At 51.4% G+C, this 69,987-nt stretch overlaps 1 protein-coding gene across 4 annotated transcripts; it reads left to right on the forward strand.

Moving 5' to 3' along the window:
- The first annotated feature begins 8,892 nt into the window (after positions 1-8,892).
- MAPK4 (mitogen-activated protein kinase 4) lies at positions 8,893-57,323 on the forward strand. 4 transcript variants are annotated; one of them, XR_015707912.1, is made up of 8 exons: positions 8,893-9,235; positions 31,356-32,772; positions 43,206-43,350; positions 49,162-49,323; positions 51,883-52,084; positions 53,867-54,550; positions 54,911-56,594; positions 56,824-57,323. XR_015707912.1 is itself a non-coding variant. In XM_087772834.1 (7 exons), the coding sequence occupies exons 2-7, from the start codon at positions 32,227-32,229 to the stop codon at positions 54,921-54,923; spliced, it is 1,752 nt and encodes a 583-aa protein (XP_087628960.1). In that variant the 5' UTR covers positions 8,893-9,235; positions 31,356-32,226; the 3' UTR covers positions 54,924-57,323. The 4 variants fall into 4 exon arrangements, 3 of the variants coding, with proteins under 3 accessions (XP_087628960.1, XP_087628962.1, XP_087628961.1); XM_087772834.1 differs by having other exon boundaries at positions 54,911-57,323; XM_087772836.1 differs by lacking the exon at positions 54,911-56,594.
- The last annotated feature ends 12,664 nt before the right edge of the window (positions 57,324-69,987 follow it).

Genomic DNA, 69,987 nt, shown 5'->3' on the forward strand with positions numbered 1-69,987 from the left:
CTTTTCTTGGGGGACACCGAGAGGAAAAACGGAGAGGAAAAACGTGGACGTGGGAGCCACAGGCTGAGGGGCAGAGCCCTAAGCTCCGCTTTCCATGCTGGCTTTCCCTGCAGCCACCTAAGAAAGGAGAGGATGGGAGTGACAGTCCCCGCCAGCAACAGCCAATGTCCCACGCAGCAGTGGCATTCCCAGGATGACCCCCTGATCAATGAGGACACGCAAGGCTTGCTGGCTAATACCAGGCACAAAAGCAGCGGCTGGAGCCCACCAGGAGAAGGCAGCGGGGAGACGCGTGCAGGGGGAGTGAGCAGTTGCTTCCCTGTCCCTTTCGGACAACAACTCCAGCAAAATCCAACCCAGAGGAACTGGGAGGTGATGGGGACAGTTGGGGACTCTCAGCTATCCTGCCCCGCCCCATGCACCATGCCTGATTTTGGGGCTCAAGCCCTGTCTGCACACCTCCAGTGACGGCCAGGGCTTGCCAGACTTGTCCAGCACCATATGGCCGGAGGGGAAGATCAAGCTCACAGCTCTGTCATCATTAGCACCTCGTTGGTAGCCAAATTTTCCCACGCTGCTGGTGACTCGGAGCCCGCGATGCCGGGTCCCGGTGCCGTCGGCTGCCACGGGCCAGCAAGCCACAGCATCGCTTCCCGCATCCCGTCCTCGGGCTGCCTACGGGCTGTTGCTGGAGGCACACTGAAACCTGGAGCATCACAGCCGGTGCGCAATAACACAGGTACCGTCAGAGGGAGGGTTTAAGCAATCTTGGGCTAAACGAGTGTCTTTTGAGCTATTCTTCCCCAAACAGCTGTGCTGCCGTCATGAGCGCATCAGATGCAGGGTACTTTGCATCTTCTCAGCCTGGGTTGGAAGAGAGCAGCTCAGTGTCACTGCCAACCTTGCCCTGCTGAACTCCCAGCTAAGAGCCTCTAGAAAAGGCACAGAAGTATTAATTAAAAGCTCGTTTCCCAAACTACCATGGGTGTTAGCTCAAATGCGCTCCCCGTGCGACATCCCAGCCATGCGTTGGGCCAGGAGACTTTTCTGCAGGGAGGTGGTTGTTGGCGTCTGCTCCTTGACGCATTCGCAGCTTTGGAGGGTTTTGGTTTGAGTCGTAAATTCAAGCGGACCTCCTATTAAAAGGCTAACTCAGCTAAATACTGCTCGGCTTCAGTACGCCATGGGATCTGAGAGGGTGCTAAGCGTGGAGATGGGAATTACAGGTTTCAGCCAGGTCGACGGCTGTGACTGCAGGGGCCTGTCTCCGGCAACGGCCAGCATCAGGCCGAGAGCCAGAAACCGCGGTTATAAAGCAAGATCCATTCCCCGTCACTTAGCAGTCCTGCGGGCTGGGAGGTTGGAGAGTTTGCATCACTTCCAAAACACCTTTTTAAGCTTAAAAACATTATTTACAATTAGAACAGCAATGCAGGGAAATCGCCAGTCTTGGGGAAAAAAAAAATTATCTTGCTGTGCACTTGGCATTGGTTATTTCTCATGAAATACTCCCGAGATGTTTAATCTAAAATACAAAGGGCTGGATGATGCCTCAGCTGGGTTGTTCTCGGAGGAGATAGCATCTCCTGGCGCAGACAGCGCAGTTTTCCCAAACGAGGCTGCTTAAGGTCATTTGAGAACTTCACTTGCGCGTGTTCAAACAGCTCCTTCATTATCATTCATCAATCCCTCCGTCCTCGCCCAGTCCCTCGGATACCCACTGCGGCTGGCGCAAAGCCATCCCACTTAATTGGGACCTCAGGGAAGCCGTTCCCATTCTGAAGCCTGCTCTGCTTTAATTAATGGATGAAATAATCTATGAATAGGAAGACCTTGACTAATTCCCATTTTTATTTCCCTTCTGCTTTCCGTGCTTCTCCCAGGTAATTTGGAGCAATGCTTTGTGAAGGTCCATGCAAAAGAGAACCTGGCTGTTTGTTTTCTGCAGGCTCAGTTCTGCAAACGAGCAGGAACACAAATGCTGGGAGCTGGTAAAACACTTAAATACCCACGTGAGCAGGTGAGTTGTTCCTGGGGTAGCTCCTCTGCTTAAAGCCAAGCCTGGATCCGAGCGCTGCAAGGGATTTGCCCTGAAGGATGGGGAAACGGCAGTTTTGAGGTGACGCTGTTTAATCTAGGCATTGGCTGGATTTGGCATGCGGTGGCAAAAGAAAGGCACCTGCTTTTAGAAAGAAAAACACAAGTTTTAAAGTAATTCTGTTGGTTTTCTTTCTTGTGGCTGGATTTCTGCTGTGGGTGCAAAATGCTTTGAGCAATCAGGAATGCAGCTGATCCAGGTACCAGTCTCCAAAATTGTCTTGCAGCACCGTAGACCCTGTGTGGTCCCTTGCTGCTGTGCCTGGGCTCCCCTCGCCCATCATGGCTTCAGTAGCCACAGCTAAGCCAGCAACGTCAGGCATTATGGGCAGGTAGAGACTGTGCTTTTAATTAGCATCTTTATTAACGACCGAGATGCCAGGATAAATGGCTTGTGGGTAAGCAGGTAAGCAGGGAAGGATGCTGGGCAGGGAAAGGGAGGCGAAGCTGAGACATGCGGCAGCTCCTTCTGCTCGGGCACATTGGTGCCAGCGTGAATTGCTCGTGACAAACTGACTCTGGGGTGCGAGAGGAACTGGGAAGCACCGTGGCAAAATTTGGGGTCTCCGAGGCCATCCCTGGAGCCCCCCAGCCCACGCAGCTGGGAGTCGTGGCATCTCCTCGGGGGTCTTCTCCCGCCTTCGCTCCGGCAGGCGCCTCCGCTCCCAGGTGCGAGGTGCATGGTCTGTAAATGCCGGTTGTAGTGTACGTGAAAAATAATAGCAGGAGGTGGAAAACAGTGGAAAATGTGGGTGTGCAGAGAATGATGGCTCTAACGGCATCCCCCTGTACCGGGGAGTTGTGACAAGCTCATTCTGAAGGATTTACAAAGGTGGCTGCCTACGACAGGAGAGAGGCTTCATCTTTTTTCTTTGCTTTGGCAGTTTTAGGTCAGTTTAATAAGACGGAAGAAAAAAGGAAACCTTCAAGGAAGTTGATGCCAAATTGGTGACAGTTTGGGAAATCAAAAGCTTTGCTCTCCACTAAATTTGTTGCAGGCTGGGATCCCTCGCAGCCAGCGAGTGGCAGCGATCGCTGCTCTCGTCCCGGTTTGGTGGGTGGGTGCTCTGACACCAGCATTAAATCAAACGTGATGTTATTTGCAATAAATAGAAAGTAAAAGGGTTGTGCTGGTGACACGACTTTCATTACACGGGCTCGTCCCCAGGAGCTTGACGTCTGGGCGACACATCTGCTCAGTCGCTCAGTTATTCTTCAAACTGGTCGCTCTGAGCTGTCCTCTGCCACGTTATCCAGCCCTGGGTTCAGTGCGGCTCTGAAGTATCTCAGACCCTTCCTCCTCCCTCGAATCCTCCGTTCCTCGCAGAGCACCGGAGGAGCTGGCAGGGGCGGGAGGTAACACTTCACTTGTGCCTGATGATAGATTTTTGTACTCTGACATTTCCTCCCTTGAAGCATTCCCGTTTCGAAGAGGCAGAGCTGTTTCCTCAGCGGACAACTCACCGGTGTGTCTCAGCTGACGTTCAGGCTTCCAGCAATGGAAGTCTTTGCCCAAAGCCAGGATCTCGCTGCTGCTGTGGGCAGGGTGAGGTGGGCAAAACAGGCAGCTCCGTGCACAGCCAGCTTTGCTAGGTGAGAATAAAGCTGAGCCAGGGCTGCAGCAGTGACTCCTTCCTTCTAAGAGATGTAAACTCAAACCCTTGATCTGGCTCTGGTGTTTTAAAGATAAGGAAAAAAAAGAGGAAGGTGTGGTGCCTGTGCCGAAGAGCTTGTGTTCGTGTTTTTCATGTCCTCAGTCGTAGTGGGAAGGGCACTGCGCAGCGACGGCGGTGTGGGAGCATCACGACGTGATGGGTGCAGGCAGCCGCTGCAGGACGAGCTGGTTTCACTCCACTGACGCGTCCCCACCAGCCAGGACTCACCCGCTTTGTAGACACTGACATTTAAGTATCTACTTGATTTATGACACTTTGGGGAGAAATCAGAGCGTGCATGGAGCAGCGACCGGCGCACACGGTGACTGAGAGTGGTTTAATTTCCCCAGCTTGACACTCGCAGCGCTTTCCTGTCCTGCTGTTTTTAATTTCCACTTTATTTTTGTACATTAATACTACTCCGGGGCAACTGATCACACATTACTGTCACACACCCCGCCTGGGGAATTCATCTTTTCCTGATGGCATCGGTGCAAATGCAGAGTAATTTCAGTGGAATCAGAGGAGCTGCCAGGGCTAACGCGGCCACACCGGTGGTTATACCACCACCAAAGCTGCACTGGAGCTCTACTAAGCCGTGCACCTCTTTGTAGCAGGAGGGAAAAAAAAATCCTATGCATTATTAAATGGCTTTTTTTAAATTTTTTTCCCTGCCCCAGCCCAATTAGAGTGCGCTGCACTGAATCTGGAAATATAAACTGACCTTTACAAAGGCAAACTTAGTTTGAATAGGAAACATGGACATGGGAGAATAGCTCTGGCCCAGCCATTAATCAGCCTCTCTTTTTTTTTTGGTATTTTTATATGTCCTTTTCTGCACGAAAGGTTAGGAAGTCACGGAGATTTTTAAACATTTCATATTGTCCTTTTCTTTTTCCGGCCTCTGTTTAGAGAGCTGTTCATTCAGCATGGGTTTGGGTTTGGGTGATGGCTCTCTGGGTATTTCTGTGTGGCTGCTCAGCTGGGCTGAAACCCCGGCGGTTTGGCTTCACCAGACCAAGCGGCACCGTGGGTGAGAAGCAGGAGGGAGACGGTCTCGCTGGTGTGTTTGCTACCCTGGGATCTGTACAGAGCCTGTCAGGATGAGCACTCCGCTAATTATCTCCATCCGCTGACAAGGGGGTCCAGCCTGGACGAGGGCATTCTCCAACCCGTAGCTCCCCTTGCTCTGCTGCACCAGTTGCATGCTTCTCCCAGAAAGCTGGGATTTGTTTACTACGCACCAATTTATTTTCTTTTCGGTTTCAAATACAAAAAGTACGTGGGTTACAGCAACATAATTTGCAGCCTGCTGATTAATAATACAGCTGACGGAATGAAATCGGGCTGCAAGCTCGAAGTGCTGAGGAAAGCTAAAATTTGGAGCAGCGTGTACGCGTGGGGTAGGCAGCCCGCAGCCTGGAGAGAAGAGGAGGCTGCCGAGGCAAGAAACGTTTTTTCGCTGCCCCACACACGAAACCCGGTTCTGTTAAATCTCCTTCGCCCTACCCCACTGTACAACTTCCCATCCTTGGAGATGTTCAAAAGGTGACCGGAAAACTCTGCGAGGAACCTGATCCGAGAAGACGCGCTCCGAGCAGCGGGGGGCTGGACTAGGTGACTCCGGAGGTCTCTTCCCACATAAATTATCCTGTGGTTTCCCACAAGCACATGAAAGCAATTGTAAGATGGGAAATTCTTGTAACATGGAGCAATTCCTAACGGTATTCCCCATCTATGTAGAGAGAAGGCAACCTACAAAGTGTTGATGAATAAAAGCACGATTATTTTTTTCAGGGGTCCTGAAATGCCCCCAAAGCCCAGCAGCTGGGCTTAGCACCTCTGGAAATGTGGCCACTTTTACAACAGTGTTTCATTTTATGGAATTTGTCATGAAAAAAGGAGTCTTTACTCTCTACCTGTTGTCTACGGACCTGTGAAAGCATTAACAATTCATCCCAGGGTGTGCTGCTGCAGGTCACTAACAGACAGGTCAACTACCGATGTTTTGCGTCTTGTTCCAAGGGCTGAGAAAATATCGGGGATGCGTCTGGAAAAGGCGGCGTTACGCGTGTCAAAAAAGATGTGCTGAATGTGCTGTATCCAGCGGGAAACGACGGCACTGGGCTGACTTGTATCACTTCACTGACGTCGCCGAGTTCAGATCTGGCAGGGGATTTCTGGCACTCGTTTGTGCTGTAGACACTCAGGTCCCGTTTATTTCGGGGGCTAATGATTTAACTTCCTAAATATGTTGGATGAGTCCTGTAACTGGAGACAGAATAATATTATGCAAGAGAAACATTTTGCAGTGGGTGTAAGGGCATCATTATGCAACTGGGGTGAAATCTACACCTGGACAGGGTGTAAGCCCTCCAGTACAGGCTGAAGGTCACCCCTGTGGGTTTCAGCTTCTTTGCCTGCGGAAGGGGTGAATTTCAGGCTCCGAATAAAATGCTGCACACGCTGTGATGAGACAATAAAAATGCCCCCTCTCTCAATGAAAATAAGAAGTGGTGGAAAAGGAGACGGCAGAGAAAAGCACCCTCTGCCTGAAGGCATCCGATAGTCCAAGCCCGCAGCGGGAAGGCTGAATTGCCGGGTTTCAGGCAGGAGTAATGCTATGCCTTTCTGCGTTTGCCTTACCTGTGCTTTCGGCTGCCTCACACAGAGAAGCCTGGATTAAAAACCACATTTCTGGCAGGGTGAAAAAAAGGGATTCTTACAGCTCCCATTATTGGCACATGCTTCAGGTAACGGCGCTGCTTGCTTTGATCAAGTGCACCGGGTCCCTCCTCACCAATCACCGGGAAATTGATGTAAACACTCAGGCAGGTTTTTGAGAGCTTTGCTTCTCCCTGCTTAAAAAAAGACACAATTCTTCGTGCATGAAGATGCAGCGCAGGCCCATGATTATCTATTCAGGCTCCGTAGTGTTTAATTAAAAGTCGCTTATCATGTTATCAGCCCGTCTCTCTTCATCCTGCTTGGAAACACGCGCCCTTGCACCCACCTCACGCCAGAGAGCAGCAGCTCCTGTCTGTGTGCGCGCGTGGGTAACGGCACCATTAAACGCCGACAGGTGCCGAAACCCGCAGTTTTGGCGTACAGTTCGAGTCGCACCAACATCGCGTACCGTAAATATCGTATTTCCATTCATGACGCTTGGCGGCTTCATGATGATGACGAGCTAACTATAGCTGCCCGGAGTTACTGCCGTTTAATCATCCCGTTTGAATGGAGGCCCCTGGATCTTGTTAGCGTTCGGGACCAATCCTGCCAAGCTGCGGTGCTCATTGCTAGGGTGGCGTGAGAGCCGCTCCGCGACGCCATTCACAGCGCTGCCAGAGTTTGTTGTTCACGCGGCGCTGCTCCGGGGACGACCGCCAAGGTCCTGTGAGGTGCTGAGCGCTGCCCTGGTTTTCTGAAGCACCCGTAATATCCAGCCTCTTCGCCAAAACCAAACCAGCGACCACCCTTTAAGAGAAAATATAAATGCGTATGTGCGTGGGCATACACTTGTTGCTTAATTGCAAGAGGGAGTTCGCCGGCCTACTTGTTAAACAAAACGGCTCAGTGTACGGCAGTGCCACAAACCAAAGGGTTCAAGCTGCGGAAAAGAAGTCCTCAAATCCCCGGATCACTCCCAGGCAGCGCGGATGCCGAGCGTGCTCCCACAGCAGGGGGTTTGTGTGCTTCAGCGTCACCCCACGGCCAGGACGGTTCATTTATTTTCCATTCCCATGGGGCACTTGGCGCTCAAGCTGAGCAGAGCTGATCGCCACTCTGGCGGTGGAAACCTCTCCGCTGAACCAGGAGTCGGGGCCGGGGGTATCACCGCACCATTCGCTGTAGTAAAACCTTGAAGCGAGACGCCAGACAACAGTCACGTTGGAGAACATCTTTGCCCAAACACCCCCATTTTCCCCCATCGAGCTCTTCCCTGGAGGGCCCCAGGACGCTCTTCATTCTCCCTGGCTGTGTGTTTGTCAACCGGGGGAACAACCTCCACGCTTGGCTTTGGGAAGCAGCACCTAAGCCCACGGTGATGCGGGGCACACGGAATCGGTTTCCCTGGGAGGTTTTAACAACAACTGTTAATGGTCCTATTCCTCTTTCTTCTCTCTGATTGTTTCCCCTTGCATTCACAGGCCTAAGCACCAATTCAATACCTTCCTGCTCACCGGATGGGAACGTTCATTTTAATCTTAAACAATGAAACACTGAAGCGGCCTTGTTATAGATTACTATACCACCAAAAATTGTTTATACACCTTCATTTCCTCCTGTGGAATTCCCTGGGAGTTTAATTTACCGGACCATTTTCTCTTTTATTTTTTCTCACTGTTTCCCCTGCAGAAGACGAGGGAGGCTCTGTTCCTCCAGCTCTAACAAAGCAGCACGCTTGTCTGGAGGAGATCAATACCTATCAAACTATCGTGCTTTCTCCACTTAGACTGTTGAAGCAGCTTCCTTTAATTGTTCTTTCACACTGTAAATACAGCGTACAGTGACTTTTTTTCCATTAAGGCTGCTCGGCGGGTCATGGCAACCGGGGGGTGGAAAGACCTCGGCTACCTCACCTGTAATAGCCCTCAGCCCCTTGGGACGCTACCCAAAACCTGTTACGCCTTTCTCCTCAGGGAAGACCCTGCTTCAGCAGGGACAGACCTCAGGAGCGGACAGACACAAGGACGCTGCCATGCTCCAGGGCTCCCTGGGGTCAAAGCAGGCCCCGGCATGGTCTCACAGGGACGCTGGCTTGGTGCAGACCTGGAAACCCACGTTAACACCAATAAGCAAACCCATGTTGGCTATGGGGAGGGGGGAAAGGGGAGAAAGCCCAGCCAGGATTGTCTCAATGCTCAGAGTGAGGGGGTTCACCCTCCTTGACGTGGGGACTGGGAGGATCCCCCCTCGGCGGCTCCTCACAGGGCTATGGCGGGGGGGGGGGGGGACACGGACGGACGGACGGACGGACGGACACACGACCAAATCCCCTCAGGCGGCTCCTCACAGGGACGATGGCGGGGAGGACGGACCAGATCCCCTCAGGCGGCTCCTCACAGGGACGGTGGCGGAGGGGGGGAGGACCAGATTCCCTTAGGCGGCTCCTCACAAGGGCTGACCGGGGCGGTAAGACGCCGGATCCGCTCGGGCGGCTCCTGCTGGGGACGGTGAGGGGGAACCGGGTCCCCTCAGGCGGCTCCTCCCGGGCGCGGAGAGGGGGAACCGGGTCCCTCCGGCGCCTCCTCACCGGGGATCGCCCCCTCCCCCGCCCCTCCCCCGGCAGGTGGCCCCCGCGCGGCGGCTGAGGCCGGTGGGTGACGTCAGCGGCGGGGGCGGGAGCGCGGTGCCGGTGCGCCGAGCCGAGCCGAGCCGGGCCGAACCGAGGCGAACCGAACCGAGCCGAGCCGAGCGGAGCTGAGGCGAACTGAGCCGAGCGAAGCCGAGCCGAGCCATGGCGGAGCGGCGCGGCCCTGGTAAGTGCGGTGCCCCGGCGCCCCCCCCACCCGCCCCGTTGTCCGCGCCGCGCCGCGCCCGGGCGCTGCTCCCGCTTCCCCCGAGCCGGTGCTGCGGGCTGAGCCCGCCGGTGACCGGTGGCGTGAGGGGATTTGCCGGTGGCGGGGGGAGAAGCGATGCGGTGCGGGGCTCCGGCGGGGCTCGCTGAGGGGGTTCGCTGCCCCGGCGCCGTGAGGGACCGGACCTCGGGGCCGGCGGCGGGGAGCCGTCCCTGGGACCGCCCGCTGTCGCCTCGCCCTTCCCCGGGGCTCAGCCCCGCCGGGCACGGCCCCGCTGCCACCGCCGGGCCTGCCGGGGACCCCCTCCTCGGAACGGGGGGTTAAAGACGCCTGCAGCGCCGGTTTGCTGCCCGAGAGGACGAGCCAGTGCTTGTGCATTTGCTTCTCTCTGCTTTAATACGTGCTTTATGTGTCTGTACATGTGTACACATACAGACTGGTGGGCTTGCACAGCTAAATCTGCCCACAGCCGAGGCGGTGTCGGCGTGCCCGGCAGGTCCCCGGCCCCCTTCGCCCTGTCCGGAGGGGTAACCCTGCTTCTCTCCCTCTTCCCCCCCTTTCCAAGGCAGGCTGCGGTTGTTCTCAGTCTTATTTATTTACTCCTAGCCTGAAAACAGCCTCGGGTCTGAGAGAGCGTGGGCTGGAGATGGCAGGTGGCGACGGGCCAGGCTTTAATGGCATCAAACGCGCTCGATGCGTGGTGAACGGGCGGGCGGCTGCCGCGCCGGGAGGCACGGCGACTCGGGAAGATTCATCCCGGGCTGGTGTAGCGTGAGGACCAGAAAGAAGGGGGGAAAAACCCAACCCTGGCGTCCCAGCGGCTCTGACGGGCCGTCCCCGCGCACCTATGTGCCCAGCCGTATCCTCCAGCCCCGCGGCGAGGGGTGGGTTAGGGGAGAGGGGTCCCCCCGGGGTTCGGCGTGCATCCACAGCTCAGTTTCTTCGTCGTGTTGGACGCATTTCTGTGCTTCTGCTACCTGTCCCTCGAGTCTCATGTCTGCGTGCTTGGGGGATGTCACGGCCAGAGAAGGTGATGTGGAGTGTCAAGGGTTTCTCTTGACGAAGCAGCTGGCTTGGTTTTGGAGACACAATGCTTGGATACTGCTGAGAGGGGTTTTGGTCCTTGCATTCAGCTCTGTGTTGCTTGCTCCTCGCTGTTAATTAGGCACGTCTGATCCTACCTGGCACTGGGAACTTCCCAGGAAACGCAGAGTGCTTTTTCCCTCTCCTGGTCTGCAGCAGGAGCGCAGCCTCCTGCAGAACGAGGCCTGGGAACGGTGACGTCTTTTTCACCACCTCGGACATGATCAAGGGATGCAACTGAGACTCAGATTTGCAGTGCACTTTTCCTTCTTTTGGATGGACAGACATCCGTCAGGTTGAAGCTGACAAGGAAGCCCCGTGGAGGTGTGTGCATAGGATTGCAGGGAAAGGGAGACCAGGACCGTGGTGAGGATATCACAGGAGCCAGAGCTGGAGTTGCACATAATATTTTGAGGATAAATCTCACACCCAGCAGGTGAGCATCAGCATTCCCCGTCCCTGCAAAGGAAGAAAGGGTAAAGGGACGTGATAAACCATGTACCATCGATTCCCCTGGGCTTGGGAGACCACCACTGTGAGCCTCTGCCTGGGTTCAGAGCCAAAGCAGAGAAAAGTCAGGCTCACTGCAGTCCTTTCCCTCCTTAAGCTGAGCCCAGCCTGTTAGTGAGGACAGATAAGGTCTGAAATCCCAATCAAATAACCCGTCTTCAGAAAGAAGGATGCTGAACTGCGAGCATCTCGGCCAACCTCAAGCTCTTCAGGTTGAGTGCTTCGTGCAGATGGTCTCTTGTTTGTCTCTTTTTTTATACCTAGAAGAGAGACATGAAGACCTGCCTCCAGGTGCTGAAGTAGCTTCTCATCCTGCTTCTGCATCCTGGGTGCCGGGCAACTCAGCAAGGCAATATTGCCAGAATTGGCATTACGAGCCGAAATTACCTCTCGATTTTCCAGGTGGTGTGAGGCAGCTCGCTTGCAGTTGAAGCTGTTTTGGTGGATGCGATTCGTTTGCCCTCGCTTGGGCATCTAAAAGCATCTGGTCTGAGCTGCCCCCCACCAAACGGAGGGGACAGGCACCTCCCGAACGGGATCCGTTTCTCCCTGCGGTAAACCTCCGACGCAGGGCAGGCAGATGCCTTTCAGGCTGCTGGTTCTGACTTGGATATCTGAGTTTGAGAGGTCTAAATGTAAGTGAGATGAATCTCACCCAATGCTTGCAAACCTTGGTTTTTAGTCCTTTTGCCTTGATCTTTCCTTTTTTACCATGACCCTGCTGTTCTCCTACCACTCAGGCCTTTTTTGAGGCATAAATAATGCTTCTGAAACTTTCCACGTCCCCAGGTGGGAGGTGTTGCAGAAATGCAACTGCAGGGAAGTGTTTGCATCTCATCCTCCTGCAGACACAGAAGGCTGGGTTAAAAACCAGCCTGTTAATTTTGTTTTAATGGCTCTAAGCAATGGTGAGCCCCCCCTCCCCCCTTCCTCCAATACCTTGTGCCAACATTTAATTGCTCTCACTCTGAGGAGATGCTATCTCATTTCAAGGTTGAACTTATCTAGCTTTGACTTGCAGAGGGGGGATGTCATCGTGCCCTTGTCACAAAGGTGACTCCTCACTCCCAGCTCCTTGCCGGCCGTGATTGGGTCACCTCTTCACCCGCTCCTCAGGAGGCTGAAGTATTTGAGGTGCTATAACCTCACGCTGAAAGGCTCCTGCTCCGTCACGTATGGTTTTTGTGGCCACCCTTGGGACTTTGCTGCTGTGACCGGCGTCGTCCAGGTGCCACTCTGGATGCAGCCGTGACCTTGGCAATGCCGTGTGTTGGTGTGAGCCTGCTTTCCGACTCCTAATGGATGTGTTGCCCGTTGCACCTTCAAGGACCACCTCCTTTTGCTCTGGCTTTGCTCTGACGGCGTATGTGGAAGAGATGCCCCACGCTCATCACAAATTCTTTTCTGGCTCGGGCAGAGCTCCCTTTTGTGGCCTCGTGTATTACTGTCCCACACAAAAACATGGTCTGTGGACCACCGAGGTGATTTGGGTCTCCGTGCAACTGTGTCATCAACCAACCATCCATTAGTTAATGTTTTGTGTAACATGTTTATATTTAATATAATCCCCCAGAATGAATCACGGATGAGACTGAGCAGCGACAAAAACCCCTGAGGACCGTGCTTGGGTGCTGGCTTCCCTCCCTGGTCTCGCCCCGTTGACAGCCATGCATGGGGCTGTGCTGGCACACACCTAATGTGGGGGGGGTTTGTTTCACCTGGTGTGAGTTTTATCCTCAAAATATTCTGTGCTTTGGAGAAATTTGGGCAAACGCTGTGTTGAGGCAGTTGCCTGCGTCATGCAGCCCTGTTGGCTGTCAAAGAAAAAATAAGTCTTTTAAATAGGCCTAATTCCAGGAAACTCAGCTGGCTGATCGGAATTGTATTTTTAGTCTCCAGTTCGTGTATTTACCTGAAATTTCTGTCCCGCTGTCCTAGCCGGAGCTGACCCCAGGTTGCCTGCTGCTCCTGCCTTTCACCTTTCGTCCTTTCTTAAAATACTGCAACTACACAAAGTTTCCCTGTGTTTCACTGGTTGATTTTAAAATGCTTTATTTTAGCAGGTGTTTGGCAATACTGAAATCTCTGTCGTTAAGGGGTTTTAAGGTGGGTTATACAGGAGGTTGTTAGGAAAGACCCTGCTTTTGCACGATGGGGTGCACATGGTTCATCTGTAGACTGAATTTCTCTCGTCCTCTTTGGTAACTGTTTTATCCCATCGGCAGCACAGTACTCGCTTCCAATTTTACTGATGGTACCTAATAGTGAATCTAGCAGCTATCTAATTTTCTGTTCCTAGCATGCTTAAAAAGTGCCTTACTTTACAATTAAGTCTGTTGGCTGTTCAGATTTAATGGATTCCTTTAGAGGTCCTCATCAGTCACCGACCTTGGACATTTCTTTTTCAGTGCCGTTTCTTTTTCCTCTTCTTTCTCTGTGCCTTTAAGAAAAATCAAGTTTCCATGCATTTTCCACATCTCATTTTTGCCAGAATGGTTTTTGCCTGATTTAACTCTTGCTGCTTTTCTGGATTTGTAACTTTTAGGGTCTTTGGTAGATGCTTTAAGCAAGTCCCGTACTCTCAGTGATGCTAACGATTGCTTTCGGCTTTGTAAAATTTGCCCTTTTAAATTTAGACACTGCTGCCATTATTTTGAGCTCAGAGCTTCTGTGACTAGCGCAGAAATGGAAAGAAGCTATAATGGAAGAGGACTTGCATTAGCCATGGCAGTTCATTTTGGCTTCATCCTTGTCACGTAGCTCTGCTGCTGCTCCGTGGGCAATTTACTCTGAAACGTGAGCTACTCCACGTGCCGCCAGCGGCTTTTCAGCCGAAAGACTTATCGGTTTGGTATTGATTATTCATTAGTTGTTGGCATTGTGGTATTTTTATTTGCCTCTCTGGGTGTACGTATGTGATGAATAGTGGCAAGGTGTTGCCATCCTTGTACCGGCGCAGCTGAACATGTAGAAAAGAGTGAAATTCAGTGCTCATGGCCTGCGAACGCCCAGCAAATGGGCTTTGAGTGTCTTTGACACCAGTGCAGAAGAAAATTGCATACTTCATACTGGTTGAATTATTTTTGCGCGTTGAAGCACCAAATCTTTTCTTTTCTGCCCCGATGTCTTCATACTCCTCTCCTAACCGACGGCTGCACCTTTCACACCTCACCAGCTGCACTTCCCAGGCAGGCGCGATGCCGACCAGTGCCGCCCAAGCTTGGCACTGGGAAGCCGCTGTGTGTTTTCCATGATCTGTACCAGGGCGAGGTTAAACAGTGATCTGCTTCGAAGGCTTTCCAGGCAGAATTACACGCGAGGATTTACAGGAGCCGATTTCAGCCCTGCTGAAAGGTGCCAGGATGACCTCGCAGGCGCTCCCTGTCCGTGGGGCTGGATCAGGAGCGGGACAAGCACCCAAATCTCCCTACCGACAACGTCCCCTGGCTTGGAGGCTGCAAGGGGAATTAGTGCTGCTTGTTCCTGTAGCACTTTGCATCCGAGCTAAGCCTGTCTTTAAAAAGCAGCCGGCGTGGTTGTGCTTGGAACAAGCAGCTCAGTTCCTATATTATACACAACAGTCATCTCCGTAGGAAGCTGGCCAGCCCACGCCGCTGCAGCGGCCCAGTGCTACATGGCTCTTACTGTGCTTATCCTCAGGGCGTTCCTGGGAGGAAGGGAAGGAGCGGGGGAACTCGAGGAAAAAGCTTTCTGCCGCGCTGATGTGAGCATCCCCGGAGGTGTAAGAAGCGGTGCCTGGGTACGTGCGTGTCCGTCGGGTCACTGGCAGGGATCTGCACAGCCGCTCTGCGGCGGGGAGAGAGGTCACCTCCTGGGACCTGGTGTGGATCCGCCGCGTGTAGGTGGGAAACCTGCATTCTGCTCTTGTGCCCTTAGTGCCTTCCTCACCGGCCATGACCTGCCGTGGATGAAAAGTTACCCTCCACTGCCTGAGCTGTTGTCTTACTCCCAGGCTGAACGATGGGAGACTTTCCGAGTCCGTACAGTTTCCCAGGGAAGCAGCTTGGCTGTGTCTCAGCTTCATGTTAGGATCCCTCCGGATTCAGGAAAGAGCAAACAACGCCCCAGGCCGATACCCATCCGTGTCCATCTGTCCCAGCTGCTCGGATTGTTTGCACAAGTCAGTTCTTGGCTACACCTGATTTTACAATGCTCTTAATTACATGGTAACTGATACATCTGCAACAATTAGCTATGTAAACTAAGATAAAAAGCCCAATCAAATTTCTTGGTTCAGACTACAGGCTGTTTTCCCTCTGGAGGCTTCTTAACCCTCTTCCTAAAATCCCTTCCTAAAGGAAACTGCAGATCATCCCCAGACCCTGAGAGAGGCTTGTTCCTATGTGTAAGTGAAGCACAGCAGGGGGAATGCAGCTATGGAGGCATAAGCCTTTCTGGAAGGAGTCATTCCCCCATTCCCATCTCTCACTTTTGTGGCTGTGATGCTGCTGCTCCCTCTGGAAGGAGCTGGGGGTATCCCCAGCCCCAGGTGCGTGCTGCTGGTCTGGGGGTTTATGGAGGAGGCGGAAGAAAATGCAGGCTGGATCACGTTTGCGAGCAAGGCGGAATATCACCCCGCTGCTGCAAAGTAAGCTGCTGATGTGGGGAGGAATTGCCTGGGTTTGACCTGCTCGGTGCTGCTCCGGGATGAGCACACGGGCAAGCGGCCAGGCAGACCCGCTGGAGACAAGGAACCAGCGGCCACGCGTGCCTCCAAGCAGGTCCCAGCCGTCACTTCCAGCAATTAATCTCTGCTTCGGGAGGTGTTGCAGTGTGCCTGATGCAAAACGCAAGGCAGGGTGCAGCCTGCATCGTGGTCAACTGCAGAGTGTAGAGGTGACTCGTTCCTTTTTTTATTCCCAGGGGACCCAAACGTGCTGCTGTCCGGCAGCTGGCTCTGCACGCCAGGCACGCTGCTGCTCAATGCCCGCGTCCTGGGGACCCGGCATTAAATCCTCCCAGGCTGTTCCCAAAGGACCTGGGGGGATGCCCCATCCTCGGCACCCCAGCAAATCAGGCTGGCAACGCCACGTCTGCCGTCACAGCACCGGTTGTACCCGGCCCCTCGCCGGGGCTATGTGCTCCATTAACTCCCCCTGCCCCGTCCTGTGAAATACGGAAAGTTTTGAACTATTAGAAAGTGCCTTTGGGGAAAGGTAAATTAAACCCTGGCCTGCTGGGAGGAGGCAGGGCTGGAAATGTGAATGTGGAAATAGGTCCTGGCTTAAAATGACTTCAAGGACAGAGGGTAGATGCTGGGCTTCTTGGGATCTCATTCAGCTGGGACCAGTTCCAATTAAAATGAGATCAAGGATAATGGGAAGAGAAAAAAAAAGTTGTTTCTTTGCATTTCTGTCAGTATTGGAGCTTGAAATGTTGGGACTGGTTTGCATCTCTTCTACAAGCAAGGAATCTGACCTGGAGAGTATTTCAGATAATTTCTTTTAAGAATTACAGTTCTTTTGCTCACTGGGAATTCTGCTTTCTCCCTGTTTTTTTTTCACTTTGAGGTTGTATGAGGCCTTTCCTCAGAGCCTGAAATGAGCAGGCCAGCCTTAGTTTCCTTCCGCATATCTCCCAGGCTGAGTATGGTCAGAAATGCCATAAATTAGAAATAATTATGTGCTTTTAGTAAGGCAGTAAGCACAGAGCAGACTGCTGCTGTTTCTGTGAAGGTAGGCAAGGGTTGTCGTCTTGCTCAGGAAAGCTGGGAATGGGAAATGGGTGGCCAGGGAGCTAGTGGGGAAGCGGCTTTATGGTTGAGCCAAAAAGGGAAGCCTCATGAAGCAGAAAAAATGCTCACAGGGTGGAAAGGGGCAGCTCTCCTTGCTCCCGGAGCTGCTGCTAGGTTGAAGGGGATGCTGCAGGACTGGGGCCAGATGTGCGTACAGCTGTGCCAGCAACGGCAGCTGGCACGTGTTCCTCACTCCTGCACGCCCGTGCCACCGTTTGCTAAACCACAGCGAGGTAAGTTTTAATGCAACGTTGAAATTTTGTATGCACGTTTCTCTTTTTTTTTTTTTTTTTTTTCCCCTGTGTTTGCTTTACACCTGAGGTCAGTTTTGGGTTCTTTGGTAACAGAGGCGAACAAGGAAATTTGACAAGATGCCTTGAGAAAAATAAAGCTCAAGTCGCGACCGGTGGCTGCGAAGGCATCCCGATGCGCATGGTGGTGTCTCCTCTCTCGCTTGAATAAGGAGCAGGGAAATCTCAGATGGCATCTTGATGGGCTTTATGTGTGCCAAACAATATCAATGGTTGATATTACTGACTTTTCAACTTTTCTCACCTTCCAGCTTCACCTGAGTCCTGTCTGCTCTTGTTATTAGATGGAGGCTCATTCTGCTTATTTAAAAAGAAAACAAAAATTCTGAGAGTAACGAGGTGACCGCACCCGCTCCCAAAATACCTGCTTGATGTTAGGCACGACAGACGTCCGTGCCATCTGCGTGCCTCTTCGGCGCTGAGTTTTGCCCGGGGTTAGCGATTGCGTCGCTGCATCCCCTGATGTTAAGGCAGGTGAGCAGGCAGAACAGCTCAGCACAAGCAACCTCGGATTTCTGGTAAATACCAACTGATTAACAAAGTGTAAATGCTGCAGAAAGCGCTTTGCTGAACTGGGTGAGGGTGGAGGAGACACAAGCAGGGTTGTTAGCAGCGCTAATCGGGCTGGTAGAAAGGAGTTTGATCGCGGCGCTTGAAGGGCCTCATTATCTCGTGTGTTTGGAGAGCGCAGAGGCAATTCTGCATTCGGGAAAGGCTTTTACAGTCTTTGTCTCCTTAAGTCATTAGAAATGCCATGATCTCGCCTGTTAGAAAGATGGGTCTAGGGATGAAAAAAAAAAAAATATCTCTGAGCCGGAAAGCAAATTGCTGTTTGTTCTTCAAATGCAGCAAAATGGGCAGAGTGCGTTTTGGAAAAAGGGATGAAGTTTGAAGGAAATTCCCATTATAATATTTGCAACATCTTTTCAGTACGTGAAAATGTTGTGTGTTTCAGCAGATCCCAGGAGCAGTTGCAGGGTTAATGCAGTAGCTGAACAGCTTGGGAAAAACCGTGATGGCAAAGTTTGGAAAACTTCTCCTTTTTACCTGTGGAGGAGCGTGAGTTAGTGCTTTTGCTCATCTCACCCGTTTCATTTGACCAGTGCCGTGAGACTGAGGAGGGCAGACAGTTCTGCAGGTCCTGGGAAGGGTATGGGGATGCTGCTTTTAACGCAGGACGTCCCCCATTGGGGATGCGGGATGCCCGTTCCCTGTGGAGTCTCTAAATCTCCCCATGATTTAGGTTTACATCCTGAAATATAAGCTCATCTCCCACACTGGCCTCTTTTATCTGAATAAATCTCATGTGCCTGCTACTACTCAGACTGAAAAAAAATAATCTTTATTGCCGTAATATGTTTGTCAGCTTTCCTTTATCCCCGGCAAAGTACTGCAAGATCTGCAAAATGCTTGAGAAACATAAACATTTTTTTGAGGAATAGATATTGAAATGGAAAAAAAAGTAAGTCTCTGAGACTTGAGTCTTGCAAACCAAACCACTCGGCCAGGTTTTCTTGGCACGATTCCTTTTGCAGAATGGGTGTCTTGCCGCCCACTGGAGCCAAAAGTGAAGAAACGGATTAAGGCTGTGAAATTGCTCCATCCTGATCACTCTTTTACGGCCCCGTGCAGAGCAGAAGGGATGTTTCAGAGCAATATTTCCCTAAATGCTGGGCACTGGTTGTCTAGAGCCCATGCTGGTGCAGAGGACCTTAATTGCATTGCCCTCAACGAAGCATAGGGCAGGCTGACGCTTTAGCCCTACATTTAAAGCATCAGAAAATAGAGTGAACCAGGTCAAACCTTCAGCAGCCTTCCAGTTTTGCCGTGGAGCTGCTGTCTCACTCCCTCCTCCCTTCTGGGCACCCAGGTCTTGATGGGGAGCAGGATCGCGCCCGCTTCAGATGATCCTTGTGTAGCAGGCAGCGGGCAGGCAATGCTCCACTTGTGCTCCTGTCAGGTGCTGTTTGGGCTTTGCTACATATGGTCACCTCCTGTTTGCATCTTTTTTTCAACAAAAGCGTGGTGGTGGAACATTTCTCCTCTTGAGTAGTGGTCAGCTTGGACACGAAGTGCTGGGCAATGCCTGAGAAGCACAAGCCTCATGTGGGACGGAGCGGATCTTCCCAGGGCTCTGGAGGACTACGGTGCATGGTTGCACCCTCTCAATTTTCCCATCCCGGTTAAGATTCCTTCTGGCATGAAGAATATCAACTTCATAACTGTCTTAATTGCATCTGGGCAGCAGCCTGGGTGGTATGTCCCAAAACAGACTGGGTGCCTGCAACGGGAGCCTGTGGTGGAGCAAACCCAGCAGCTCTGACCCTGGTCCTTGTTGCAGAGGAGCTGGGTACAGGGGTTGGAGGACTGGCTGGATCTGTTTCCCCCCTCCCCACGACCCCATTAAAAAAAAAAAGTGGGAGGAATGTAAGAGAATTTGCTGTTTAAGGCTTAATTTATTTTTAACCTCGAGCATTAGCTGGAGTTTGTGCAAACCACTGGCAAGGCAATTAAAGTGCCTTTTTAATGGGTTATTTTTGTCGCTTTACCAGGGTGGGAGCTGAAGTTCCCAGGCTGTGAGCTGCCTGGGGTAGGGGCCATCCTTTTGCTGTGCTGCTCTGATGCTTAATCCGTAATTGGGTTTTATTCACGAGCCCTGGCTGAGTCGCACCAAGAGAGAAGGTACAGAGATGCGGCTGGATAGAAGGTGGGGAGCAAAATGTCCGGGCTTCAGTCCCTGAGGCTCCAGCTTGGATCCATCCTGGAAAAGAAGAGTGAAGGACTTTGGACAGTGCAGCATCCAGCTTATTTTGCAATTGCTGAGTATTTTGCAGGAGTAAGCTCCAGGGCCAAAAAGCAATGAAAAAAAATGGGTTCTCTGAGAGTTCCTCTTAAATCCTGAGGGTAGTTAGGAAAAAATGAGAGCGAGTATGTGAGCGCTGGGTTTTCTGAGCAAGAGTGCAATGACTATAAAGCAGATCCGTCCCTCCGAGCGCTGGGCAAGCACCCGTCTGTCCGCACCTCAGTGAACCGCTACCCCTGCTCTCTGTGTGGGACGTAGCTGCTGCATCCCACATGGTGAAGGATGCTGTGATGATGATGAAGTTTAATTTCAGACTCGTTTGGGGGACACCTTCCCAGGTATGTGCCCTGTCTGCAGCCAGGGCAAGGACTTGGGGCTTGTCACCTCCACAGGGCTGCCCAAGGGCACCGGGCACAAACCCCAGCCCTTCATCCTGGCCTCACATTTTCATAGAATCATAGAATTGTTAAGGTTGGAAAAGACCCCTAAAATCATCAAGTCCAACCGGTAACCTGTCATTGCCAAGGCCACCACTAAACCATGTCCTCGAGCACCACGTCTACCCAGCTTTTAAATACCTCCAGGGATGGGGACTCAACCCCTGCCCTGGGCAGCCTGTGCCAGGGCCTGACAGCCCTTTGGGTGAAGAAGTTTTTCCTAATATCCAACCTAACCCTGCCCTGGCGCAGCTTGAGGCCGTTCCCTCTCGTCCCATCGCTTGTTCCTGGGGAGAAGAGACCGACCCCCCCCGGCTCCAGCCTCCTTTCAGGCAGTTGCAGAGAGCGATGAGGGCTCCCCTCAGCCTCCTCTTCTCCAGGCTGAGCCCCCCCAGCTCCCCCAGCCGCTCCTCCCCAGCCTTGTGCTCCAGCCCCTGCCCCAGCCTCGCTGCCCTGCTCTGGCCACGCTCCAGCCCCTCCATGGCCTTCTTGGGGTGAGGGGCCCAGCGCTGAGCACAGCATTCGAGGGGCGGCCTCACCAGTGCCCAGTGCAGGGGCACCATCACCTCCCTGCTCCTGCTGGCCACACTATTGCTGACACAAGCCAGGATGCCATGGGCCCTCTTGGCCACCTGGGCACACTGCTGGCTCATGTTCAGGCAGCTGTCGACCAGCACCCCCAGGCCCTTTCCCGCCGGGCAGCTCCCAGCCACTCCTCCCCATGCCTGCAGCGGTGCCTGGGGTTGTTGTGCCCCCAGTGCAGGACCCGGCCCTGAGCCTTGTTGACCCTCACCCAGTTGGCCTGGGCCCATCGCTCCAGCCTGGCCAGGTCCCTCTGCAGGGCCTTCCTGCCCTCCGGCAGATCGACACTTCCACCCAACTTGGTGTCATCTGCAAACTGACTGAGGGTGCACTCGATCCCCTCATCCAGATCAGCAATGAAGATATTGAACAGGACCGGCCCCAACACTGAGCCCTGGGGAACACCACTGGTGACTGGCTGCCAACTGGATTTGACTCCATTCACCACCACTCTCTGGGCTCGGCCGTCCAGCCAGTTTTTAACCCAGTGCAGAGTGCACTCTTTTCTTCTCTTAGCAGAGTGCATCCTGTCTTGCTCATTGCCTCCAATGTTTGAGTCCGTTTCACAGCACAGCATTGGAGGAATGCAAGCTCGCGTCCGGCTGAATTAATTTCTTGTGCAACTCAGCCAAGAGAAACCAGGGATGAATCTGTTTTTCTCTGCAACATTCATTCATTCAGCTACTGCCTGCGTTAATGCACCTCTGTTGCCTTGCGATCTCTCTCCACCTAGGTTATTTAGAGGAATGCTTTCTAAAAATAGCTGCCTGGTTTGATGTCTTTCCGGTATTATTCTGTGTAGCACTAAAAACCTGCCTAGAAAGGCTGTCCAGTTCATTGACGTTCCCTTAAAATACAGCTAATCCACGTAATCTCATTACAGTAGTAGGCGATTAGACTGAGAGCAAGCTTTAGCAGTGGTCCAGCAAAGCCTTTTATTCCCCATCTATTATCTGGATGGCTAAAAGTCACTGGGAGTGTGGTTTGGTTTTGCTTGGGCAGTTTTAGGACCAGGACTTAAAACATTTTTGTTTTAAATCTCTAGAAAATCTCCTGCATTATTTTGGACGATGCCGGCACATTTCTTCCACTGCCACTGGCTTTTAGCTTTGCCGGCTGCTGGCATCCCGTGACTACGCACCATGGTCTCCCAAAATCATGAGGCTGGGAAGCGTTAAAACAACAGAACCCTTTTTTCCAGAGTAGAAGAGAGGAAGCTTTGATGTGTGAAGTTGTTAGCGTGGGATTCCTGGTCTCCAGCATCTCTTTGCAGGTGTGGACCTCGTCACCCTGCTCTTTAAGGAGTCAGACCAAGGAAAGGGCTGAAGTTTGGGATGCGGAGTTCCCGTCGTTGGGAAGGACCTGCCTTGCTCCCCAGGCAGATGGGATGTATGGGGGCAGGCGGGCTGGATGTGTGGGGCAGGTTTGGGGTCTGCCCTGTCGATTGTGCTGGGAGATAACACGGAGCAGAGATGTGTACCACGGAAACCTGACCGTGAGCAAGGGCTTGTGTCTGTAGGAGCAGTGAAGCAGTTTGGGCTTGAAACGCGGTTCAAGCCTGCCCTTGAAGAGGAGCATCTTCCAGGAGACACTGCTGCCTGAACCCCCGTACACTTGGATCAAGGATTGACTCTTCAATGGTGGCCAAATATCGCAGAGCTTAGGGTGAAGTACCACGTCTGGGCAGTCTCCTGGACGTATGATTAATTCTCCTTGAGGTTTGAACAGCTTGTGCTGTTTGTGATGGGTTACAGGTCGTGTTCTCTGCGTACTCCGTCCGGCCTTGCTCGGTGGCCTTGCCCCTCGGTCCAGCAGCCCCGGCGCCTCGGGGGAGCATCGGTTCGGCGAAGGCTACCATCACCCTCCCAGAGGGTTGTTCGTAGATGGATGTCTCTGATCTGGGGCAAGTCTCCACACTGCGTAGTTTTACCCCCTTTCCTCTCTTGGTCGCTGGGGGAGCATCTCTCTTGCTGTGTTGGGGCTGCAGCAGCGTGGGGCCATCGCTGCAGGACTGCAGTGGGAGGAGTGAGGGTGGAAACCTTTTACAAAGTGGTTTCTGCAGACAAATACTGTTTTTTTTTTTCCTCTTCCTAAAGCCTGTCTTCGTTGTTTTCCCAAGCTGAGCATGCAGATCTGCAAGCGGTCCAGCCCCGTCCCCCAAAATAAACCGGGTGAGGTTTATCAGTGAGCAGAGGGATTAAGAGGGAGGTTACAGACCAGCTCCGAGAGACACAAGTGCAAGCACTTTTGCGAGATCCCAGCGCAGTGTTTTGAGAGGACATCAGGCTCTCTGCTCGCAGAGCTACCTCCTGGGGCCCGTGGAGGGCAGGGGCGAGTCGAAGGAGTCGCTCTGCCATCTCTCTGCCTGCCGGCACATGCTGCACATACCTCCTTTGGGGCAAATTCCTGGTTCTGGGCTCCTCAGTCACAGTAAAAAAAAAAAAACCTCTAGGGCTGTTTCTCTATTTTTTTAACTATTTTTTTTTTTAATAACCGTCCTGCTTTTGCTTATCTTGGTCCAGTCCCTCCAGTGATAACACAGGCAAAGTCCTGACCCGCGGCATCCTGGGGAGCGAAGGCCCAGCTCTCCGATGAAGTGCCGGCAGAGAGCGGATCTTCTCGTCTCTTTTTTAGAAGAAAAGACCGTAGATGCCAAACCAAAAGGGCAAAGTGATTTGCCCTTGCCCTGGTGAGGTATCGTGTTTCTGCTCTGATTCATGGCTAGGAGAGAGGCTTCTGAGTCATCCATTCTAGGAACTGCTTTATTTGGGTAACAGGAATAATTCTGCTGGTTTTAAATCAATGTGTTGTCAGCCATTAAAAGCCCATGCGACACGAAAACCATGGCTGGCAAGACTAGGGCTGAAGAGGGAGCAGGATAGAGGCTACAGGTGCAGCAAAATACGCTGGCTATGATGTCTGTCTGTCTGTAATGGACAGCTTGACGCAGGCAGATGCCTTCATAGAGATGGAGCTGGGCTTATTCCAGCTTAATACCATGTCAAACAAATGTATTTAGGCTGGTGGGAGAGGGTGCATTGCCTGCGGGGCGCATATACCGAACCATGTTTGTTCAAGGCACTGTCTGGTTGCTGTCTGGCTGCAGACCGCCGAGCCCGGGGCGGTTTCATGTGCCGGGTCCCGCTGGGAAACGAGACCTTTCCCCACGTCTCGCCTGCGTTAGGCGCCCGCAGCCCCCTGCCACGGCTGATTTACCAAAACCAGCTGTCTGGCCGGGAGCAGCCGGGTGGCTTTCCCGCACTGCTTAAAATCTCTGCGAGTGTCAGCAAGTTCTTCATTGTTGTCTGTTCTTTCTGTGAACTAATGAGCGTTGTCTGATTTTTCTTTTTTTTTTTTTTTTTTTTCTGAGTGTAATTTGGCCTGGCCACAAGTGCACTAACCGTTAAGGAGGAAAATTCCGATTTTCCTGCGAGAGGTTTAGGCAGCAGAGGTGGCTTTGCAGCGCTGAGTGATGCTGGTCCGCTTACTTACGGTACAGTGGCATGCATGGGAAAATTGCGTGTGTGTTTTACTCCCGTTCACGCCAGGGCTCTGGGATCATTTTTATGCTGCTTCCCTTTGGTTTTGCCTTCTCCCTTTGGCTTTTCCCAGTGTTTCATGGAGATTTCACCTTCCTTCTGGGGCAGTGCTACTTGGTGCCTTCTGGCCTTTTGCTGGCGGCAGCTCTGCTCATTTCCCTCTCAATGGGCTTCCGTTTGGATCCTAGTATTAAAGGCATCTGATAAATACTATTTTGGGGGAAACAGGTATATGATCCACTCCTGAGCAGGTTGCATGGCTGTTGTTTGGTACAGCCGGGTTGTCAGGGCACGATAGATCCCAAAGGAAAAAAAAACCTCTTAATGAAAAACAGATTACTTCAGATCACCCAAGGTACCTGATGTGCCATACATCAGCAGCTCTAATGAAGCTGGGAGGAGAAAACCCGTGTTCAGAAACGGGGAGTGCGCTCATCAATTTGACTGTAGCAATCCCTGACTCTGCTATAAGCAGCTCTGGCGTAAGAGGGTCTGATTCTGCCTGGGGGGAGGACTCTGCCGGGGATAATTAGCAAGAGCTTCACTCAGAGGAGCTCACAACAGCAGTCCTCTGACTTTGCAGCTTGCTTTGAGACAGGTCCAAGTGCTTGCCAGTGTCTGTGCACAGTTGCTTTCTGGGGTACCAGGGTGGAGTGTCTCTGGTGGAGACCCCAGCACCGAGGTAGCTGAGGACAGAGATCATGAGAGCATCGCTTGTTCTTCGGCATCCTTTGAAGGCTGAGCTGTTCTTGTCACTGGCCGTATTCATCATGAGGCTGGGGAACAGCTCCTTCCCCTGAGATCAGACTGGTTTTGTTGGGGTGGGTTCTTGCCCCCCGTTTTCCTCTTTTCCAGGGATCCCATCTGCCAGATCTGGTCTGCTGATGTGCTTGCTTCTCCCGGAGTGCCCGGTGTGGGGCTGGTGCAGAGCACAGCCCATAGGCACCGGGGCGTGCGGAGGGTCTCGGGACAGGCAGGGCATCGGGCCCCCCACCTCTGTGATAGAAACCTCGTACTCCTGGGAGGTGCAGGAGGTGGCAAAGCAGGGAATCAGATCCCGTAGTTTATAGCTTGAGCTGCAGGAGGGGAGGGAAGAGGCCATTTGCCAAGACAAGCGCAGAAGCGTTGCCTTTACCTGCGTTCAGCCCTGAGGAGTGACCCTCCCCGGGGCTCTCTGCGGGATGTTCCTCCAGAACTGAGCACCGCGAGCCCGTGTTTATTGCTGGGAAGGACTAATTAAGTTTCAGCCTTGAAGCAGTCGCTGGCCTGCGAGCTAAGAGCTACAGGAGACTTGCCCATATTTCCCTCTGCTTCAGTAACTCCGTTACTGTGACTAAAGCTTGGAGAGATTTCCTGAAGACATGCAAGTCCATCACGGGAGCGGCAGGCACCAAAGTCCCTGGTCTTGGTCCGCTGCACCCTCCGCCGCGGCATCCCTGCTGCTCGGCTCCTCCGGGTCGGAGATGGCCTCCGCTGTGCGCGGCGGGGATGCGGCCGCTGCGGCGCGGGGAGCGGTGAGGCAGAGATGAAGGACGTATGAAAGGCTTTTGCTGAGGGGGGAGGGATGCTGGGATGAAGAGAAGGAACGCAAAAATTAATCTCATTGTGCTCCTGCCAGATCTACCCCATACAGGAATCAATAAGCTAAGCCCATACGATGAACATAGCTCCGGCTAGACCCCTCCTGCTTTGCAGCGCGGTGTTTAATCTTGGGTCCGGTCAAAAAGGCTGTAATGGTTTGCAGGATCTGGGCCTTTACAAGGTGTTCGAGTGAGAGATTGCTGTTATCCTTCTTTAATTAGCACCTGTGGTGCTCTGTTAATAACAGACATCTTGTTACGACACTTGAGCTTTAATGAATTCATCCAGCCAGAGAGAGATTGCTGCTGCTTGGAGCAGATTTGGAGGGAAAAGGAAAAGCTCATCCCAGCCTCAGGGTCAGGTCTTGCGCTGGGAAATGCTGGGAGCCCACTGGGAGATGGCAGCGGAGAGCCCAGAGGGCACCCGGAGCCCCCTGAGCCTTCGGAGGAGTGAAGGGAGCAGAAAGGTCAGGGCAAATTGCAGCAGCAACGCGAGGGCAAATGCTTTCCTTGCGCGGAGTGGTGTGGGAGAGAGAGAGAAAGAATGGAAGAATAAAAGAAAATTTCTTAATTCCCTCGTCCTTGCGTTGTATGGCACAAGGGGTCCCGATTATAAAATCTCAGGGGTGATACGCTGTGCAAACAGTGAAACAGATATGCTACCCTCAGTGAAAAAGCGAGTGAGAGGTAAATTGAAACTGTAAAATATGTTCATAAGGAGGGAACATGGCTCTAAATTTCCTGCGTTATTCTTATATGCACAATATTTCTTGGGAATTTGATTGTGTAATTCTCTGTATAAGCAACTGCATCCCTTCCTCCGTCGCCTCTCCGTGCCCAGGAGACTGGAGGGCAGGCTGGTGGGAGCGTGGGCTCTGCAGGGCATCGCAGGAGCTCCCAACCCTTCCCTCTGGCTGAGCTGCAGGTTTGAACGATGACTTTGACCTCCCACGTATTTATTAAACCGACAGGATTTATGGTCTGCAGACCAGGAGAATTTTCCAACAGAGAAAATTCTTGGTATATGCTTTCTGAAAGTACCCCAAAGCTTTCCTAGCTTTAAAACTAGGATAGATAGGAGGTGGGAAAGGGGATGGGAATAAAGTCAGCACTCAGATCCCTTAAAACTGTTGTCCCTTTGTGTTTTACCATCTTCCAGCACCCCAGCAAAACCCTGTCGAGCACACGAGCAAAAGATTGGGGTGTTTCTACCGGTATAAACAAGTCAGATGTATTCTCCCTGCACACCGTCTTGGTGTAACCACGAGTTTTATCGCTCTCTGCTCCTGACCCTCCGTTGTGCTTCAGGACCTGTTTGTTGGCTGAATTCTGCTGCAGTTTGCCCTGAAGCTCCCATTGAATTCAGCTTTTTAAGTGGGTGGCAGATCCTGGCCTCATCAGCTGAAAATCCCCTGGGACTCTGGTTTGTAGTTTCATGAAAATAGGCCGTGTTTTCCATCATCTGCAGCCAAATAGCATCGCTGCTGGTTTTATGACCGCTGTTGGTCTCGGCAGCTATTTTCATTAGGCCGCTGAAATAATACTTTTTCATTACAATAGACTTGGAGAACCAAGAGGAGAGGAAAAACCGGGATCGCTGATGATGAGGCTGGCATCCTGAAGCTTCCCCTTGGTTAGCTGCAGAACAGAAATGCACATTTAAATAGTCAGATGGTTGTTCCCCTGCTGCGGTTCCCAGGCATCAGCTGCTCAGATAACTCGGGAGCAGCAACCAGACTGTGTGCACGCTTTATTTCATTTCTCTAGTGCTTCTAATGAAATAACCGGTCAGATGCAATGTCTGATTTGGATAATGGGGAGCACTGGAAGAAGAACTCCTGTAGCCTTGCAGCTGGTCAGCCTGATCCTTTGGGTTTGCTTTGTCTCGGTTGGAGGAGGCAGAGATAAAGAAGGACAAACGGAGATGGTGGTCAGTCCCGCGGGAGCATGTTGCCTCCTGGTCCCTCAGCCATGGTGCATCTCCCTGTGTTCACCAACAGCTTTTCCCTGGCTGGTTCAGTGAGAGGGACCCAGACACGAGAGCGAGGATGGGAGCACGGCTTGCCATCCTCCAGGGCCGTCCTTTTTGGGGTGATTCTGCCTCAGCCCCTCTAATTGCAGAAGATGCTGCCAGGTCATCACTCAGCTGGGGACTGAGACGTAGCCAGGAGCGCCGCAAAGGCCATTGCTTTGCTCGTGAGATGAAACAGGGCTCTTTCTTCCCTTGCAGTCTTATGCACCACATTTTCCCTTTCAGTGCTTCTAGAACTGTACTAATTATTAATAATTAAGCTGACAAGGCAAAACTTGGTTTCGTTCCATTGTAGAGTAAGCCAAGAAGCTCAGCGTGGGAGCTAGCACCGTGTCCCTTCCAGCCCTACCTGGTCTCAGCAAACCCTGTGGAGTTTGGCTTATAGGGCCAAAAGGCTGAGAAACGTGGCGGGGCCGAGAGATGAGGGACAAAGATGGATCTCAAACCCAGCACCTTGTTGAAGCATATTGACCCAAGCGCTATTTCCCAGAGTTCCCTTCGCTGGTAGGAAATTTTTGCCACTTTTCTTGTTTGGTTTTTTTTTTTCCCTCCTCAGACATCCAGGAGACCCATGCAGAGACTGAGGTCTTCAGTGCAGGCTTAGGAAACTCAGGTTAGTCACCACGAATGGAAAAGCTCCAGTTTTGCTGCAGCCAGATGTGTCTCCTGCAGCCCCCTGGTTGCTCATCGGGTCCCAGCCTGCCCGTGGTCCTCAGACCCCCCACCGCCTTCTTGGGGTTTAAGCAACGTTCGCTCCCTTTCCACGGCCGTGCAGCTGGGTTGTAACGCAGGGGTAACCTTCCCGCACAGCGTGCTCTTTCCTGCTGTCCTTGCAGAGCCTCGGGATTTACTTACCTTCCTTTTCCCCTTCACTCCTTGTTTCTCATCTTTTTTTTCCCTCTGGTGACTATGGACCAAGGCACCTCTCTGGCTTGCCCCTAATAGCAAGGGCGGCTTTTTCTGTTCGGTCCTTGCGTGCAAAAGCCAGCATTAGATAATTGCTGAATTGAAGAGAGGCTGTAATTATTTTTGCTTCCAACTACAGGAACAAGCAGTGTTTGCCAATCTGCTTGGTAACTGCTGGCAGATGCTTTTCGGAGGGTATCCCTGCCCTGCCTACATCCCTCTCCGCCGTCATGTGGCCCATACGTCTTTATTTTAACCGTTAACTGGATCCCTCTTCAAATAGCTGCTCCGTGGTGGCCTGAAGCATTACGGTTCTCTTCCACCTTTAATGCTTGATGGTTGCAAACCGAAACAAAGCTCAGCATTTGACGTTTTCCCTGTCGTTACTCTGGGTAACTTCTGGCAGAGAGCCGGAGGGTACCGCTGGCGATGCCCGATGCTTGGGGAGTGAAGGACGAGGCTGTGAACCCACTGCTGGGTTAACAAAGCAGCTCTGGTGATTAAGGGCTATAACAGAGGCATTAATTTGGCGTGGAGAACACAACAGGAGCAGATCCATGGGATTCTTCTTTTTTTCCTTCCCTCTGCAGCACTGGGACCAGTGTCTCATCTGGGACATCTCCGTGCAAGGTCACAGCCCTTGTCATGCAGCTGGCTGGTCCCTGCAGGTCTCCCCGGCTTCAGAAGGACCTGGTGGTCCTCTCAGCGGGTGGCACGGGGCGTTGATGTGCACGTGGGTCTCATGGCAAAGAGGAGGTGCAGCAAAACGAGGCGTCAGGGGTGTTTGGGAGCAGGGCAGGGGCTGGGCAGGTGTCCTTGCTCCTCTGAGATTCATACATGTTGGCAGAGAGACATGGTAGGTTGAAAGCTTCGATGAGCTGATCATCTGGAAAAAAAAAACAGTCGTTTCCTAACACTTTGTGCCTTTTGTTCAATTCTGTTTCTAAACGAATTAATTGCAGGTGAAAAATCACAGTGTTTTATCTCAAAAACTGTGCTTTGAGGCCTTTGACTCATCTTTTCCTAACTGGAGCATCTGCAGGAGGTGGTTCCTTGCCCATGGCCACCCCTGCGTGGTGACCTGCCACTGGAAAATGACATTTTGTCACGAAAATCCCCAAAATATTGGGATCCTCCGTGCCTCTGGCTAAATCTGCATCATCGTCCCCAGCGGACGTTGGTATTTGCCTGTTACACCCTTGCCAGCAGTTGGGTGAGGGACACCAGCAGGTTCTTCTGCTGCTTTTCTTTTCTTTAAAAGCCAGTGCATCTTGATAAGAGATTCCCCCATCGATCAGGGGAGCATCTGTTAGCACAGAGAGGCTTTGAAATACGGGGTTACGCTCCTGAGATGCCCCAACTCGCTGCTGTTGCTCACCTTGCTTGTGTTGGGTCCGCGTTTGTTCCAACTTCTTGATTCCAAGGGTGTCGTAAAGTCTTTTCATGTTAATAGGGGGTGAAAAAAACACAAGGTAAATTTTATCATCATTCATATTTTTTATATATATATATATGTTTGTTTATTCAGCTGTACTTTCAAAGAGGACCATAGGACCCTATGTCTATCTTAGAATCATAGAATCATTAAGGTTGGAAAAGACCTCTGAGATCATCGAGTCCAACTGTCTTGTAGCATGTGCTTTCATGGAGGAGTTCTTGGGTCTGTGAGGCCACGGAGGAGAAGAGCAAAGCTGGGAGGCTGCGAGCTCGCTTCTGCCTCTGAAGGGAGTAGCTGCTAAACTTGGACGGATGAGGGAAGCGTTTTAGCGGCATCTGAGTGCGGAACGCATCCTTACGAAGGACGCGGTGAGAGATGAAGCCAGCTCCTGTTTTCCCACCGGGTCTTCCCACCCCTGCGTTCATCACCAGCAAAGCTGCCGGAGAAGCAGCGGGACGGCTGACTGTGCCGAGTCGCCCTCGGCAGAGCCGGGCGCCTGAGCTGCGGTCGCAGGCGCTGCTGATGGATGGCAAATCTCTGCAGCTAACGATACGGCTCATCCATCTCAATGAGGATGCTCTCTTCCTTCCCTTGGCACTCCGGAGGAGAAACGAGCTGTGTCCTTACCTGCTTGTGCACCCCAGGCTGAGCAATGCCAGAGCATCTCTTTTCATAAATGCACTAAAATGGTGTGGCTTGCTGCATGAGGGAAGGGGTTGACAGCTCCACGCGACCGCAGGGACAGAGCCAGCGGCATCCCCAGGCTGCTGCCAAGGTTTGCTGTGGGACCCCGAATTCAGGGGCAGTCCCACCCTCGCAGCGGTTTTTAAGACTCATTTACCCGAGCAGTTTTGGTCGTTATAAACTGAAAAACTCCGTGGCCCTCTCTGCTCTCCGCTGCTCGGCAGGGAGGGTTCATACCCTCGCGGGCTGCTACCTTGCTTTCCTTGCGACGCGGTTTAAACGGACAGTCGGACGCTAATAATAACTAATGAGCCTCCAAAAGGTCACAGTTTTGCTCGTGGTTAACCTTCAGCAAGCCGTTACCTAGGCAGGGCATAGGCAGTGCTGGTATCAAATGAATCCATCTCCTCTTTTCTTCCAGGAGCGGGACTGAGACCTGCGGAGGGATAACCAGGCAGCGCAGTGCAGGGAGCTCCTCCGGCAAGCTGTAAAGATCAGGTGGCACTTGGCTTCGCCAGCGAGAGGCGTACAAGGGAAAGGTCTTAGAACTGCAAACGTGGAAACTTGCTGCACTGAACACAGAAAGTGAGTTTTGGTCTGCAAAATATTTGCTGCCGTCAAGATTTCTGTCTGCTGATGGGGAAGACGGGGTCTGCTCGTACCGAAAAGGGAGCAATGAGAAGGGTGAAGCTTTGCTGACCATTGGGGAGCCCGGCCAGTGCCTGGATGCGCTTTGCTGGTGGGGAAAACGCTGTCAAAACTTGTGGGCAGGGAGGGTGTGGGGCAGCGGAGGGGCCATGGGGCTGCTCTGGGCTCTGCCCCACAGCAGGGCTGGCTGGCTGCCCCGGTACTGAGACACAGGGCCGGCCGGCCGGCCACACCGACAGCCCCACGCTTCGGCATTGTCTTGGGGACATCGGAGAAGGAAAACAAGAAAGTGGCTGAAAAATGTAGCGGCACTGATCTTTTAATCTCAAGAAAAATAACCTTTCTGTTTTGCTAGAGATCTCTGGGCTGCATTTATCCGCACTGCTTGGGAAGTCTCTTCTACCCCTTGATTTCTCACCCAGTTTAAAACATTTTATTTGTGTGTGTGTGTGTTGCTCGCATCTATTTTCACTGCATCTGTGTGTCATCTTGAAGTGATGGGCTCGGAGCAAGACCCCCCCAGGCAGGTGTAAGTAATAATGAGGTTCTTGATTTCAAACCACGTTTGCGATCTGGAAGCTCTTCGACTCTCCCAGCTTTTCAAGTGACAAAGAGGAAAAAGCTGAAAGAGGACGGAGCCCGCGATGGCAGAGAAGTGCGACTGTATCGCCAGCGTGTACGGGTACGATCTGGGTTGTCGTTTCGTTAATTTTCGCCCCTTGGGCTTCGGGGCCAACGGGCTGGTGCTGTCAGCCCTCGACAGCAAGAGCTGCCGCAAAGTGGCGGTGAAGAAGATCACCATCGGTGATGCGCGGAGCATGAAGCACGCTTTCCGGGAGATCAAAATCATCCGCCGCCTGGAGCACGATAACATCGTGAAGGTGTACGAGGTGTTGGGGCCGAAAGGGACCAACCTGCGCGGGGATTTTTTCAAGTTTAACATGGTGTACATCGTTCAGGAGTACATGGAGACGGACCTGGCGCGGCTGCTGGAGCAGGGGAAGCTCGCCGAGGAGCACGCCAAGCTCTTCATGTACCAGCTGCTGCGGGGGCTGAAGTACATCCACTCGGCTAACGTTCTCCACCGCGACCTCAAGCCGGCCAATATTTTCATCAGTACGGAGGACCTGGTGCTGAAGATCGGCGACTTCGGGCTGGCCAGAATCGTGGATCAGCATTACTCACACAAGGTAGGCAATGCCGAATCGCCGAGGCCGGTGCTTTCTTGGCCAGCTGCCGGCCGGCACGGGGAGGCGTTGAACGCCTGTAGGGTGAAGCGGTTGAACCATGGTAGATCTTCTCGGGAGAAACGGGTCCTTGAGGCTGTTTGGGCAGCTGTAAGCGCTGCTGGGGTGGTCGCTGGTGGCGGTTGCCCTCCCTGCCTCAAGCCAGGACACATTTCCTGGGCAGAGCCCATGGGTTGAGCTCTGCCAAGCGCAATCCAGGGCCTTCCAGCACCGCAAAGCGCCAAGCAGGGCACAGGAAGGGTTCAAGTGCCATTCAGGTGTCTTTCATTGCTTTATATCCTATGTATCAAATATATATTTTATTCCATCCCAGCAATGGACGGTGTGGAGGTGTGCGTTTGCTCGCTTTACTGAAATGACTAAACTTTCTGTTTCTTGCTTTCCTGCTTTTATAAAACACGAGCTGCTGTTCATGCCCACAGCAGAAGCACGTGGAAAGGTTACCTGGCTCGTCCGCAGCCACTGTGCTTGTCTTTGTCCTCGCTTCTGTGCCAGCCGGCTTTTTAAAAACCCAACTCTGTCTGAATTACACTTATTTAATCGTAGGGAAAGAGGGATGGGTCTTTGAGATACAGTCATATTCTTTCATCTGAGGTCAAGATCCAAACAACGTATAAAATTTTTTGCTCTTTGGTACTTACGTACTGTATTATAATGCAATAATAATTGTGAGTGGCCGGGCACAGCCCTGGGCAGCCTGGCGTGCCCCACTGCTGCCCTGCTCAGGGCAGGGGATGCCAAAAACCCACCCAGGACCCCCAGCCTGGGCATCCCCTGCGGTCCTGTCCGTTGGTCCACGCACGCCTTCTCGCAGCAGTCTGTCTGGGGTGGAGGAGGAAGGAAAGGAGGAATGAAGCAAAAGGCAGGAAAACAAATACCTGCCCTTGAGTAGGAGGAATCCGTCCCCTCTTTGGGGGGTCTTAGGGACTGGCTCAGTTTTCCTCTCCTGCTGCTGTCACCAGCTTCTCTCTGTCTGCCCAAGGAGGGCTGAAACTCCTCCAAAGTGACACTTTCTAACAAGGAATTAATGAGCCATGGGGCTGTGGTCTCCTCCGCGAAGGGTCTCATTCCCAGGCAGCTGCCAAACTCTGCAAAATAATTGAAGGTACTGAAACCAGTTCTCTACTCAAGCAAAAATGCAGCGATTCAAAGAGCTGCATTTTTCCTCTAACACACTTAATTCGGTGTTGCAGTCTCTTGCAGCAAAACCCTCCTGGTGGGGTAGCCTTGGATGTGTTGCTCTGTCTTGGGAGGGACCCGGCATCCCGTGGCCACCATGGCCGGGCTGTCCCCGGGCTCTTCTGTGCCCTCGCGAAAGGGAGGTTGGAGCTGGGAGCAGCTCGCGGTGGCTTCGCTGGTGGAGCAGCTCACGGTGGCTTCGCTGGTGGAGCAGCTCACGGTGGGAGCGGTGGCTGTGCTGACAGCAGGGAGGCAAGGAAAATGGGTGAGAAGTCTCCATAACACGCGATCCTGATGCTAATGGATTTTGAAGGGAGTTGCAGATGTTTAATGCGGGTTGCTGTCCAGGCTGGAGGTTTTGAGCAGTGGAGGAGTGCGGTGGAGGCTTCATCAACTCGCGGATCCACTTGGTCCTGGGAGAAAGCAAAGTATCGCGTGGTCTGTGCCATAGACACGAGGCAGTCTGCAGCCGATTTCTGGTTAAAGTTCCTATTTGGTATTGTAAGATAAGATAAAATCTATTTTCTTGAACTGGATGTTTGTGTGGACGAGCTCAGTGCGCCCCGTGGACCCGCCGTCGCGCCTGTGCCGAGGTTTAAATGCGTTTTGCATTTACCGGTGGGTTCCTGCCCAGCGCAGCTCGGATTTGGGCGCCGTTGCTTTGTGCAGGGAGGCAGGGAAGGGGAGAGGGAAAAGGATGGCAAAAAGATGATCTCGTGATCCTGAAGCTGAGCCCTGATCTATTCTGGTTTCGAGTCTGGGATCTGGGGGGAAAGAAAACCTGGGGAAAAGGAAGAAGGTTGCAAGGGCCATCGGGGAGTGAGCGCAGGGTCATCGTCCCTGCTGTTTCCCCCTCCTGTGCTCCCTTCCTCACCAGTTATTTATTACCCAGCTCAGGAAGAGGCTCCTGGCTTTTTGAGTGGTTTTGGTTTTTTTTAAGTCAGGTGCCTTCAGAGGCTTTTCCCAAGGGAGGATAACTCCCGGAGAGAACCCTGCAAACAAGGCAGCGCTACGTGAATGCAGAAAGTCACTGATTTAAGGAGCATCATCTTGTCAGAGACTGCAGGATCAGGGTAGGAGTCGTCTGTCCGTGCCTGCTGCAGAATTATTGTTATTTCTAAGCAATTCTCCGTCGCCTTAATAACAGCCAGCGCAGTGGGAAAGAGCTGTCCGGAGGATGGCCAGGGCTGCGGCTTCGTGGTAGGACGTAACTTTGCAAGATGCCATTGCGGGAGCATCCTCCGATTCCTTCCAGGGGTGGGAGGCTGGAGCGTCAGTGCAAAAAACCGGCAGATCCCCACTGTGCAGAGAGACCTGGACGCCGCTCTAGAGCAGAGCCGAAAATAGCAGCGCTGTGGTGAGCATCCAGCACCACAAATAATGTCAGTTATTTGTAAATTCTGGCGACGGGGAGGAGTGGTGATGGGCACTGCAAAGGCAGAGGTACGACAGGAGGGCTTGGACGGGGCTTGGGTCAGTCCCGCTTTTGATTTCCAGCTCTTCTCAGATGACTCAGAAAAATCAATTCCTTTCTGTATTTCCCTTTCAAGCTCTACTTTCCTCAAGGGCTCATACAGATTTATAAGCTCCTTGGTCTGTGCTCTTGCAGAAAGCATCTGTCTGAAGCTGCTGAGCCTCCACCCCGCTGCCGACCGGTGTTGAGCACAACAGGGATCCTTCCGCCCCGAAGTTTGGTGCCGCCGACAGGTGCTAATGCAGAGCTGCCCAAAAGCAGATGAAGCCCTGCTCCCTGGGTAATTAATTGCTGAAAAGACCCAGTAAATCCAAACCTCTGAAGGCAGCGCAGGGCCACAGCTCTAGAATAATACTTTGCTTGCAAGCCTTTGCAGTGAGGAAGGGTCATCTTAAGTGCTTGAATTTTTTTCATTTATGCTGTTTTGGATCTGGAATATGCTTCGACTGATGCCTGGGTTGTGCTAACACGAAAAATTGCAGGTTGTGTGTTGATATTCATCTAAAAGGTCACAGCTCTTCTGACCCGCTGTTTCTCAAACCTCAAACCATCCTGCTGAGTGTTAAAATGACAAATAATAACTGTGGTAGATTGTGAGCAGAGTTTTAAACACAGTCTAGAAATAAATATACCACCTAAATAATAGTTCTTACTTGGCAATGTGTCTTGTTTACATGACTTGCAGCAGGCAACCATTTAATTAGGATAATTTGGTGGGAAAGGGAGAGCTCTCCTACTCCAGGAGATGCCCCGGACCACAGCGGGGTGCTGGCCTTTGCAGGCTTCGAAGCAGAGCAGCTTTGCCTGTGTTTCTGCCACCATTTGGCTGGTGTTTGCTGCTCAAATCCCTTTCTCCGTGTGCCAAGAGCAGCGTGGGGGCATCTGTTCATTTAAAACTCCCCAGTAGGAAATGAGATGAACGTCAAGCTGCCAAGGTCACCTCCGGATCTGGGTCTGCACCTTCACAGGCTGCTTAGACCTGATGGCTTAAATTTTAGCCCTGTCTCAGATAAACACGTTTCTAAGCTGCCTGGGTGCTCAGGTACTTGCAAACATCTCTTTAGGGCACAGAATATCAGGTCTAGCAGGAGAGGACCCTTGGGAGGTGATCCTGTGTGTCCCCCTCTCTCTATCACCCTGTCCCTTCCCCGATGCTCTCGCCATCCAGCCACGCAGGCTCCTTTCTCTTCCCTCTTACTACTCTTTTTATCCTGCGGAGTCACTAATCCTGCTGTTTATCCCTCTAGAACATCTCCACATTAATCCTTTTTTCCCCGGACGCCGCTGTTTGTGGTCTGAACGCTTTGCTCTGCGACTCAGCACCTGAGTCCGGTGAGCAGAGGAGCGTTGGAGATGAAGATAAGGGACAGCTCTGGTCTCCATGGGGTCCTTATCCTTATGCAAAACATTTCCCTTTTCATAAACCACATCCTTATTGAATGCGAGCATCTCGCCTTCACCATCGGAGCGCTCCGCAGTGCCCCCTCCGTCTGCAGCCTCGTGGTCCTGCCTGCCCTGCACCTCGCTGCCTTCCCCCCATGGTTCAGCCCCTGCCTGCGTTTCTTTAGAAGCTGCCTGGGTATGTGTAGCTGCCCATCTGTCCGTCCATCCCCACTCTTATGCCCTAATAAATATCTTTGGCTCCAAAAGAGAGTCCAGATGTGATCTGCCCCAAGTTTGGGGGGCAAGGGGGTGTAAAAGTGAGATGCTGTCCTCCCTTGAGGACCCTTAGCTCATGGTGGGCAGGAGGGATGGGAGAGAAGGGAGATAGCAAAGTCAAGCCTGAAAAGTTGGGGTAAATACCAATAAATGTCTAGACTTAAAAATAATAAATGTTTCGGAGGGCAGACAGCCCTGGCCGCGCGTCCCATGTGGCGTGTCACCTGGCGCCAGTCAGAGGGGAGCTGTTGGGTTGGGTGGTCCTGTCTGGAGAAGACAACAGAAATGCCTACTATATGGGGATACGGAGACGTGCTGAATCTCTTTACTCGGGTGACGAGCCAGCGAAGTGGGACGCTCCTTAGCCTGCCCATGTTGTAGAAGATAGTCAGGTTACCTCTTCTGGGGGTCTGGGGGCTCTACCTAGTGCCCCAAAGCGCTTGGGGACATCTGCAAGGGGCTGCCAGGGGACCCTCTCTCCCTTTGCCTATCGGCAACATTAATTACAGAATTAATTGGCAGAAATTCCATGCTAAGGAGGGTGCAGCAGCCCTTTTAAGGGGAGATCTCATGGTCAATAGTTTCCAGGACATCTTCAAACCTTTGAAGTCCTCCCTTCATTTCATACTTGCTGATCAGTGCAAACATAATAGCTTCCAGTTCATCCAGTAAAATAATAAAATTCCCAGGTGGGTCATCGTGAGGAGGTCTTCAAAGGAGATGAGGACGTGTGGCGTTGCTCTGTGCTCGCCCTGGAGGGGACCACCCTCCGCGTTCAGCCCTTGGGCAGCTGCCCGCGGCCCTGTGCAGCCGGTGCCGAGCCTTCCTGCTGTGACCCCGACTTGGTTACTCTCCTCCTCTGTCCTCTGTTGAAGCACGTAATAGTCTGCGGTCCTGAAATAAATGCACTCTGTCATCCCAAACCGATGAGAACACATGTCACGTTGCTGGAGCCGTGCACAACGGCAGTTTTATTATTTTATTACGGAGCAACGTTCCTGCAAACCCGGCGTCTTTCCCAACCTCTCCTAGAAGTGCCCTACCTTCCTTTTAAAAAATAAGCTTAAAAAACATGCTGTGAAGAGGCACTAGCCTGCTCCTGCTCCGGGATTATTCCAAAAACTTGGGGTTGTTGCGATTTTGAGTTCCCCCCCTTGGCACTGCAGCCGTCTGCACCAGGAGCCGACCTGGCTCCCGTGGGTGCAGCAGCAGCAATCTCCTTCCTGGCTGTGGCTGGATCCTGCTGGATTTCCAGTTCATGGGCACCTGGTCTGCACCTCTGCGGCGTTTTGAGTGCAGGAAGATGGGTTTTGGTGTGAAATACTCTTGGGAGAAGCTTGGCGCTGCTTGGTTTACAGTATGTGGGATCCTGAATTTTGGCATCCGCCTCGAGGAGACCTGCCCTTGGTCCCTCCAGCTCCAAGGAGGAGCTCCAGGCTTGGGCAACGGTTGCTTCGGAGCACCAGCGGGTCTTGCTGTGCTCCCCACGTGCTGCCAGGCCGTGCCAGCTTCCCTCGGCGCGCTCGGGATGCAGGTGGTCCAGCATGCGGTGGAGACCAGGATGCAGCAGCACCCGTGCCTGCCCAAAATTGTTTCTCTTTCTGGTGTTACAATCAATGCACAAAATCTGTGTTGTGTAAAGATTAGAAAAAAACATTCATTGTTCTTTGCTTTTCAGTTTCCTTTCCGTGCTGTTTGATACGACTCGATGCTTATCCTACCTGTAGTGAATTCATTACCTTTATAGATTGCCTGAGCTGTTCCTGCATGTGCCACAGGAGCAGAGGAGGAGCAGGAAAATGATACTTGAAAACTGCAACAAAAAATAGCATGGGAGGGCTTGAGAGCAAGCTTTGGACTTGAAACTATTTCTGTTTTTAAATTAACTCCGTTATATTGTTTTTTAAAGAGATTCGAGTGGTTCTTCAGAAAGGGCTGTGCTGAATCCACAGAATATTGTCATGAAGATAGAATCATAGAATCGTTAAGGTTGGAAAAGACCTTTAAGATCATTGAGACCAACCGTTAACCCAGCACTGCCAAGGCCACCACTAAACCATGTCCTTGAGCACCACGTCTACCCGGCTTTTAAATACCTCCAGGGATGGAGACTCAACCCCTGCCCTGGGCAGCCTGTGCCAGGGCCTGACAGACCTTTCGGTGAAGAAGTTTTTCCTAATATCCAACCTAACCCTGCCCTGGCGCAGCTTGAGGCCGTTCCCTCTCGTCCCATCGCTTGTTCCTGGGGAGAAGAGACCGACCCCCCCCGGCTCCAGCCTCCTGTCAGGCAGTTGCAGAGAGCGATGAGGGCTCCCCTCAGCCTCCTCTTCTCCAGGCTGAGCCCCCCCAGCTCCCCCAGCCGCTCCTCCCCAGCCTTGGGCTCCAGCCCCTGCCCCAGCCTCGCTGCCCTGCTCTGGCCACGCTCCAGCCCCTCCATGGCCTTCTTGGGGTGAGGGGCCCAGCGCTGAGCACAGCATTTGAGGGGCGGCCTCACCAGTGCCCAGTGCAGGGGCACCATCACCTCCCTGCTCCTGCTGGCCACACTATTGCTGACACAAGCCAGGATGCCATGGGCCCTCTTGGCCACCTGGGCACACTGCTGGCTCATGTTCAGGCGGCTGTCGACCAACACCCCCAGGCCCTTTCCCGCCGGGCAGCTCCCAGCCGCTCCTCCCCACGCCTGCAGCGGTGCCTGGGGTTGCTGTGCCCCAAGGGCAGGACCCGGCCCTGAGCCTTGTTGACCCTCACCCAGGTGGCCCAATCTCATACAGTTGGCCCGATGTATGTTCCACGGCTGCTGCCCTCGTGTAAGTCTTGGCACCGTGGGTAAGAGCTGAGCCCGTACCTAACCCAGGTGTAGGTGGATCCGTCTGTACTGAAGCATCCCGCGGCTGTGCCAGTGACTGCATGATCCCGGCTCCCGAAGCTGTGGTGATATTTCCCCATAGGACTTGATACTCCACAGGACTGTAGTTACTTCCTCCAGGTGGGAGGACAGGAACTTATCTTGTGTATTTTATAAAAATAAAGATCTAGCTCGTGTTTTTAGCCACCGTGGAGGCAGAGTAGGCATAGGTGTTGGGGCTGTATAAGCCGCTCAGGACTGGGGTGCCGTGCTGCCCAGCCGGGGAGCACCCCCAGCCGCTCCCGCCGGAGGACCTCAGGCCAGAAACGTCTTGATTTTCAAACCTCCCGTCAGCCCTTCCCAGTATCTTCCTCCTGAGAAAGAGGAGGGATAACCCAGAGCCCAGCAGCGGAATGCCATGGGAAGCAAGGCAGGGTCCAACTGTATGGTCCACGAGTCGGTGGGACGGAGAGAAGCTGTAGGTTGCCCCTCTCCACGGGTCCTCCCTGGGCTTGGTGGTGGGTGACCCAGTGGTCTGGGTTATTCAGCAGATGAAAAGAGGGAGACGAGAGTCAAATACACGGTGATGGGTAACGGAAGAGGGAAGCACAGTGAGAAGCGCTGCTAATTAATTACCACCAGTAACCTCACACAGCACAGGAGGGGTTGAAGATGTGTCCGAAAGATGCGGTGAGTTTTTGCAGGGAATTTTTTTCCAATGCATGATTGGTGCCCGGGGAAGAAAAGGTTTGGCTTGTTGCAACATATAGATATTTGCAGTGTATTGCTCATACATTTTGCATGGTGCACATGCCCCCGAGAATTCAAATCCATCTTGCTGTCAGAAAAGAGAAATGTATGAACCGAGTGTTAAGTCTGTAAGGACAGTGGCATTCCTTTGCTGGGAAAGGGAGGCAATTGCTCCGGCCAGGAATTGCCCTGGATCGCTATCCCCGAAGTTTTATTTTCTTAGGATTTTTCCAATAAATACCAACATCTCCATTGTTGGGAATAATTACAGTAGCCGAAAAGCGGCGGTCTGATCGGATAACGCTTGGGGGCTTTTGTGCCAGCTCTGATTCAGCAGCATTAGCGAAAATGTAACAGCATTAAATGAAGCTTCTCAGCTAATCAGTCTCCACTACGACTTAAGAAGACCAAAATTAAAATGCTCTTTTAAAAGCAAACCCTTTATGATTAAAAGCTCGACAACTTGCAGGTTTGGAAATCGGAACAAAAACCTGCGTTGGGGGAAGAGGAGCATTAAAAACCTTGTCGCGTTTGTCACGGTGCGCTGCTCTCACGTTGTTTGGGCTGAGAGATGTATGGTAAAACATCGTAGGAGATGTTATACAGCGGAACTGCATCCGCAGTTACGTTGCAAGTAAAAACAGTTTATGAAACTATATCAGATGGAGTTTTTAACTGAGTTTTTACGTGAACCGTATTCATGCTGTCATTGCATTTTAGAATCAGAGAATGGTTTGGGTTGGAAGGGACCTTAAAGATCATCTGGTTCCAACCCCCCTCCCATTTTGATACTCTCCAAATGCTTCATGGCATTTACATGCAATTCAACTTTATAATTTCTTTTTATTTTGTCTTTTCTACCGTGTTTCAATCTACGCCGTTCTGTTAGTGCGTTATATTTCATACAAAAAATACCACTTATGAATATTCCAACATTATCCCGATGAAATAACTGTTGACGTCCAACCCCAGTGTGGCACCCGCGCATCCGGAGCTTGGCCGGCGGGCAAAGCCGGGGGCGCTGGGCCATCCCTTACGATGCCAGCGTTATTTGCAGGATTGAACGCACCCCCTTGATTTCAGCAGGAGCTGCTGAGCGCTTGGCACTTGTCTTAAATCTCCCGGGTGAGTTCAGGAACGGGAGGGCTGTGGTCCAAAGAGGCGACAGCGCTCCGTCTTTGTCCCATGGGGTGCTGCTGAGGGCACCTCCTTTAAAACCAGGTCAAGCATCCCAACCGACCATCCTCACTGGAAGCAAAGTAGGACGGAGGACGAGGAGCTGCCCCACGTCACCCGGCTGCCGGAGGCGATGCTGGGGCCCCAGCGGCCGGGTGGCAAGGGAGGGAGGCGATTTATTAGGCAGGACTCAGGCTCAGTGCAGAAAGGGCAGGGTTTCCTAGCTCTGCATCAGCTCGCTAATCCCCAAAAGGGCTTTCCCACTTATCCCAGTAGTGATTTTCCTCCATAAATCTGTTTTTCTGCCTGTCCCCTTGTTCTCTTCTTTATTATGAGATCCCACGTCTCACCCCTGTGAGATGCTGCGTGGGCTTATCCGCAGTTCCCAGCACGTGCCCCATCCCAAAGCGGGGTTCACTGCCGCAGCATCCCGAGGATGCAGGTGGGGCGAACTCACCTGGCTTCTATGAGAGGCCGGATCCTGCTGAGCGAATCCTTCGGTGCTGCCCGCTTGGGAGCCCTGGGTGCTCCCCGTGCCACCTCTTGTGCGTTCCCCGGTGCTCGCCGTGGGTTTGTGCCCAGCCAGGGCTGACCCCTGGGCAGCTGCTGTTGCATGGGCTCCGCAGGGAGCTCCTGCCCTTCAAAAATTCAATTTCTGCTGGGAGTTGGATTTATGGGAATTCAGCTCCATGTAGCTTGCTGTTACCAGCAGTTTAGGTAGCTATGGAGGGACTATAGATATAGGCTTAACTAGAGATGGAATTGGCAAAAGATGGCAAACTGGTAGCTTTTGGAAATCCAAGCACTCTGTTCCTTCACGCTCTGATGGGTTATAGCTGGGACCCAGCAAAGCACTTAAATAATGTGCTTAGCTTCCAAAATGTCTCAGATGGTCAAATTGGGATTTGTACAAAACATCCAAGCCTTCTAATAGTGACCTGAAATAACTTTGGCAGGTATGATCTGCAAATCTGTGCTGTTAAAGCCATGTGTCCTTTGCAGAAGATGCTTCAATACCGGGGTGACAAACAGCAAATAAGTTTTTGGGGAGCAGCAAGCGCTTTGCCTCCTGGAGCACCGAAGCATCTCTCTTCCCAGTGGTGTACGTCTCACCTCTTTGCTTCCTGCAAGACACACAACCGCAGCCTGCCATAGACGCAGCACAAGCGTGGTGGGCAGGTTTCTCTGCAGGATCCGATGGTGGGGCCGCGGTGGGCAGTGAGGGCTGAGCGGGGAGGAGCGGAGGAGCTCTCTTGCAAGGTTGCTGACATCTTTGTCTCTCTGCTTTTTCAGGGTTACCTTTCCGAAGGCTTAGTAACAAAATGGTATCGCTCCCCCCGCCTCCTCCTCTCGCCAAACAACTACACCAAAGCCATCGATATGTGGGCGGCCGGCTGCATCCTGGCCGAGATGCTGACGGGAAGGATGCTCTTTGCTGGTAGGTTTCTGGCTCCCGTTGATTAATTTTTTTTCTCGTTCCTTCCTTCCTTGCTACCCAATTTGAAGGCTTTTTAGCATGGCAGAGGGAATTCCCCTCTCCTTGCCAGCCAAGGCATCGCTTGTAGCATCGCTACAGGGATCCTACGGTTGGTTATTAGACATGAGAGCCGTCTTGAGAACAAACTTCACTTGGACAACCTCTGCTATGAGAGGGTCCCTTGGTTGGTGCAGACTTCCCTGATAGAGGCAGGTCCTTGGGGATGGAGAAGAGTTACCGTCTTGATTTCACTCAGCCTTCTTGTGCTTGCCCGGGAAGGACACGTGGTGGTACGGGTGTGGTGGCACCCGGTGGGAAGCCACCGGCCGGTGGGGTGCCCGAGGCTGGCCAAGGTCAACGGTGCCTCTGTGCCGAGCCTTGCCGGGCAGGGACCGTCTGCTGCCAAAGGCAAAACCCCAAACAAAGAACAATTCTGATGAAACAACAAAACCTTTTTCTGTTTCTGGGTTTCCAACAGAAAATAAGAGCTTTTTGTTGGGAGGGAGGAAGCTAAAAAAATATGCTGGGGTGGAGTATAAGGACAGGAGATAATGTGGCCCTGTAGCAAGAGGATTGTACTCTATGCCGTGGATTTCAATTGTGATTGGTGTCTTCAAGGTATTTATTTTCTTTGAGGGAAGACATTTGAATGCCACTACCCAATTTCAGGATTTTCCTATAAGTGGGAATTGGAGCTGTAACGGTGCAGCTCAAGGAAAAGAAGACAAAAGAAGCACTGGCAAGGAGCGCATAATTATCGGTGCAGCATTTGAAGCTCAACTCTGATGTTCTTGAGGAGCAAATCTTTATTTAATACAATTCCAAAAATGCTACTGTCGGGAGCAAAGCTGTGCGTCCCAAGCTGGGACGCAAAGCCGTTCATTCGGGAATGAAGCAGCCGCTCTCTGCCTGTTGACCGAGCTGCCTCCCTGCCCAAGGTCTGCGGCAATGCTCCTCCTTGGTTGTCTCTCCATCGCCCATTAGTGTTTTGAATGACAAGGTTTAACGCATTTTGTCAGCAGCTGTTCACAGAGTTGTGTAAATAAATAATTAGACCCATTAATAATGGAGAAGACATTTTCTTCACAAATATTTCAGTGCTCCGCAGAGCTCTGCAGCCGGTGTTTGATGGCAGCTGCTCTGTTGCTCCCTCCTCGTTCCCGCTTGCAGCTTCCATATTTCTTTTGTGAAAGCTGAAAATTAAGCAGTTGATATCATTTCAAAGAGATCATTAAAATTGCCTCCCTTGCCTTCCTTCCTCTTGTCCACGGTCTCCCCTCCCCAAAATTTTCAAGTCCAGGGACTTCAGCTCTGAAAATTAGGCAGCAGACCTGGCTGCTCCTGCCGCCTCCTCGGGATATATTCCAGGAGCAGGGACGTCTCCACGTGCCACTTGTCCCTGCAGGTGCAGGGCATTTTCTGGTCTCACTGGGAGATACTGCGTGTAACTGCGCTCCCGAGGCGGCTCTGCCAGCCGCTTCGCCTTGCTGAGCCATGGTTTGCACCGTGGAAGAGTCTCCAAGCTTTTTGGGTGGAAGCAAACTGGACGATGCCTTTCCAGGACAGAGCTAAGGCACTGCCAGTCCAGGGCACCGGACCCGAACTAGCCCCAGGTAAACCAGAGCAGCAGAAGCAAACCCCAGTGCAGATGGCAGGGTCCTGGTCCTGCATGATTTGCACCAGACCAGAGCAACGCGCCGCCTCGTATTAAACTGGGTGTAGCTGGAGCCCCAACGAAATCCTTTTGGACTCTTAAGTCAATCTCTTTTTTCATAGAATCATAGAATGTCCTGAGGTGGAAGAGACCCACAAGGATCATCAAGGCCAACTCCTGTCCCTGCATAGGACAACCCCAAAACTCACACCATGTGTCTGAGGGCGTTGTCCAAATGCTTCTTGAATGTTGTGAGGCTTTGCGCCGTCACTGCCTCCCGGGGGAGCCTGTTCCAGTGCTCCACCACCCTCTGGGTGAAGAACCTTTTCCTAATGTCCTAATTTTCCTATACTTCTTCCTCATGTCAAACAGCGAAACAAGAGTGGCTTGTTCGGGTCCTTCTCTGGCCATCCCCACTCATCGTTATCCTGCTTTTCCAAACTGTGCTTGACCCCTGTCTCAGCTCCAGCTTGGTTTTCGTGCTGTTTGTGGACCGCAGGGGTAGAAGCTACCTTGGCTGACACCAGCCATCTACTGCCTAGGTGTCCGAGGTGGTCCCTAAAGCTCCCTTCATGGTCCAGGCAGAGACAAAGGCAGCTCCAGGATGTGGTTCATCTGGCCTCTGTCAGCTGTCTGCCTTCAGCTGAGGTTGTGCCTTAGAAATATTTATTTTTTCCACTCTACTGTTCATAAAGAGCATCTGGAGAACAAGCTGAAGTGCCCACGCTGGTGCTGCACGTGGCTACAGGTGAGATCAATCCTGTCCCGGCTGCCCCAGCGAGATGCCTCGCAGCAGCTGTATGGGAACCGACTTTGCAGGTTGGTTCCTGAGAGTCCACAGCAGGTTAGAGATCAGGAAGATGGGCTTTGGGAGATCACAGACTGGGCTCAGCGAGCATCCCTGCTTCTCTGCTTTCCAGCCCTGTGCAATCACTCAATTAAACCCCCAGATGATGGCAGGATACTTAGTTAATGGGTGGGGATCAAAACCAAAGCTCAAAATATGTATTCCTTTCGGGGTTGCTTTAAAAATAGTCTGTAGAGTTGTTATGGGAAGGTCCTGGCCTTGTGCCCCGTTTTCCTGACCTCGTCCTACACCAGTAAGTAAAGAAGAGCCGGGGTGGGAGCCCGGCAGTGGGGCCCATGGTGTCCCATGCCACGTACCATCTTTCATCTGCTGGTGTCCGTAGAGGAGGAGAATAAAACCCAACCACTCAGAATAGCTAAAACTGGCAAAAACACTTGCGTGGCAGCACAGGTTCGTCTTTGCTTCTGTTTTTCTCTTCATTGCTTGGGAGAAGGAGTTTGCCCCCAGCCAGCTGCAGCCCCCCGCATCGCTGCAGGCCGAGACTGTGGGAGAGTCCTGGCTCACCAGCAAACACCCCATGGGAAATAACAGCGATGTAGTTCCCAGAAAGTTGCAAACCTCCAGTAATTGCCTTACACTGGATAAATTGGTTTTTGAGTATGCGTCAGCGGCACAATTTAAATTGGGTGCTTAGCATAAGTCAATATAATTAACTCAGTAGTCTATCTGGGGTGCTTAAGCAACGCAGTTAAATTAAGGTGATCGGTTATTAGGAACAGATGTCACTCGCTGCTTTCATTCTCCTACACAAATTCATGAACACCCAGCAGAGAGGGACCCCCCCGGCCCCCTTGCCCGCCCCGCAGCCCCTTCTCTGGGTGACGCAGTGGCAGGAGCAGCTTTGGGTTTGGCAGAGCCCTGGGAGAGCACAAGAAATTTGGCTAACCCAAAGCTTCCAGGAGCGTAGCACGTCTCCAGCAGCTAAAATCTGGTTCACAGACCTTTGGAGAGCTCCCCACTATGAGCAGCATGGAAAACAGGGAAGAGCATCCATGACTGAGCAGCTACAGGTCCCTTCAGTGACTTCTCCACCCTCTGCTGCTGAAGCAGATCCGAAAGCGTCGCCAGTGGAAGCAAGAGAAAACAGGAGATAAAGAAAAGCCGCCTGTCCTTGAAGATCTCCACGGGGTTCACCAGTGGGGCTGCGCCCGTGACCGAGCGCTGGGAGGTGGCGCGGTGGCTTTTCCCATGGGATCAGTGCTTGCTCCCAGAGGAGGTGCTAAGCAGGGCTCGGGTGCTCAGCCAGAACTTGGTTCCAAACCCAGGGAAGGGTTCCCTTTTCCAAGACACAATGCAGAGCTCTTTGTTCTCTCCTCGGGTAACAACAGCACATTGCGTTTATTCTGTCTGTAGTCCGTGTTTTTCTTTGCAGGAATTAATGCCTCCAGAAGATCCCTAGGAATTACATAAACAGAGGATAACGGTGGAGAATTGGGTTCCTGAGAGCCATAATTCAACACTTGCAGCGTTAGCAGCTTCTTTGTGTGACTAAACGGTGCCTTCGGCTGCCGGGTACCTTCAGTGAGCGGTGGCTGGAGCTCACGGAGAGGAGTTTGTGACCTTTAATGCCGTGTAATTTTGATCACAGTTTGGGAATTAGCCTGACTAACAAGCTGTTTGTTTCCTGACAGTCATCTTCAGTTTCTCCTGGAGCCATGCTGTGAAGCTCTAAATGACCTAAAATTAGTTTTTCTATAGGAAAGTGAATTCATTTGCCCAGGATTGATATTAGGAGAGTGGCCCTCTGTCTTTTTTGCTTTTCCTATCGCTCTGTCTTCTTCTGGGGCTTTGTTCTGAGCGGACGTGTGGTGTGATGGTGACCAGCCGTGCTGATGTCAGTGTTGGTTTGGGGTTGTCCAAGTTCATTGCCGTGTCCTGGCTCGGAGCTCTGCCGTTCGGGGTGAAAGTGGCCACGATGGCGTTGAACCAAACCTTGTTGGAGTGATGAGGCCATGATGGGTTGAGACCCTTTCCCAACCTCGACGTTTGGATGTGTCTTTAACCGGGGAGGGGTGATTGGGGTCAGCTCCATGGATGTGAGCCTGGAAACCTCCTGCACCAGCCTAAAATCCATCAGTGGGACAGCAAGGGACTTGGTAGCCCAAAAATCCCTATTGGGTTTGTCTGCCCCAGCCAGCTCGCTGTCTTAATGGGTAGGCCTGCCTCTAATGACAGAATATTTATAAGCGGTGTTTCTGGCAGACAGAAAATCAATAGCGCAACTCAGTATTTCTGCCAGGCTGCTTCTCTGTACACGTAGGAAGCTGGAAATCAGCCGTGGAGCTCTTGGTCATGTCCAATAGCGCGCTGAAGAATGGGATTAACGTTCATTAACGAGGTGGTTGGCTTCGCTCCGCTGGCGCTGCTGCTTCTCTCCTCTCACTGACTGGTAGCCAGTCCTGAGCGGGGGCTTAGGGATGCATGGATAAATATGTCCTGAAGGAAAAGGGTTTAAAAATAGATGATTGCTCATCGCAGTTGTGGGGATCATCACCATCAGAGCCTTGACTTGGTGCCCAGCAGCCAGGTGGGACCCGGTCAGAAAACCCCTTTTCCATCGGGAGAGCGCAGAGGTCAGGCACTTGCATTCATTTAAAGATGAAGCTTTGGGACCCCTGGAGCCAAGTTCACGATCTCTTTGTTATCATTGGGGTTGCGGCCGCGCTTTTTGTCACCGCTGCACAGAGGGGCTTTGCTTCTCGGTGTAGCACAGCGCGTGGCAGGGACACGTGGTGACGGCCGCGTGAGCCGGGATGCATCATTTGGGGTTACGAACAAGCCCAGCCATAGTATTGCTTAAAGAGGGTTGTCAGTTTTGAGGCCGTTAGAGCCAATATCTGTCTCCTTCCATCATGCAGGATGGCCCCCACCGATGGATAATAGCTCCGTGATTTCAGTCGGATACGGTTTCTGCTTCGTAGCCATTTTAAATAGATGGCTAGGTTAATCGAGAAGCTGCGCGGACAGCCTCGGCGTGGTTTCACCAAGAAGGCAAATTGTCTAGGTTAACTCTTTCGCCTTGAAAAAGAGGTGATCCAGCTGGGAGTCCCACCACATCTTCCTTGGAGCAAAGAGCGGTGGCTGATGCGGGGACGCATCAGCGTGGAGGGGCTGGCGGGAGATGCGGCACTGCGGTGACGTGGCTCATTTCAGAGGGGTGGCTGTGCAGGAGAGTGGCTGATAATACCACCGCCCCCACCCCGATTTAACTGCTGGGTCTCAACTCACTGCCTGTTTTCTACCTGTTTAGGGGGTCACGAGCTGGAACAGATGCAGCTTATCCTGGAGACAATCCCCGTTATCCACGAGGAAGACAAAGAGGAGCTGCTCAAAGTGATGCCCACGTTCATCAACAGCACCTGGGAAGTGAGGAAGCCGCTGCGCAAGCTGCTCCCCGAAGTGGACAGTGAAGGTACCGTAGTGCCCGCTGGCTTCGGCCATGTCCTTCTCCTGGGACTTCTCCCAGGACTTCTCCCGGAACCTCTCCCGGCTGCCATGTTTTCAGACCTATTTCCCCAGGGAGTCACAGGAATTATCATCGTATAAGGCCAAGTGCGTGAATGCTGGTGAATGAGAGTTCAGATATCTGAGGGTCTGCAGAGCCTGCTTCCACCTGGAGCTCACCGCCGTCCCCCCAGGTCCTGCTTGCCATCCCACCGGGGAAGGCATGGGCTGCAGGACAGCACTCGTGGTGCAGTAGCTTTCTCGCAGGTAGCTCACACAGAAATAAGGGTGAAATAGTCTTCCAAGACTATTCCAAGACACTGTCAAGGTGCATCCCTGCCTTCCTGTGCCTCTTCTAGAGCTGTAAGTGAGGGTTCAGCCTAGAGGTTATTTTCAAGCCCTGTTCATTTTCTTGCTGTGCTTTTTGCATGAACGCAGTTGGATACTACAAGAAAAGAAATGTTTGTACTTCACAAATATCTGAACTCCATGAGATAGTTGCTACAGGCAGAAATGTTGTCCGAGTGCTCTGAGGCTTGGACATAGAATCATAGAATCACAGAATCGTTAAGGTTGGAAAAAACCCTTAAGATCATCGAGTCCAACCATTAACCCAGCACTGCCAAGCCCACCACCAAACCATGTCCCTAAGCACCACGTCTACCCGGCTTTTAAATACCTCCAGGGATGGGGACTCAGCCCCTGCCCTGGGCAGCCTGTGCCAGGGCCTGACAGCCCTTTCGGTGAATTTTTTCCTAATATCCAACCCAAACCTCCCCTGGCGCAGCTTGAGGCCGTTCCCTCTCGTCCCATCGCTTGTTCCTGGGGAGAAGAGACCGACCCCCCCGGCTCCAGCCTCCTTTCAGGCAGTTGCAGAGAGCGATGAGGGCTCCCCAAGAGGACTCTCTCGTGTCAGGCTGTGGCAGCCTGCAATGCTTGAATACTTCAGCCACTTCCCTCCTTCGGGTAAAGCTTAAAAAATATCAGCAGCGTGTTGTTGCGAAGGGGCTGCAAACCACAGGCTTTTGGACCTGAACTTTTGCCTGGAACAGCTTTGTAGGCAGTGAGAGCTTGCAGGGCAGCAGCCGGAGTTGAGCAGTGTGGACCAGGGCACGTCAGCTCTTCTGAGCTCCTTCCAGGGCTTAAACTGGGCTGGTGGACCTGGCCACCTGCTTTTGAGAAGACATCAAGACCAAGCCCGGCTTATGTTCGCTGGCGTAATTCTTCATTATAAGACGTCTGCTGTATGGGCTTGGCAATGCAATACCCATTGGCCTGGGTTACCCAGAGACCGCGTCAGCCTCTGGCAAGCAGGAATGGATTTATTCCCTGTCGTTACTGCGGGAAGAAAGGTCACCTGCACCCCTTACATAATTCATCGACATTTTCCTGCCTCTCTGACCAGTAATATATTGTAATATCTAACTCATAATATATCATTCCACCATGCTTGTTGCCCACAGTCGGTGACCTTATGAAGCTATTGATTCCTTCCGACTTAATTAGTCCAAGCAGTGAAATAATCCCATGGGAGACAATTGGATATTGGTTAATATTTAAGCACGGAGGCAAGAGGTGTGGCCCTTCCTTTCTGCTGAGTGATTTTGCCCCTGAAGAAATGGTCCCATTCACACAATTAAGTCTTTAATGGGGATATTTCTGAAGGTACAATGCAAAAGAAAGGCGTATTCCTATTTGTATTATGTGAACTCTAAAGGACTCTCCCATGCACCAAGAATCAACCGAATAAGCAACGTCTTTAATGACAGGGTTTGAGCTTTTCCCATAATCTCAGCAAAAGAAATCGTGGAATCGTAGACTCATTTAGGTTGGAGAAGACCTTTAAGATGATCATCAAAGAAATCACAATAAACCCTATACATTTAGAGTTAATCTTAGTCACTTTAATTGTGCTTAATTTCCTCCTTCGTCATCGTAGAAAGAGTTCATGCTCCACGGTCTTTCTAAAATAATTTTAGGCACTCAGGTTTCTTTAAATATTAACGGGCAAAATAGTTTCATAGTTTTGCTATGCTGAGAACTTTTAAAAATTGCATGTTAAATCTAATCCCGCTTCAGTTGCACGTAAAGGTGTGCAATCGGTTGCCTGAAATGCAGCGTGCTTGTCAAATGGATCTGGGAGCGTGGAATCAAATCCCAACACCATCCAAAGGTCTTCTTGGGGTAAGAGCTTAGCGTTCTGGCCCGGGATCGCAGCAGCGGGTGTAACAGGTCGATGCTGTCCTGTGGAGGTGCGATGCTCTCACAGTTATTTCTCCTGCCTTGCTGGATGAACTGACGCCTGCGGGCTGCAGGATTGCTCCACCGCAAGCATGCAGCTCCTGTGGGGGCTAAGATGGATGCAGCTAGGACAGAAGTGCCCGTTTTAGATGCACGCGAGATGTGACCTTTAATTCCTTTCTTACTTTGAGGGGATTTGTTATGGGGGATTCGCGAGGCTCATCCTGGAAAGGAAGCTGGTATTGCTTTTGAGGAATTAGTGAGCTTGTTTCTCTCTGCTTCACAGCTATTGATTTTCTGGAGAAAATACTGACATTTAACCCTATGGATCGATTAACGGCTGAGATGGGTCTGCAGCATCCTTACATGAATCCGTATTCCTGCCCGGAGGATGAACCAGTGTCTCAGCATCCGTTCCGGATTGAGGATGAGATTGATGATATTTTGCTGATGGAAGCCAACCAGAGCCAGATGTCTAACTGGGACAGGTATGGTACCCGAGACTGGGCCAGAGACCAGATACTGGCTTAAATTCTTTAGGCAGAACCTGACTGGTGAGTCTCTGACCTGCTCATGTTTGGGTTCAGTCACACAAGTTCCAGACCCACGAAAGACACCTGCTTTTCCTTCTTTATGCCACGGTGTAATTCTAGCCTAACCTTGCTGAAGCCAACGAGAGGTTCGTCATTGATTTCTGCAGGGAGTAGATACTGAGTCTGCACGTTCCAGTTACTGAGTATCTTTCTGCTCTTGGTTTTATTCACAGCCTCCGTTGTCTTCGTTTGAGTTACATCTGTTTAAGTGACGTTACGGTTCTTCCCTCTGTCCTCCGTCCCTATAACACAAGTTATAAAATAACATAATTCTTGTTCCTTTTGGGGACCGGGCCTGATTTGGAGCTCTATATTTATCACTTTTCAAGGTGCGTAAACCCCAGAGGCCACAGATCTGGGGTCTTAAAAAAATCCTTAATTGTGTTGACTTTTGAATGGTTTGCTGAAAGTCGTACAGGAAGTTTAGAGCAGATCAAAGCCTTGAGCTGAGGTCTTTCATGTCCTAGATGATTAACCCAGTTACTAGGCCAGTCCCGGTACCGGAGCAGGTAGGACAAAACAAGCAGCTAAGAATTAATTAGGTTCACTTTCCCATAGAGCTCCTTCCAGCTGAGCAGGGTGAGCTGGCTGAGGATGTCTGCAGCATTGTTCCTCTCTGCGTAGCAATTAAATCTCCTCACCTTCTTAATCCACTATATTTCACCAGCATTGAAAAAAATAATCTAAAGAAATCCCTTGCCTTCACTATTATTAATCTCTTTGCCTGGGTGAACAAATATCAGGGTGGAGGCTGGGTGGGGGGACAACCACGTAAATTAGGTAAAGAGGAAAGCTGGAAGCTTTTCTCAGGATATGTCTTCAGTGTCATCCTTCCACAGCTCCGGAATCCGTGCCAGTTGTAGTCCCCAAAGCAGCAAACCAGTTGCTGGAGGTCACCTCGTCACCTTTTTCCTCTCTTGGTTTTCTTGGTGCGACGCAAGAAGGTGGGACCTAGACTGTTGGTCCTGCCAGCCAGCTGGGGACATCTGCTATAGGGCCATAAATTCTGCAACACAAAGCTGAGCGTTTTAGAGGCGGGAAATGATTTTGCCTGTGCGTTGTGAGACACCTGAAGAGCGTTTCATTGCCAGGACATAGAGCTCCAATACCTGGGATAACACATCTTTTAAAAGCAGCTCGGTTAGGAGCCGGTAAATTAGATGTCGCTTTGAAAACCGTGTCTAAGAGTGGGTGTTGTCGGGTAATTGCAATCAAGGGAGTTCGACTGGCTGGAGAATTTATCACTTAGCAAGGTGACCCTTCAGGGATGCTTTTGGTCCACAAAGTCAGCGTAATCTGGTGATGTCCCATCTCAGTGGGGATTTAAGCTCATCTTTTTCGCTTTTATGGCCACAAACAGGGAGCACTCGCACTGTGGGTGCTGGTCTCTGGGCTGAGGGACAGTTTGATTATTAATATTGTTAATTGTGTTTTAATCCCACGATGGTCCTGTCCAAGCAGCCTGGGCCAGCCTCAGACTCCTCATAAATTACTCAGCCTCCCTGCCTTTTTTTAACGCGCAAGAAAACGGTCTCTAATATTAATAAGAACTTAAAGATTTGTAGGTAAGTGGCATATCAGCAAGAAAAAGGTAAAAATAGCGGCATATCTGTTTGAGCACCGCTGGTTCTAAGGAAGCCATCATCTGCGTGCCTAATAGCAGATTGTCTTTCGCAGGTATCACGTAAGCCTCTCCTCTGATTTGGAATGGAGACACGATAAATATCACGACATGGATGAGGTTCAGCGGGACCCCCGGGCAGGGTCCGAATCCATCGCTGAAGAAGTGCAAGTTGATCCGCGGAAATACTCACAAAGCAGCTCGGAGAGGTTCTTGGAGCTATCCCACTCATCCATGGACCGAGTATTTGATGCCGATTGTGGGAAATCGTGTGATTACAAAGTGGGGTCACCTTCCTACTTGGACAAATTGCTGTGGAGAGACAATAAGCCCCATCATTACTCAGAGCCCAAGCTAATTTTAGATTTATCCCACTGGAAAAGAGCAACCATAGCACCCGCAGCTGAGCTATCGCTGGAAGAAGAACCATCCAACCTCTTTCTGGAGATTGCTCAGTGGGTGAAGAGCACGCAGGTGGGTCTCGAGTGTCCCAGTCCTCATCCGGAGATTCAGGAACGGAGCCTGCCGTCTTCTCCTCACCATCTCCACAAAGAACCCACGGAGGTGAACAGTGAAACAGACCCTGAGTTTGACTTGGATGTCTTCATCTCCAGGGCACTGAAACTTTGCACAAAACCCGAGGATCTTCCAGACAACAAGCTCAATGACATCAACGGGGCCTGCATATCTGAGCACCCCGGTGAGATTGTACAAACAGAGGTGTACCAGAAAGAGCGATGGTGAGGAACCCGCACCCAGGAAACCCCGCTCTATCTCCCTGTTCCTCTCTGATGGTGTGGCCATTGCCCGGGGCTGAGTGGCTTCCGTCTGTCATTGAGCATCCGTTTTTTACACTATACCGAATGCCTTTTTCTGAAAAGGCGAGCACAAACCACATGCCCCTTTTGATGCCTTAGAAATACCTTTAAGGGAATCAAGAGGTGTGAATGAAATACTGAGTTTCTTATACTGCCTTAACACTCTTGCCTTGCAATCTCTGGGACCTGTTTGAAACTTAAATGTATGAGGGAAAGATGCCAGTACACGATAAGTTTACAAACAGAACTCAAATCAACTTCTTTTCCTTTCTTTTTCTATAGCATCTTAAAATGACGAGGACAAAATCAGCATTTTCATTGTGGTCAGATACCCTCCGGGTTTTAACGGGTTCCCAAAAACGCCAAACTTTGAGCTCCTCTGAGGCACCCATGTGAGTCCAGGTGGTACGGAGAGAAGCGATACCAGGCAGTGTCTGTCGTCAGCCGTCAGTCAGCAGAGAATGGAACTAGAGGTAGAGTTGGGCCATCAGACAGAAAATAACTCTTCGAGAATGTTAATGGGGAAGGAATTTGACCTACAAAATATGGGCCACTTGGGATTTTATTTTTTCTGATTGGAAGACCAAATTTTTGCTAAGCGCATTCTCCTTGTTTGGTTTCTCGCGCGTAAATTCTCCCTTCTGTTGTACGGGGTAGATCTGAGCTCTCCGAGTACTTAGGAGGCCCCATGCGATGCATTTCGGTGTAACAACCTGGTGCTGCAAGTCCTGGCTCGGGCAGCTGCCCAGCAGACCAGCAAATTCTGGTGGGAAGGGCTGGACAGGAGTCGAGAGCTAGAAACAGGGTGTCTCATGGTGCGATGCTGCCTGGCGCCACCAGCTACACAGACTCAGCAAGGGCACCCGCCTTTGCTAATGAGAAAAGGAATGAAAGTACTACTGTTTTACCTTCTAACAAAGATGATGTGAAGAAAACAACAGTTCCTGTGGCATTAGGTTCGTAACTGGCCACTTTGCTTCCAGCTTCTTTGGAAGATGCTGGCGTCAGCAGGCGACGGAGCGCGGTTTGTAAATAGACACAAACACGACTGATCTGCTGTAACTTCTGTTTTCATCCACACTTCTGAGCACCTTAATAATTGATCAGCTAACAAGAGTTTGTATAGGGAAGAAATGTTCTATACTTATATTTAATCCAACTGGGCAGTTTTTTAAATGGAAAACTTGTAAATAGTGTTATAAAAGCCAATCTCTGCTTTCTTTGCCATCGTGTCACTGTGCTCCCCAGCACAGGTCTCTCTTTGTAAAAGAGAAACTACTGTACTTAGTAACTCCAAGGTCCGTATTTAACTATTATTCGTATACGAATTATTTCTACCCTTTTAACAAGCAATGTACTAAACGTTCTGAGATGTGAGGAAAACTCGTGTGAGACTCGGATGAGAACAGCAGCATTTACTGTATTAACCCTGGTTTCTGTTCTTGGTGGGATCAAGTACAGGTTTAGCTGTAGGAGAGCTTGTGCAAGGCATTGACAAGCCCAAAAACTTGTTCTTATTGAGAAAATCTCTCCTTAGGCTGATGGAAATGCCGTTACTCCAGCTGATGAGCAGCATAGATGGGAAGGCTGCCGGCTGCATTGATGGGATGGGGTGGAAGTCCTGGGGCAGGGGTGGAGAAGGCATCTGGAAGGCAAAGCCATTGGGCTCTGGTCTTTGCTTCGAGCATTTGGACATCCCCGATGGTGGTTTAGAAAAGGGAAACAAGGGAGAAACAGAGGGCTGGTTTCCAGTGTGTTGCAGATTATTGATATACCTCAACTAAAGCTCAGCACTTTTACTCGTGGTGGGAGAAACACAGACGCTGAAGAAGCGGCCGCCCCTGCAGCGGAGCGGATCCGAATCTGGCCCCGGCAGCCCACGACTCACCGCCCGTGGTCCCGCTCAGCTGCGCCGTGCGCCCGGCAGCGGCCCACAAAGGCTGGGAATGGGATCGCCGGTGCTCAAGTGAGTGTGTGCCCAGAGAGGAGGAGGCGGCAGCAGCCACAGTTGTGCCCCGTCGCTCCCTGGTGCCACCCTGGGAGGAGCGGATAACGCCCATCTCCCATGGGAGATGCACAAACGCTGCGGCCGGAGGCATCAACTGAAAATTAGATGTTTGGGAGCCGATGGAGTTTAAATGTGAAGGATAAGATCAGCAATGGGAGAGCTGACTTTTCAAACTCTCTTCTGACAGATTCAGCAACTACTTGCTACCGTTGGGTTAAACACGGAGAGGCGCTGACACGTGAAATCAGCAGCGATCAAACCACGCCAGCGTTTTCCTCGGCGGACGTCAGTCGCCACGTCCTCTGAAACGAGAAGCCATTTTCCGTGCGTTGTTACGTTCGGCCTGAACGTCTTCACCGGAGGCGTACGGGACTATTTATTATGGCCATGAAAGTAACAGTTTTGCTTTTGAATATTATCTTCTAAGGAGGAGTGGGAGCTTGGGGGCCCACAGTTAAAGTCTAATATTAACTTCACAGGAAGCAAATGGAGCTTATTGCCGCTGCTCCGGATTTTCCATCTCGGTTCGTGAGCTGTTATTTAACGTTCCAAAACCTCGGCATCACGTGCTGGGAAAAGGGGGAGAACGAGAGGGGTGGCTTTAATTTGTTACCTGAGTGTGCTGAGCCGATCACAAGCCAGATTTATTTCTCATCTATAACAATAAAATTTAAGGCCTGAGCCTTCCTTGCTTGGTCACGTGTAGTTATTTTACTTATTATGAGACTTGAAGTGTTTATTCCAGTACTAGCATCTAGGTTTCTTCTGCAAATGATCACGAACACCTGAATTAACGCATGCATTGTGTGAATATTTGCATTCTGGGGTTATTTGGTGTTGGGTGGCTTTTCACCGAGCTTTGCTTTGGCTGGCGCAGGCCATCTGAGTGCTTGGGATCACGGGGAGGGAATTTAGACCTCGTGAGCAACACGGTGACTTCTGCAAACTGCTTCTTCTTGCAGGTGTTGGAAGAATCATTTCAGTGCAAGGTTAACCATCGGGTATTTCAATGAATTTGCAGATGTTACTTATTTGCAAAAGAGAAAAAAGGGAGCATTGCTGCAGTTAATAATACAGATGGTGTGACATGGTGCAGGTGGCACCATAGAGATGGTGCAGATGTCTTCAAGCTGAGGAGGACCTCAAGTTTAGAGGAGGACCTCAAGTTTAGAGGCTGGCGTTTAAGCCAGTGCTCAGGTAGGTAAGTGCCCTTGTGGGTCCCAGCCGCTGTGGCCGGCCTTTTACGTGGTTTTATTTGAAGAAGAACCTGAACCCGAGGGAGCTGCTCGTGGTGGCCTCCATGCGAGGGTCTGTCCTTCCACCACAGCCACCCACCGGCCACAAGCTGGGGACTGGGAATCCACTGGGGAGGCGAGGGTGCAGCTGCTCTTAAAAACATCTTTAAACGTCAAAATGATGCCTCCGACAGTTCACTTGCTGGCCCGGTGGTTGTTCTTCCCCAGTCACAAATACGTGACTATTTTTACGGCAGCTTATTTTTAATTGCGTTGGGATTCAGCAGCTGTTCAGCATCGCAGAGCTGCGTTAATGAGATCTTCAGAGCTCTACCGTTAGAGTCATGAAAAAACTCAACTTCAGCTTACTTTTAGTTTTCGGGGCATCCTGGGAAGTGTTTCCTATGCAAATCCCACCTGGATCCCAGACTAAAACCACAACATATATGTATTATAAGCGGAACTATTGGAGACTGGACTGCTAATGCTCATTTCCGTCCCTTTTAACCCAAGACGAACACGCATTTGAGCCATTTCATGCCACCATCTAGCATTTTGGAGAGCTTGCGGTGAGAACGCTGTATAATGCGGCATGCAGTCATTTCAGGTCTGAAATGTTCTTTTTTTTCTTTCCCATTGATTGTAAGAGGAATCGAAGAGGACAAATATACCATATGGTGTTTGCTCCTGAAGAGTTGCCTTTGACATTTTTCAAAGGCAGAGTTTGATTTTGAAGTAGTACAATACTCGGGTGAATGTAGTCCTCTCAAAGTGCATCTTCACTTTCCGAGACCACGCTCACCACGGTATTTTTAAACTGCCATCTGGCCACTGGCGGAGCTGGTTTATAACAATCACATTGCTAAATTCAAAGAGTAGGATTTTATCAAAAAAAAAGGAGAATCTGTCTTAAAAAGACAACCTTCTTTCATGGGGGCTTATTCTCTTGGCTCTTGGGTTGCAGCAGAATAGATTGCAACAAAAGGATCTCGAAAGGGTTGCTTTGATTAATCTTGCAGTGAAAATAAGGTGTTTTAAGAAGTCTGTATAAATTTTTATTAAGCTTTGGAGAGAATATACCCAAGTACATCTTTGACAGGACAGACTATACCTAAAAATATAATTAATTCCTGTGATATGTCACGGTTGCATGAAGTGTTTGTGTGTACACACAGATGGTATATTAAGTTTAAGCAATATATAATATTCCTCCCAGAAAATGGCAATAGACATAGGTAAAGGTGTTTCACGGTGTGATTTGAACTCTCTGCTTACTCTCTGTGCTTCGGTGTCCGCAAGTGAGGACCGCTGGGGGCACGTCTGATGGCCGCTTAGTGCTGGGGTGCCAGCTCTGTCCTCGTGTCCGTGGGAATTCCTACCTAGGTCATACTGGTGGTGGTAGAAATATCTGGGGCAAAATCTGGGGTAATTAAACAAAACTTTGCTAGTCCAGGCTGCAGAATGGAGCGGGTAAGAATAACCGGGGTGTGGGATTGGCTCTGTGATCAGGGAGAGCAGAGGGAAGAACTCTGATTTCTTTGGGAGTTTTTGTTGAAGAATATCATTCTCATTATATCCTATTTTTATATAGCTCTGCACTAAAAGGATGCTTTATAATTGAACAGCCTAAGTCTAGTGCCAAGTCTAATGAAAACAGGCCACAGCGGAACAGCCTGAACCTCGCAGCTTGGCTAAAACCAGTCACAAACCAGCTGCTAAAAATGCAAAATCTTCAAACTCTTCACCCCTGTCTCGCATCCCCCGTTGGCATCGCTGCTTGGGCGCCCGGGGCTGCCACCACCTCATCCGTAGCGCTGTAGGTACCCGTCAGCGACCGCCGGCTCTGCCCAGGGTGCGCGGGGAGCTGGAGGGAATGAGCTGGTGGTGACGCCCCCGTCTTGCTGCCGTGGCCTGTGCTTTTCCATCCCTCGCTGCCTGTTGTGGCGGTTCCTTCCATAACCACCACCAAAAACCAGCACGGCACCACTGGGCAATTCTTACAACTATTTAAAAGGAGCTGGTCTGCATTTCTAACTGTATGCAAACCCGTTTGGTTTTTGACTGAACAAATGTGGGTGCAACTCGGACCGTGCTCACGTGTTTTGTTTTTTTTTCACCTGCCATTTCTCCTCTGCTGCAGGTTGACAGTGCAAGAAGGGCAATGCCGGGTTAGGGAATGCCGTGCCTCCGGTAGCAGCGGTGACCTGTGCGGCTCTGGGACGGAGCAGGCAGTGCCGGGCTGGCTGTTTCTCCGTGGTTGTCGCAGTAACTATTTTAAAATCCTGGGGCACTTGTGTTAGTCCTGCTGGCACTTCAGGGGGGAAGTGAAGATGAGTGGAACAGCTTGAACTCAGCCAGGTCCAATTATAAAGGGAGGTTGAGCTCCAGGATGAGTAACCATCTGGCTGCGAACGGGGCTGGGTGATGGGACAGGCAGCGCCGTCGTGTTTCCATGCCGTCACCCCGCTGCTCTTGGAGCAAGAGTAGGGTGGGTCGATGTCAGATGGGTGAGGTGAAATAGGTTTTGGAATGACAGTTGAATAAAGAAAAATTCTCTTTAAAAATATATGCTGTCTGCCCTCAAATCCTGCTGGCCACTGTTAGCTGCTTCGGTGCCAGCAGGAGTGCCCAGGAAAGAGCCACAGTAGAAACCTTCTTGCCCTAGCGAAGCTCAGTGTTGCATCTCCCCATGTGAGAAAGAGGACAGTGAAAACACGCTGCCGATGGGAGATGGGATGGAGAAGACAGCACATGAGCATTTAGAGGTGATGAAATTCCCCTGGCGAGCAATAACGTGCAGTAAGGGAAGAAAATGGTTTCAGCCCAAAGTATTTTTGTTCTGTTCTGCAAGGGACCTGTGCTCACAAGCGGCTGGGTGCCGGGAAGCCGCCGGTCATCCAGGTAAGTCCTTCTCTAAAACACTCCACAGCGTTGCAGGAGGAGGACAGTGAAATGAAACACGCCCTGTGCGTGAACCAGGCTCAGCAGATCTGTGCGTGTGTGCACGTATAGAAATGCACGTGATTCACGCGCTGAATGCCTCTGGATCAGTCCTCTGGATTGGAAAGGTTTGTTTCCATCCTTGTAGTTCCATCTTTCCCTCTCATCACAAAGCTCAGCCACATCTCTTCAGCCTCCTCCGCCTCTGGAGATGTGAATTCGTTCTCCATGAGGAGAGCTTCTTGGCACTGTCGTAGGAATAAAAACACCAGGAGCCCGGGATACAACAAAGCAAATGCACAGAGGATCCGAGCTGTCCCCATTCAAATCACCTGCTTTTTCAGCCTGGTGGAGGTAGTTGATACTTGAGTTACTCCATCCCTGAGTGAGTAGCCCATATTTTTAGTTCGATGAACCTAACCGTGTTTGTGGATGGGCAGCATTCGCATCCTACCAAGGAAGGCTCATCAGTCCCCAAAGTCACTGCTGAGGAGGAGGAGACCTTCTCAGTTGAAAGTCTCCTCAGGCACAAGAGTCAATCATTTGGCAGAGCTGGGTGTGAGGAAGGCTAGGGAAGGCAAGAGGGACATGCAGACTCCTGCCGTCTGTCCAGTGTAGATAAACAGTTTCCAGGGAGGTCTAGAAACAAGAGACAACCCTCCTGGAAACAGTTAAAAATGCTTTGGAGGGGGCTCCAGATTTTCCTTGTGTAATCCCATGCAACTGTCAGCTGTGAAAAGAAGGAAAAAGAAAAGCCTTTCTCTCCAGAGAAGATGGTATATGATGGTTATTCATCGCAGGCTGAAAAAGCTGTCACTGCAGCAAAACAAGACCTTACATTTGAGTGCTTCTGCCACTAATTCAGCGTGCTGAGCAGCTGGAGCCCTCTGTGGTCCCACCAACCAAGATAGCGCATTATTCTCTTCTTACAAAAGGATGCTGATAAATTAGCTTTTCTGGCCAAAATTAGCAGCAAATCGGGGGCTCACGCCACCCGTGCACGGTCCACGCCGTCTCTCGGACATGGCTGCGCATCTCATCCCGTTATCTGCTTCTGGAGCTGCACCCCACCACCTTCCTGAGTGCCGCCGGTGCCGGACGGGCTTCGCCTGGTCGGGGTGAGCTGCTTCATCCTCCCACGGCAGAGGGACAGGCTGGGCTGGGAACGGAGACGGTGCTGGGACGTGGAGTTGTGCGTCTGCAGAGAGCTGGCAGTGGCAGTTTGTTTGCGTGTCGCCCCTTAATCCTCAGCTCAGTCTCTGATGAAAAAACAAAGAGGAAACTGAAGGAAATGGTGGCAAAAATGTCAGCCCGTGAACTGCGGAGCAACAAACCGAAATATTGAATCACAGAGCTGTTTACAGAGGGGCTGAACAGCAGGAGCCTTGGTTTCTTCTTTTGGCTGTGACTTCTCTGTCTCCAGAGACACCGACTGACATTTCGCACCAACAGAACTGGCTCATTATAAACCAGACACGGGCAAGACCTGTTCGTCATCTCCCCACCGGGTGAGGGTCCGTTCCCGCAGCAGGTACTTTGTCGCTCTAAATGATGTTCCTCAAACCCGCGAACACAGCAGTTGCCGGTAAATGCTAAGCTCTTCCGTCCTCTCGCCTGCCACTTTGAACTGTACCCCCAGGAGCTGTGTGGTCTGTCTGTGCTGCTGCATCTTCAGACGAGCGTCACTGCGCACGTACTCAGTTTCTGTTAGCCAACCCTTATTTCCCGACTCGGTGATTAGGAGCAAGGCAGGGATCTGCTCTGCAGCCTGCTCCTCCCTGGTCTGCTGAGTGCCCAGGGGTAAAACCACCCCAGCTCTGTGTGCGTGTCTTTAATCTCATCTGTAAAATGGGAGACGTAAAAAAAAAAAAAAAATGCTTTTAGACTGATGACTGATGAAAAGAGTGAGGTATCCTCTGGTTTTCTCCTCCAATCATTAAGCTTTTATAGAATCATAAAATGGTTTGGGTTGGAAGGGAGCTTTAAAGATCGTCTAGTTTAGGGCAGCGAAGGTATCATGAACTGGCTGAGTGGCAGCCTGCAGGGAACCCACCTCCTGCACCAGCTCGTCCAGGGAAGGGCAGGCACTGAGCCTTCATGCCCCAGCTGCTGCGACTCCGTTTCTGGCTGAGGCTCCTGCTGGACCCCCAGAGCTGTTTGTTCAGCAGCAGCCATAAAAGAGCCAGGATCTGCTCTTTGAGGAGATGAATAGAGAAAAGAAGGGGTGGAGGGAGAAACCTGGGAGAAAGGAAGCCGAGGGGCTAGGAGCTGAGCAGGCAGCTGGAAGAAGTGGAGCTGAGTGGTGGATTCAGGGACTCCCACCAGGTCCTGGAGGCCTGTTTGCATCCAGGGTGTGGAACCACAGGCAGACAAAGGTCTTCTTTGGGAGGATGTCCCCAAGGCAGGGCTGTCGCTCCGGAGGGCAGCTCTTTCCCAGCCACTGGGCAGGTGGGAAGAATTGTGTTTCCTGGTTAAAAAAAATCTGTTTGACTTCAGAGTTGTGCAGCTCTTGGAGCGGTGAGCTGTCTTAGGCGAGGACAGACCGCCCTCTGCAGGGGAGCTGATAAAAGTAGGGCTCCTGGCCTTTAATTCACTGCCTGGATGAAACCCTACAGATCAACCCCACAGGGGACTCAAACTGATGACACCACCCAGGGCAAGAGCCTGCCATGACCTCACATCCTCCAGCAGCTTTCCATTTTTAGTACCCGTGATGTGCAGAAAAGCTGCAGGGCGAGGGCGTACCAGCGGCTGGTGATTTGACATCAAGCTTTTCCCCCCCCGCAGAGAGAAATAATGGGATCGCACCTATTTGGCATCTGCGTGAGCAGCAAGGAGCGGCTGTAGGTCTGAGCTTGCAGGGTGGCGAGCGTTCTCCGCTCCTGTGAATGAAGCCAGGAGGTGCTTTGTCTCCCTGAATCGCAGCTGGTAGGTTTTCTCCAGCAAAGTATTTAAGCCCGTCGTCATCGAGCGGGTCAGCAGAGTCATTTAGGTCAGCAGGGATTGCTCTTGCGCTTTGTTGCGTGCGTGCGTGTGGTTAAGAACGTTGTTCGCCTGGGTCGGTATTTAAGTAGCAGAGGTTAGACTAGAAAAGGAAATGATGCTGTTTCTGGCGACCTGAGTCCACGCTGCGCAGGCGCTGAGGCCACCGGGGCGGTAGCAATGTGTCTAAAAAATATAAAATCCCATCTTCAGCTTGGACAGTCTCTTCACTGCCCCCTCTGAGAAAGAAGGCAGGGAGTAACCTCTTCCCGTGTGGGACTGAACTGCTAGGTGTACCTGCTAAATTAGGTGGCTTTTAAAACCTAAAAGAGGCTCCTGCTTTGTAGAAATATTTTAAAAATTTTGTTGGAGACTGCTTTTTCTCTCGGAGAGAGGAGCATGTGATCTATTGGGGGAGCTCAAAATAAGTCCAAATCTTTCCGAACAATAAGCTGGTGCTGCCACCAGTTTGTTCATAAACTCTGCACACACACACACCCCCCCAGATATTTGGGACAGAGATAATGTACAACTCACATTGACATGAGTTTATCAGTGGTTGAAAAAACACAATGTCTTGTTGTTCAGGCCTTTGGATGCGGTGCTGGAAAGTAAAGTATCCAAAAAGCATCACGTACAGCTGCTATCCCTGGGAGTATTCTCCGATGGCTGCAATTTGCGGTCTGCAGGAGCTGTGAGGAACGACTGAGACCGAGGGAGAGTAATGAACTGACTCTCCTGGGCTCAATCAGGCAGAAAATACACACTGACTGCAATCCCGCTTCCAGGCCTGGCCACACGCTTTCCCTGGGGACACGGGGGACCGCTGCGGTGAGGGCTGGCAGCTGGAGGCTTTTGCTTCTGACAGCGTCTGACAGCTTCTGCTGGCGGTTTCCTGATGAGGGACTGCCAGCGCCTTTTGGCTTCAACTGACTCCAGGAGCAGTGGAGGAGCAGCCCTGGGAGTGCATTAAATGAGGACATTAAATAACAGCAGGGGTGCAAAGGGACCCCAAAACCCTCCTCAGGACAGAAGGGATTGCTTGAGCCTGCAGGACAGGCAGTCTAAGCTGAGTTCCTGCAAAGGAAAGGGAGCAAATCCTCCTGGAAGCCATTTCCGAGCACCCGAAGTGGATAAAGGCGGTCGGGAACAACCGACATATAGATTTACCGAGGGTAAATTGTTTCTAACAGCTTTCTGCCATGGCTGCCTGATGGCTTTCTTCTTTCAGCACGCTGCCTTTAGAGCTCTGGCCAGCAGGCTCAGAGCAAAGATCTGTGGCTTCTGCAGCTCTGCGTCATGCCATCTTTTATCCTCAAGTGCCTTTCAGCACTGGCTTCATTCAGCCTCAGCCCACCTGATCCTTGGATTGAGGAAAATAAGCCTAAACTGGAAAAAAAAACTTGCTAGCTAAATAGGTCTGAATTTTCAAGAGACTCAAGTTCCCTCACTTTCAGAAAAGAGAAAAATCTTGTTTGTGGAAGCTGTCAAGAATTGGAGACTTCCATTCGCAGCAGTGCCGATGAAATCTTGATGGAGTTAGGTTCTCTGTAATTTCAACTACCGAAAAGCTTCTGAATAAGTGCCAAGGCTTGTTTTATAGCAGAGGTTTTGTAGCTGGCGCATAACTCGCTATCCGGATATCTCATAACTAAGACGTCTGATGCTGTTCCAAATCCAGATGTCTGCGCATTCTGGGAAGTGATACGATGCACAATCGATGTAAAGGATTTATGCCTTTTATTGTTTATTTGGGCTATAAAAACTCACGATGTAACTGTTTCTCCTTGATCACATTTTTAATATCAACCTTCTTCTGCAGGAGGAGTTAGATTGGATGATTCAGCTAGCAATATGTGGCCAGTGAGAGTCCGTGTCGGATGACTTGACGTGCAGAAGGGTCCAAGCAGACGTAGATGTAACATTGTGGAGCAGCAGCTACAACGCTGCTTTAGCAGAGTCCCGTGGACGGCTTTGCCTTCAGCGACGATCAGCAAATCGTAGCTCCAAAAGCTGTTTCTCTTTAGTGCCAAGATGGCCCTCTGCTATCAGCTCGTAGTCTCCTTTCTCACTTATGTCATAGGAAACTAAGCTGATTTGCACTGGTTAGGAGATTCGGAGACCTATGAAGGTTAATGGATCTTTTTCTTTTTGGCAGGTTTCTCTATTATTTTGGCTGTCACTGCCATAGGGTGACTAAAGCACGCTGTTCTCATTAGAGAGAGTTTCAAGCCTGAGACGCAAGTGAAATGACCTGGATGAGGGGATCGAGTGCACCCTCAGCAAGTTTGCAGATGACACCAAGTTGGGTGGAAGTGTCAATCTGCTGGAGGGCAGGAAGGCTCTGCAGAGGGACCTGGCCAGGCTGGAGCGATGGGCCCAGGCCAACTGGGTGAGGGTCAACAAGGCTCAGGGCCGGGTCCTGCCCTTGGGGCACAACAACCCCAGGCACCGCTGCAGGCGTGGGGAGGAGCGGCTGGGAGCTGCCCGGCGGGAAAGGGCCTGGGGGTGTTGGTCGACAGCTGCCTGAACATGAGCCAGCAGTGTGCCCAGGTGGCCAAGAGGGCCCATGGCATCCTGGCTTGTGTCAGGAATAGTGTGGCCAGCAGGAGCAGGGAGGTGATGGTGCCCCTGCACTGGGCACTGGTGAGGCCGCCCCTCGAATGCTGTGCTCAGCGCTGGGCCCCTCACCCCAAGGCGGCCATGGAGGGGCTGGAGCGTGGCCAGAGCAGGGCAGCGAGGCTGGGGCAGGGGCTGGAGCACAAGGCTGGGGAGGAGCGGCTGGGGGAGCTGGGGGTGCTCAGCCTGGAGAAGAGGAGGCTGAGGGGAGCCCTCATCGCTCTCTGCAACTGCCTGAAAGGAGGCTGGAGCCGGGGGGGGTTGGTCTCTTCTCCCCAGGAACAAGCGATGGGACGAGAGGGAACGGCCTCAAGCTGCGCCAGGGCAGGTTTGGGTTGGATGTTAGGAAAAACTTCTTCACCCAAAGGGCTGTCAGGCCCTGGCACAGGCTGCCCAGGGCAGGGGCTGAGTCCCCATCCCTGGAGGTATTTAAAAGCCGGGGAGATGTGGTGCTTAGGGACATGGTTTAGTGGTGGCCTTGGCAGTGCTGGGTTAACGGTTGGACTCGATGATCTTAAGGGTTTTTTTCAACCTTAACGATTCTATGATTCTATGATTCTAATTGCCTGGGTGCCCAGGCTGAGAGTGTGGTGTCCATCAGTTTAAAGCAGAAGCGAGAGTCATCGAGTGTGCCTACGCTGATGGGACTCATCCTTTAACTTTCAGGTCTCAAGACTGGCTCTGATCAGTCCCTGTGAGGTCACCTCATTCTGCAGTACACATACACAGCATATTAGATGAGAGAGAGAGACAAAAAAGCGCTGTACGCTGATTTCAAGATCTTAAACCCAGGTGCAATGTCACCAAACGCTTGCTGATGGGGTTAGACTCTCCCCTGAGGTGTCTGAGTGACACCTCTTTCCAGCTTAACTGAAGTCAGTGGGACTTCAGGACTTCTAAACTCACTGAGAGTTTTGCGTCAAGTTTTTGGTGCTTTTTATACCAGCTTTGGTCAAATAAAGGCATGACAATCCCAACTTGATATGTACTGAGCGATCAGAAGAGGGCAGTCCTTCCCTTCTGTACTTGCTCTACTTTATGCCTGATTGAACAGTCTCAAAGCCACAAGTTGATGCTGCGGACCCGTGCTGATACGGTTACGCTGGTCAGGGGTGTGGATAGATGCAACCCCTGAATGATATCGCTGTGCTGGAGTAAGGCCCACCACCAACCCAATTCTATCAGCAAAGCACCTGACTTGCCGTTTTCACTGTGGAGCTGCGAGTATGGAATACCTGCGAAGATTACGTTAGTCCTCAGCCCCCTCCCGGATAATCACACAAAAGGGAGACAGAGCAATAAACCATTCAAGCCTCATGATGAAAATTAATTGGTTACTTCTGCGGCGAAAGGAGGTGCGTTAAAGACATAAGGTTTCTCTCCTGAGCCTAAATTGCCAGCCTCAGTTCAGGCCCCGGGTCCTTCTGTCCTGCCATCAAGACAGCTAAGGAGCTCTGCCACTTGAGAAGAAATTTAAGAAACATGGGATGAAGGCACCAAAAAGGCTGTGGCCTGCCCCTGCAAAGGCCACTCTGCGTGGTAGCCGTGGTCTCTGCCCCAAGCGGTAGGCAGGAGCTGGGTGTTCTTTCCTTCGCAGTGGGCTTGCTTCTGCCCCCACCACGGCGGCCGGATTTGCTCCAGCACAGGTTAGTCTGCGCAAGCTGCAACTCTGTCTTCTACTTGCTGCATGGCTGTATTAACGGAGCAAAAATGAGGAGGGAGGAGACGGTCGTTAGTCAGGAGAAGTAAAGTAGTGTGGGGCAGTGTTGAAGGTGGACTGAAGAAACAGAAAATTAGAATCATAGAATCATAGAATCGTTCAGGTTGGAAAAGACCCTTAAGATCATCGAGTCCAACCGTTAACCCAGCACTGCCAAGCCCACCACTAAACCATGTCCCTAAGCACCACGTCTCCCCGGCTTTTAAATACCTCCAGGGATGGGGACTCAGCCCCTGCCCTGGGCAGCCTGTGCCAGGGCCTGACAGCCCTTTGGGTGAAGAAGTTTTTCCTAATATCCAACCTAACCCTGCCCTGGCGCAGCTTGAGGCCGTTCCCTCTCGTCCCATCGCTTGTTCCTGGGGAGAAGAGACCGACCCCCCCCAGCTCCAGCCTCCTTCCAGGCAGTTGCAGAGAGCGATGAGGGCTCCCCTCAGCCTCCTCTTCTCCAGGCTGAGCCCCCCCAGCTCCCCCAGCCGCTCCTCCCCAGCCTTGGGCTCCAGCCCCTGCCCCAGCCTCGCTGCCCTGCTCTGGCCACGCTCCAGCCCCTCCATGGCCTTCTTGGGGTGAGGGGCCCAAAATTGAAGGCAGCGGAGGAAGAGCCAGAAAAGCAAGATGAAGTATCACCTGGTTAGACCATTGCAGGTTTTGTCACCACATCCCTGGCTGTTCGGGAGCTCAGCAGAGTAGAAGCAGCAGATGATCTGAGGACAAACGGATCAGCAGCCTAAACAGAGGCTCCAGATCAAAAGCTGAGAAAATAAAATATAAATTAAAAAGCAGCAAATGCCAGACCTGTTAACTACAATGACAGTTGTATGAGTCACTGACAAAGGAATTCCTCAGAACTAGGGAGGGGACTTGTATCCGTGTACACCAAAGCTCCCTAACTGGAAAGACTTACAGACAAGTATGGATATATGTTTAAGCAACGTCATCCCTAATCAAGACAGATTTAACCCTACCACAAAATGTCCCCAGGAGCTGGAACTTTGTCATCTATGCTGTTAAATCATTAGCACAATCCCAAGCATAGTTCTGAATCAGGCTAGCTAGCATTTTCCCAAACAATTGCTGGAGTCAGTGTGGGAATTAGCACGCTCTTCCCAAAATACAGTCTGCATGTGAACGTTGGTTTGGATGGTAAAACATTTTAATAGCATGGATGTGGGCAGTTCCCATGTGAGCTGGTCTCAGAGCCAGAGAATAGTCTGGATGCATTTGACTGCGAAAACGCTACATGAGAAATTTTAAGCAGAATAACTTTAAAAGATAGAACAAAATTAGTAGGCAGAAGTAGAATGAAAATAATGGAAACAGTGTAAGGTAATTAGCAGTGTTGTTGCTCTAAAGATGTAGAAGAGGTGAGGTTTGTGGAGAGAAGTGATATCTTTTTGTGGAATTGGTGTAATAAAAGATACTATTTTTCTTCACAAACCTTGCCTTAAGGTAACGATCGTCTTTACTACCTGGTTCCTGCTATAGTCTCATCGCATAAATGAGAAGAGTCAGTAGGGTCATCTCTCCGTATGAGGATTAGGCTAACTATATAGTTAACCTTCAGCACTTTTTAATGGAAATAAAGAGCGGAAAGTGAAGATGCCGGATTTTAGCAAGCCGCAGAAACTTTCTTCCTGAGAGATGGCGTGTCTGCTAGTCTGTACTGTAAAAATTTCTGAGATTGGAGGTAGGCAAAAAACTAACAGGACTGCTTAAATAATTACTTGTTCAGTAGATGTGTATACATAGCTACACGATCAGTAAATTTTTTTATGCGAGTGACAGCGTGGGTGTTGAGGCAGCACTATGGAGGGAAGGAAAAGAGCCCTGGATCTAGGGGAGCAGAACAGAGAAGTGA

Source organism: Nipponia nippon, unplaced genomic scaffold (genome assembly GCF_047370975.1).
Source record: "Nipponia nippon isolate SJK-2023a ecotype South Korea unplaced genomic scaffold, ASM4737097v1 scaffold_37, whole genome shotgun sequence".
Classification (NCBI taxonomy): Eukaryota; Metazoa; Chordata; class Aves; order Pelecaniformes; family Threskiornithidae; genus Nipponia; species Nipponia nippon.

Excerpts from the sequence above, each read along its gene's own strand:
- MAPK4 (XM_087772834.1), top strand. The coding sequence starts at position 32,227 with ATGGCAGAGAAGTGCGACTGTATCGCCAGCGTGTACGGGTACGATCTG. Across the intron at positions 32,773-43,205 it reads ATCAGCATTACTCACACAAG|GGTTACCTTTCCGAAGGCTT; the intron begins GTAGGCAATGCC and ends CTGCTTTTTCAG. Across the intron at positions 52,085-53,866 it reads CAGATGTCTAACTGGGACAG|GTATCACGTAAGCCTCTCCT; the intron begins GTATGGTACCCG and ends TGTCTTTCGCAG.